Source organism: Python bivittatus, unplaced genomic scaffold (assembly GCF_059951505.1).
Source record: "Python bivittatus isolate LINGU-HERP-01145 unplaced genomic scaffold, Pbiv_v1 ctg000470_np1212, whole genome shotgun sequence".
Lineage (NCBI taxonomy): Eukaryota > Metazoa > Chordata > Lepidosauria > Squamata > Pythonidae > Python > Python bivittatus.
Genome location: NW_028277065.1, coordinates 2107904 through 2179737, shown reverse-complemented (window position 1 = coordinate 2179737; position 71834 = coordinate 2107904). Strand labels below are relative to the sequence as shown.

General features: G+C 37.1%; 9 protein-coding genes across 9 annotated transcripts in view; 8 read left to right on the top strand and 1 right to left on the bottom strand.

Annotated features, from left to right (window-relative positions):
- Positions 1 to 672, top strand: part of LOC103065938 (olfactory receptor 5BS1-like) — a 939-nt gene extending 267 nt beyond the window's left edge. The window contains exon 1 of the mRNA XM_007443496.2: positions 1 to 672. This exon is cut by the window's left edge and continues 267 nt beyond it. Coding sequence (XP_007443558.1) covers positions 1 to 672 — 672 coding nt within the window.
- A 3411-nt stretch (positions 673 to 4083) lies between these two features.
- LOC103065691 (olfactory receptor 6F1-like) lies at positions 4084 to 5067 on the bottom strand. The gene has a single exon (XM_007443495.1). The coding sequence runs from the start codon at positions 5065 to 5067 to the stop codon at positions 4084 to 4086; it is 984 nt and encodes a 327-aa protein (XP_007443557.1).
- Positions 5068 to 13998: 8931 nt separating this feature from the next.
- LOC103065448 (olfactory receptor 8H3-like) lies at positions 13999 to 14919 on the top strand. The gene has a single exon (XM_007443494.2). The coding sequence runs from the start codon at positions 13999 to 14001 to the stop codon at positions 14917 to 14919; it is 921 nt and encodes a 306-aa protein (XP_007443556.2).
- A 6774-nt stretch (positions 14920 to 21693) lies between these two features.
- On the top strand, positions 21694 to 22626 carry LOC148215584 (olfactory receptor 5V1-like). Its single transcript, XM_088142997.1, has one exon. It carries the CDS (start codon positions 21694 to 21696, stop codon positions 22624 to 22626), a length of 933 nt encoding a protein of 310 aa, XP_087999123.1.
- Positions 22627 to 27309: 4683 nt separating this feature from the next.
- On the top strand, positions 27310 to 28230 carry LOC112543313 (olfactory receptor 5BS1-like). Its single transcript, XM_025177558.2, has one exon. The coding sequence runs from the start codon at positions 27310 to 27312 to the stop codon at positions 28228 to 28230; it is 921 nt and encodes a 306-aa protein (XP_025033326.2).
- Positions 28231 to 37919: 9689 nt separating this feature from the next.
- LOC148215583 (olfactory receptor 5BS1-like) lies at positions 37920 to 38840 on the top strand. Its single transcript, XM_088142996.1, has one exon. It carries the CDS (start codon positions 37920 to 37922, stop codon positions 38838 to 38840), a length of 921 nt encoding a protein of 306 aa, XP_087999122.1.
- Positions 38841 to 48748: 9908 nt separating this feature from the next.
- Positions 48749 to 49681, top strand: LOC112543317 (olfactory receptor 5V1-like). Its single transcript, XM_088142995.1, has one exon. It carries the CDS (start codon positions 48749 to 48751, stop codon positions 49679 to 49681), a length of 933 nt encoding a protein of 310 aa, XP_087999121.1.
- Positions 49682 to 54733: 5052 nt separating this feature from the next.
- On the top strand, positions 54734 to 55654 carry LOC148215582 (olfactory receptor 5BS1-like). Its single transcript, XM_088142994.1, has one exon. It carries the CDS (start codon positions 54734 to 54736, stop codon positions 55652 to 55654), a length of 921 nt encoding a protein of 306 aa, XP_087999120.1.
- A 9315-nt stretch (positions 55655 to 64969) lies between these two features.
- LOC148215581 (olfactory receptor 5BS1-like) lies at positions 64970 to 66589 on the top strand. Its single transcript, XM_088142993.1, has 2 exons — positions 64970 to 65670; positions 66394 to 66589. Exons 1-2 carry the CDS (start codon positions 64970 to 64972, stop codon positions 66587 to 66589), a joined length of 897 nt encoding a protein of 298 aa, XP_087999119.1.
- Positions 66590 to 71834: the final 5245 nt, after the last annotated feature.

Sequence of the window (71834 nt, the reverse complement as noted above, 5' to 3'; positions counted from 1 at the left end):
GACCAGAGGACCATCTCTATCAGTGGATGCATTGCTCAGGTGTTCTTCATCATGATGTTTGCATGCACAGAAATCTTAATCTTATCCGCTATGGCCTACGACCGATATGCAGCTGTATGCCTCCCACTACGTTACCTAGAAATCATGAACAAACAAATGTGCAACCAGATGGTAGGGGGGGCCTGGGTGGTTGGCTTTTTCCATGCTCTAATTAATACTCTTCCCATATTAACTCTGCATTTCTGTGGGCCCAGAGTTGTGAAAAACTTCAGTTGTGAACTGCCTCCACTTTTGATTTTATCATGTTCTGATATCTTGGCAAACCAAGCTGTGCTGTTGGTTTCCCTGGTAATGTTTTTCATGAGCGCCTCAGTCCTCACCTTGGTGTCCTATGTTCAGATCATCTCTGCCATCCTCAAAATGCCATCCATGGAGGACAGAAGCAAAGCTTTCTCCACTTGCAGTTCACACCTTTTTGTTGTTGGCTTGTTTTATGTGTCAGGCTTTTTTAGGTACATGAAACCTACTTCAGGTTCATCATCAGAGTTGGATGTAGTTGTCTCCATCCAGTATAGCATTTTAACTCCTATGTTAAATCCCATCATTTACAGTTTGAAAAATAAGGACATGAAAATGGCCATGAGGAAAATAATGCAAAGGTTCAAAATCTGAGATTTCTTCAATCTCACATGAGAAAAATGACTGAATGATTTATGGGGTTTCTACTTGTTGATTGGGCTGAAAATCTCCAGTCAAGGGAGAAAAAAATAGCATTTATTTCCTCTTCATTTTGCAACTCCTGAAATTGTCAGCTTCCATGTGCTATGGGACATAAAGAAACAGCAGACAATGAGGATAATTGAGGCCTCCTTTTTTGTGCTTATCAGTTGTGTGATTGTGTTGTTCTCTTCAGCTGTTGTATGTATTTGTACTATATTCATTTCCACAATAGCATTAGAGAGTAAGAGCAAGAGCTGAACAACAAACACATACATACTTTGTGGGAGAATCACAAACATTTTTGTACAAGTTCTAAAACTGAGGATGGAAAACAGTGACATGAGTAAATAGTTACATTCTTCCACAATCCCTCCACTCCTTACCCTACCAGACAATGGTGTGATTGGAGCAACTGATGATATTTGGATTGCAAAAAATCACTCTGATTTGAAGGCAAATGTCTTAATCACAAATCCAACACTTCTATTTCTTCTCCTCCATTCTTCAAGGACTTTTAGAATCCTTGGTAACACCAAAGATTAGCATGAAAAATCATGAGGGACATTGCTTTCTTTCCTATAAAACATGAATTCAGAGGTAGAACACTGGAGCAGCAGGTAAGGCTACATTAGAAGTAAGCCTTTCATCTCAAGTAACTTGGGAGGAGGTGACCTGAATTCCTCTACTTCACTCTGGATTTGGGTTCAAACCAACACACAATCCTAGTATGTGTGTATGTACATATTTATGTGCATTCTTCATACTGTATTCTGTATATATTTATTTCATTACATGAAATAAAGCAACATACAGTATATGTAAATAAGTTAATTTCCAGTCTATTCTATTGAGGGAGCCAAACCAAAAAAGGTAGATTTAATGTAGGATCACATGTAGGATTCTCTTATCGGACTTGCCCAATCTTGATACCTCCAGATGGGATGAACTTTGACAGTTTAATCCAACACATTTGGAAATTTGTATGAAGCTATTAATGATATCATGAGCACCATCTAGGTACATTAATGCAGTAGTCACAAAAAGGCCAGCACAAGTGCTCTCTGCAAAAGAAGACATACATATTTTAGAGTACAGGTTCTATAGGGTATATATAGATAACAGTCTGTTAAATGCATATAAAAACATTTGTTTTTAATGGAAAAATGAGAATCTTGACAAAAAGAATAATTTTAATAATTCTCAGTTGGAAAAATATAGAAACAGAGTGACTCAAAATCTTTCTTCTCTCTGTGTGTAATATCTAAAACACAATGGAATACATCAAAGGTCCATGCTGTTTCAATCTAAATTTCAAATACATTAGTAGGAAGATTCATCAGTAAGAATATATGACAAGGTAATCTTCACAGCTTTTGGCTGCCATTCCATGTATACTGACTTGAAAGCAAGCTCCAGCAAATGAAGTGATATTACTTTTGAACAGAATTATATAGAATTGTATCATAGTCAGAGCATATCACAGTCATATCATAGTCAAACACTTGCCGTAAAGGAAGGGAAAAAAAATCATTCAGGTCCAGTATATGGATGTTAAATGAACTGAACTTTTACAAAATGTAAATAGTGTTTGGTTCAGGGGGCAACACCTAAATATATTTAAGTGCAGAAGAACATCAGAGGAGCTTCCATGGATAAAGAAATCCCTTCAACTGACAGGAAAGGCTTTCTTACATTTATGCAAACTGAACACATTCAGTAGAGAGATACATATGGTGGATAAATTAGGACAGCACCTTTTGTAGGATTTGCATTCCATCATGGAACTGTAGAGAGTTGGAATGAGATTCTGAATTTGAGTTAATATTCTGATCATGTTTACAAATATAGTACTGATATATCTTTATTTATGATCCTTGATGTCCTTCTCTGGACCTGTTATGTAATATCTTTAGGTTTGATATTTTTACTTCTGCTTTTGTTAGCAACAAATATATAGTAGAGTTCACACATTGAAGACTCAAGGATATATATCACTCTGGCTGGTTACCTCCTAAGTACAACCCTAATTCAAATATTGGTAGGACATACAAATCAGCAGGTCATTGCTGCAAGTGAAGAGCAGATTTATCTTTCCCCAGGGATGCTGCTGTGTGTGAAACTTACTTAATATCATATAATTTCACTTGATATAGTGTGGATGAATAAAAGACAAAAACAAATGTCCATTAAAATGTAAACCAACCCGAGATTTAAATTCATATAATATCACAATTATTCTGCACATAATATTCAAAGGAATATTACTATCTCCTTTCACTTCTCTCAGTGATGAGAGATAAATAAATTTTAATTGATTTGATTTGATTTGATAAATTCCATTTTATTAACTGGAGAAGTTTTCAAACTAAATAGAGGATTCAGAATCCTCTACTTAGGTCTAATTACTTTCAGTTTAAAAAGTACATAAGATACCATACCGATGAATAACAGAAAGTGGTTTCTGTGCAGATGCAGACATTTTGGAACATATCAATTATTTCCATTCTCTTCAGTCTAGGTCCATGTCTACTCTGAGGCCAGAATCAGCTATAGGCATCCTGAGAGATGAAGAACATGTGGCCCTGTTGATTCCATTGGATCTCTGAGTGGCTTTTGATAACTTTTCTCCAAAATGTCTTCTTGAACCAACTTTTTTGGAAGATATCCATGTCTCTTCATACCCAATAACAATATTTTAAAATTCCTACAGATTTGACCTCTCTTCCTTACAGAATGCTCACCAATATTTCCAAGATGAAAGAAAAACAGATAGCTCCATAGTAGAGTCTCTACTAACTCCATAGTAGAGTTACTGCTTTACCTGAAGAAAGTGTTCAGCTTAATTTTTGACAATTCCAGGTAGGGCTGGGAAAGTCTATATTCCCACTCACTGTAGAAAATACTGATCTAGGTAGATTAGAGATTGATTCCATCTAAAGTGGATTTTCAAGTTCATATAGAACACTTTTTCCTGATCAAATATATGAAGTAGTTAAATTTATGAATTATAATAACAAATCAAATAGCACAGATACACATTAGAAAACACACATTAACTTCTACAAGTAAACCCAAGCGTTTTTTTCTAGATCTTCACACTGATTTAACATATTGAATCGAGTAGTCTTTGTACAGTTCTACTATTTCATAAGAAAGCCTTTAAATAAGCTAAACTGTTTGTTTGTGTATTTATACCATCATTTAATATATATATATATATATATATATATATATATATATATATATATATATATATTATCACCCTAATTCAAGATATCCCAACCAGGCAACATCCAAATAGAGGTGGAATTTGCAGTTTTATAATTCAATGCAAGTGGACAGTATGTTTTTGGGAAGGCAGTGCTAATTTGTTCTTCTTCTTCTAATGTAGCTTGGTTTCTTAATGAGTCCATGTTTCTCACTGATAGCTCTCTTCAAGGCATCTTTGACTTCTTTGTTTCTCAGGCAGTAAATGACAGGGTTCAGCATGGGAGTGACCACTGTGTAAAACACAGACACTGTCTTGTTGAAGTTCACTGAACTGGTGGAAATTTGTGAGGTTGGACGGACATACATGAACATCAGTGTGCCATAGAAAATAGTTACTACAGCCAGATGGGAGCCACAAGTAGAAAAAGCTTTTTGCCGGCCTGTAGTTGAGGGGATTTTCAGAACAGTGACAATTATGAGGACGTAAGAGACCAGAATGAGGAAAAAGGAACTGACAATGACGCTAGTAGCCACAATGAAGTTGAACAATTCAGCTTCATGAGGATTTGCACAAGAGAGTTTCAGTAAAGGGGATGCATCACAGAAGAAATGGTTGATCTCATTTGGTCCACAAAATGGCAGCCTACAGACTGCCACCAGTGGAGGTATGTTAATTATGAAGGCACTGATCCATGAACATACAGCCAGTTGATGGCAAATTTTGTTATTCATCAGGTTTTGATACCGTAGGGGATTACATATGGCTAAACAGCGATCAAATGCCATGATTGCCAGAATAAAACATTCAGCTGTACCAAATGAAATTAAAAAGTAGAGTTGAGCAATGCAGCCAGTATATGTGATAGATTTGTTTTTTGTTAGGAAGACTTCTAGAATTTTGGGAATAATATTGGATGTGTACCAAATCTCTAAGAAGGAGAAGTTACTGAGGAAAAAGTACATGGGGGTATGGAGACATCGGTCAATGTGTACTATGCTGATAATGATGAGGTGTCCACTCAAAGTCAAGATATAAATGAGCAACCCTACAAAGAAGAGGAGCAGCTGAAGATTCTTCAGACTAGGGAAGCCCAAAATGAGGAAATGGGTTACTACAGTTTTATTGCCAGTGGTCATATTTGTTTGACCTATGGAAGGAAAAGAAGAAATTCAAAAGCATGTAAACAAGACAGAGCAATATAAATAAACAAATCAAATGGAACTATGCCAACATTTGTTTGCCACTAAACCATGGTCACTGTTTGAAGTGAAGCAAATGTACACTTTAAAGACAATTATTTACTTTTAAACAGTTTGCTAAGATGCTAGAGATGAGAGAAAATAAGTCACAAAAAGGGTCAGCAGCAGGAATAAGGGATAAAGTATATAACAACTTTCTTAGTGAAAGAAAATGTATAGATTATAATTATCATCATTGTAGTTTCTTTTGGTGAACAGCTGGCCACTTATGCAGGAGGACTTTGTACTACTCTTGTATTTCCTGGAGTCCCTCCAAATGAATTTGGATTTGAAGAGTCTTCTAACCTAGTAGAGCAAGTTTTTAAAGATGTTAACATGTTGCAAGATGGAGACAAGATTGTTTCCTAAATTGTATAAATGGAAAAATATCAGAAATTTGATCATTGGATTCTGCCATCTATTCTACTGTCGGTTTAACAAGTGATCAGGTAGACAATTCCACAACATATAAGAGGTATCTGTAGAATTCAGATGTGATTATGATGCTAGATGAAATTGCCTGGTTTCTTCTGGACCACTGATCCTGGGGAAGTCTTTGTTTTTCCAAGGAGCTCTGAGAAATGAAGCAGCTCAAGAGGTGCCTAAAAGAATGGCGGGGGGGGGGGGGGGAGAAAGAAAAAAGAATGAGTGTGACTGTTTTGTACTTATGTTTGAATGTATTGTGTGATGCCTGGGTCCCTGCTGTAAAGTCTAGACATTAAAATAATTAATAAATTAAAATTAAAATTTAATTTTTTCATGCATTATATAATTTACAGATGTATAAAATGCCATTTGCCATGAAGCAGACATTTGTCTCTAATGGACACCCCTTACCCCATTAGACTGTTAAACTGAGGATTTATCAATTAGAATATCACACTATCAGAAGCTTTGCCATCCTATATATCCAGCCTGACCAGGTCCACACTAGTGAGAAGAATGAGGTATCATCTCTGGGCCAGGACAGAAAATTCTAATTGAAGCAGATGCTGTAATTGAAGGAGATACTCCAGCTTGGAAAAGACTATAAAGATTTAAACTAACGGATAAAAATCTAGATGATCTTTGAGGAACACTTTCAGTAAAAAGGGAAATAAACAAGTGGTGTGGGGGACCTACCAGGGTTAGGATTCTTCACAAATTTAATAGCTTTAATTGTTGCTAGAAAAGGAAGTAAAGAAATAGCTATGGTGTTCTCATATTCTGTAGGATGTGTTGTTGAGAGATTGGAACTATATAATGAGAGAGGGAGAGGGAGAGGGAGAGGGAAAGGGAGAGGGAGAGGGAGAGGGAAAGGGAGAGAGAGAGAGAGAGAGAGAGAGAGAGAGAAAGTTGATTAATTAACTAGTATATGTATATATTTTCTCATTTGTATATCAAAAAGAATATTCAGTAGTATATGCTTAATTGAAGCCTAAAAACTTTACTTTAAACTTTAGATTCCAGGGGATGAGTTATCTGGAAATAATCTAATTTAAATTCTAAATTAAAACCTCCTCCTCCTCCTCCTCCTCCTCCTCCTCCTCCTCCTCCTCCTCCTCCTCCTCCTCCTCCTCCTCCTCCTCCTCCTCTTCTTCTTCTTCTTCTTCTTCTTCTTCTTCTTCTTCTTCTTCTTCTTCTTCTTCTTCTTCTTCTTCTTCTTCTTCTTCTTCTTCTTCTTCTTCTTCTTCTTCTTCTTCTGGAAATATGTTTTTGTTTGGAAGGGCTTTTACCTGTTAGGTAAATATGTGCTATATAAAAATTCTCTGTGTGTGTCAGTATGTGTGTGTGTGTATTCAATCTAATAGTATAATTATGAGGAGAATGCTGCCATTTAAGCAAGAATGAGGATTTTGATTCAGTTCCTCTCCAACAATTATATATCATGATTCTTTAAATCCAATAATTTATTATACAACTGCTAACCTTGGAGGTATAAAAATGCCCTCACTTCTAATGTCTAACTGCAAAATAACAACAACAACAACAACAACAACAACAACAACAACAATAATAATAATAATAATAATAATAATAATAATAAATGTTAGCCTTTATTCAGCTTTCTTCAGCCCATGATGCTTCCAAGACTCAGTATGGAGATGTCCTATTTTATGTTGGGAGATTTGACCTGATTATAGAAGATGCATGAAGCTAGATGACCAAAAATTGCAAAAGCACCCACTGAATTCAAGATTTTAGTGGGCATTTTCTTTTCTTATTGTAACAGTCAATGTGTTATGGTATTGTATGCTGTTCATTTGTTTCATTAGCTACAGTTGTTCTGTGAATTGTTTTCTAAGCAACTAGAGATGGCTTCACAGAAGGTGTTAAGGAATGACAGTATATGTAATTCTTGCTTGTACCCCACAGTTTTGTTCTTAACAATAGCACAATGTTCAGATCCACTATGATGCTATGATCAGTTTAAAAATTTCACTCTAAAGTTGCAAAACCAAAACCAAAAGAAACAAAAAATAGAAAAGGGAAGGGGAAGGGGAAGGGAAGGGGAAGGGGAAGGGAAGGGAAGGGGAAGGGGAAGGGGAAGGAGAAGGAGAAGGAGAAGGGGAAAGGAAAGGAAAGGAAAGGAAAGGAAAGGAAAGGAAAGGAAAGGAAAGGAAAGGAAAGGAAAGGAAAGGAAAGGAAAGGAAAGGAAAGGAAAGGAAAGGAATCTTCAATGGATAGGGTCCAAATAGCCTTGATTGAGTGACTGATCCATAGGATTAAACAAGTTGGCATTCATTTCCCCCCATCATTTTCAATCATATAATTTATTAAAGGTTAAGTGTGGCCTTGTAACTCCATTGACAAGTCCATGCAATTTTCATGGCAGCATTTTCAGAAGTGGTTTGACATTTCCTTCTTCCTAGGGCTGAGGGAGAGTGATTGGCCCAAAGTCATCCAGCTGGCTTTGTGCCTAAGGCATGCCTAGAACTCACATCTCCTGGTTTCTGTCCCAGTGCCTTTAATCATTACACCAAACTGGATTTCAAGCATAATTCACTGTAAATCAAAAACTGTTCATCCTGTATACTACTGTATTCTATTTCCACCTTGATAGAAAGACTACTTTAATATAAGACTTACCTGTCTTGAATTCTAAAAGGCCTGAAATTCCACTTGAATATTTACTTTATTTCCAAATTATTTGTACAAAAAAAATTGTTAGAGAAGTAAAATCATACTGAATATTGATGGAAGGCACCTGGAGGACTCAAATTACGAAGACCTCTTCAATAAATGTTCTTTCTTCATAAATAGTGATAATTTAATGTGATGCTCCAGAGAACAACATGTAGAACTAATGGAACTCATGTTGATTTCATTAAAATGAAGCAGTGTATATATATATAACATGTTCCACTTCAATCTCTTTGGGAGTTTGAGTGTCTATCAAGATTTTCTATAGCCCTAGAGAACTAATTTATGAAACCAGAGGAGTTTTAGAAGGAAAAAAAAATTGACTAACTTTAATACCAATTGGAAGTTCATTTTAGACTTTTTGCAGGAGGGGGGAAAAAAGAAAAGAAAAGAAAAGCAAAGCAAAGCAAAGCAAAGCAAAGCAAAGCAAAGCAAAGCAAAGCAAAGCAAAGCAAAGCAAAGCAAAGCAAAGCAAAGAAAAGAAAAGAAAAGAAAAAAGAAAAGAAAAATTATGATTTATGGATTTGATGATTAATTAAAATAATAGGTTATACAAAATATGTATGTTAAGATGTAGTTTTAGAGTAAGGAGTTACTATATGATTTATCTATATCTGCTGTATAAGAAGCCAGAAGTCATTCTTTTGGTAATTTTTCCTTTCTTCCTCTTTCTTCACTTTCCATCACTTTTGTATTCTTTCTTTATTTCTAACTCTGTTGTTGTCTAATTCTCTCTTTGATTATTAGTTCTTGTTTTTTTTATCTTTATTTTTTATCTTTATGCTTTTTATAACTTAATAAAGTTCTTATTAAAAACAAGAGAGGGGTTTAGATTACAATTAGGAAATTATTTGTCCCTTTACCCTTTAATATATTAAATGCAGCAATTAAGCAAACAAGAACAAGAACCCCATGGAAATGGGATTTTTATTTCAATTGAGGAAGTGCATTGGATGGACACACACACACACACACACACACACACGCAAATACTGTACATGCATTGTTCAATTTTTCTGAAATGAAGTCTCCCAGATATCTTGAATTTTGAAAATCCTATTTGTCAAAAATTGAGCAGGATAAAAGCTCTCTTTACCACCCTAATTTATACAAGTGTTTATGTGAATATCTTGAGTTTTGCCTGTAAGTTCTTAAATCATATGTTATGAATCAGGTACAGCAATATTGTGGTTCATATATTGATAACATTAGTTGAAAGCTACGTTATTACAAGTGAAATTATTGGTGCTGCTAATTTAATATAATCTGCATAATGTACTGACATCAGCTACCCAGAATTGCTGTTGGAGGCATTTCTCATCATTAGCTAATGATCACTAGCTACTGTAGATGACATTATAGCTCGGCATGATAGGAACCGAACATAAAATTTTAGCATTAAAACTCTCTTGTTTATGGATAATGACTTTTTTCAGTCATTCCAAGTGGGATGCAGCAGCTTTCAGATAGCGAGCAAAATAGTTAACCATCAAGGGGATTACTAATAAGAAACTGATTATTATTACTATCCTCAAGATAAACTCAAAGGAAAACAGGACAACCTCCACCTGTGGTTTCCATCTTTTTAGTTTGGTTTTATAGTGGAACACTGCCTCCGTTACATGTCTGAGGCCCAGCTCAGCTTTTTAGTCACTGTAGGTGAATGTTCTCCATCCCATATAGCATTTGAAACTCTATGTTGAATCCCCTGATATAAATCTGAAGAAGCAGGGGAATTGAATACAGCTACCAACAAACCGATAGGGTACAAAATTTTGATTTCTCATGTATATTAAACAATTAAATGAAAAAGAAATGTTTTCAGAATACAATATTATTCATAGTCTTACTCCTTGTGTAGTGATGATGATGGTGATGATGATGATGATGATGATGATGATGATGATGATGATTTTAGTGGGTTTTATGGTTTAAAAGCAAAACTTATAAACTAAAAGAAGTGGACAAATTACCAGCAATAAAATGAGATATAAAATAGACTTAGTGATAAGTAAAATAGACCTTAAATGCAATTCGGACAGAGGGAAAACAAATTATATGGACTGTTAGACAATTAAACATCTATACTCTAAGAGAACGTAAATCATCTTTCCCAATCTTGCATGATTTTGAGATAGGAAAAGTGTTAGGTTTTCTCTAATGGACATGTTTTTGCACTGAAATCTTTTTTCCAACAAAGAAAATGCAAGACATTATCTTGGCTGAAGGTACAAGTTCTCTGGGCTGGGCAAAAGATCCTTGCTAAAAATTTAGCATTAGAGAATGGTCTCCCTTACAGGAGCATTGTATATGCAAAAGGTGTTTCGGTTAAATTCTGCTGAAATCTCTATGCTGAGCCTCTTGTTTAAATTTCTACCTGACTTTTTCCAAGCTGGAAGAGATCAAATTTTGAGCTGACAGCACATAATAGTTTAAGTCTGGTGCAATACATGTTTTCCATGTTGGCATGACATTGTTCTGCAAAATATGGGAGACCAGGGTACTACCAAAGAAGTGTTTTAGTATTAATCTAGTTAATCTAGTATTTTAACTGAAAGTATAACAGATGGATCTCCAAACAAATTCGTCTGCATTCAAATCTTAATGTGGAATTAGATACATAACCAAGTACTCAGAACAAAACCATCATAAATGTGGTTAGTACTGCTTTGATAGAGCCTGGGTGATGACAGTTACATATCTTTGCACCATATATAACAGGAATAATTTTCTCTCAATCCATTCATTAAGCTGTTGATAAAGAAAGGAGAAACCCAAAACTGATATGCTTCAAATTCTCAGAGAAATGTGATAAATAAATAAGAAACAAGAAATCGACAAGGCCAAGCTTTACAGTGGACTCTAGCCAAGTAAAAACACCATCATTGCCTCAACAATGCAAATGCTCTCACTTTTCATAGGGTAATTAAGAAACTAAGGAGAGCAATTAGGAATTTCTCAGTTTTAAAACTCTACACCTTGTACATCAGGAAACAGAACAAGTGAAGGAGATATAATTCAAATGTGAGTCCTGCACATGGATGATCTCTGTCTCCTGAGATGTGTATGATTAGATTTAATGTCATATATCCCAAAGGAAGCAATGAGATAACTTACTGTAGATACCAAACATATATCAATATATAAATTGAGGATCTATAGGATCTTAGCAACTAAGGATATTTATAACAATTTAAAGCTAAAATATATAGAGAAAATCAGTTAGAATTCATTCTACATTGTTTTCTGTAAAATTAGAAGCAAGGGATTAATGGGTAAGTTTCTAAAGAAAATTAACCAGATTTGTTTTCCCTCTCTCTCCTCCTTAGGAAAAAAAAAGTTCCTTCAATTTTGTTTCTAGTTAACACTAGAGTGAGGTATTCTAAACAAAATGTGTAAAATTGTGCTGGAAAAATTGATTTCCCATCTTTGAAATCTACTGAAATTTAAACTGCATTAACTGGTTTAATGTTTCTTGTTTTTAATTTAAGGACAGAGTTTTGCTATCTCTTCAAGCAGAAGTTAAAACCTATGAGGTATGGGTCTCTCTTCCTTGGACAGAACAATGAATAAAATGATCAAGGTGACACACACACATGCACACATACAGTGTGTGTGTGTGTGTGTGTGTGTGGTTTTTACATATATAAAAGATAAACATGAACAAATATAAACAAAACTTAGAAAAAAGAAGGAAGATAAAAGAAAAGTGCAAAAAGCAATGCAGATAGAAAAAGAAAAAAGAAAGAAAAATATATTTAAAGAAGGGACTTCCATTTTTCTTTGCAGCAGCAAGCATATTATCCCTCTTCCCCCTTTAAGATTACATTACAAAGATCCCTTCTGTCCCATATTCAACTCTTTTATCAATCAGAAACCCAGAAATCACCATTGCACTTTTTTTCCATTTTCAGCAAAAAAATCCATAAAAAGATTTCCAGTCTTTTATAAAAGTACTTATTGTTTTATCCCTTAGCAGACAGGTCATTTTTGTCTTTTTTTTTTTTTTTTTTGCTAATTCTGCCATCTGGGTGCAGCATTATTTGTAGGAACACCTTCTTCTAGGATCTTTAAAAGCTGCTGGGACTAAATTTGCTTTAACTCAAGCTTTCCTTTTCGGGCTGAGACAGACAGAGGAAAAGAGAAACCTTCAGCAAACCTGCCATACAGGTAAGTCCTTCACTTCTTTCACAAAATATCAAAATATTTTTGCCTTGGAATGAATTTCATTTTATAAAGAACTGATGGAGTATGATCACTAACCTCCTTCTTTAACCTGCTTCTTGTACTCCCCCCCCCATTTTGCCCCTACCCTATCGATCTTTTGCAAATTGCTGAAAATCTGGTTGTTCTTCCAGGCCTTGGGGTAGGATAGCTGCTTGAACCCCTTTTGTTTTTTTGATTTAGGCTCCCCCCCCCCTTTTATGAATTGGTCTTCTGGTCAGCCATTTCTTCTTCTTCTCCCTCTTTTTTTTTTTTTTAATATATATTATTTAAAGAAAAATACTGCATTATAAGCCATCCAAAATCACCATGGAATCAGGAGGCCTCAAAATTGGAAAATTAAATTAAATTAAATTAAATTAAATTATTAATAATAATTAATTTCCGCTGCCAATAAATTATTAAAGTTAAAATGTAAAAACATTAAAAGTATTTAATGTTCTTTACTGTTCATGAATATTCCTATAATGTTTGGAAAAAGACGTATTTTAATGTACTTACCTTCAAATCAGAAACTTACAGTTTCAGTTCCTGCTACTTTTAGTGATTTTTTTCCCCCCAATATCCAAGGATAGGAAATTGCCAAAGGCTTCATAGAGTTGCTCCCATGAATTGTAGACTAGTTTCTTGCAATCTAATGCCTCTGATTATGTTATATTATGTTGTTATGTTATGTTATGTTATGTTATGTTATGTTATGTTATGTTATGTTATGTTATGTTATGTTGTTATGTTATGTTATGTTATGTTATGTTATGTTATGTTATGTTATATGCAACTTTTTTCATTTTTAGTCAACACATTAGTCGGAAATGGTGGGAACTGTTTCTAGAGGACATTGGTTGGGGAAATTAATACATGTATATTGTGATAGATATACCAAATCTCTGACATAGTATTGACTATCTAGTACAGTTTAGTCTCCACATTCATTTTTAAACATTTAAGACTCCCCCCCCTCCCCCTTATTTTCTCTTTCTTCTTTCTACAATTGTATAATCATTAGGTGGACTTAGTTTTGGTAAATGATTTTCCTATGATAGATCTCCTAAGAATGAAAAAAAAAAAAAGGATCAATAGCAGATTTAATTTTCATCTTTACATATGACATGTACTTGCCCTTGATAATTTAAAGCAAAGTTGCCCACCTAAATGCTGGTGAGAATCTTTCAAATTTGCTAGAATTATTTTAAAATTATTTTTCCATTTTTGTTTTTTTTTAATATTAAATTCTTTTTCCTAAAAAAAAGTCATCAGCAAAATCTTGTATCATTCAAAATCATGTGTGTGTCTGTGTGTGTGCATGCATGTGTGTGTGCCTTTGAAAACAAAGAATAGAGTACTTCTCATAAACTATTATGAGATAAACTTTTTAGCCTCAGACATTTCATCCCTGGTAATAAATTTTTTTCTCATAAATCATATCAATGAATATTTATTCTCTCTCTCTCTCTCTCTCTCAAGTTCATACACAGTCTGAAAATGGAAATGGACAATCAGACCACCACAGTGACTTCCTTTGTCCTTTTGGGATTTTCCTGCAACCTGTCAGTCAACATTGTCCTCTTCTTGGTATTTCTCCTTATATATGCCATAACTTTGATGGGAAATTTGATGATTATGGTGATCACGAGTCATCTTCCAAGTCCCATGTATTTTTTCCTAGCTCATCTGGCTTTCCTTGACTTTTGTTTTTCTTCTGTTACTGTTCCAGAGTTGTTAGTGATTTTCTCTGCGAGCCAGACTATTTCATACTCTGCTTGCTTTAGCCAAATGTTCTTCGTCTTTCTAATGGGGACCACTGAAGGTTACCTCCTTGCAGCAATGGCTTATGACCGATATGCTGCCATTTGCAGGCCCCTCAATTATGTGCAAATTATGAACAAAGCATGTTGTAGGAGGCTGGTGGGTGGTGCATGGGCACTTGGCTTCTTATGTTCCATAATCAACGTATTACCTGTTTTGAGGCTAAGTTTCTGTGGATCAGATATTATCAGGCATTTCAGTTGCGAGTTTCCAACTCTTCTTGCACTTTCCTGCTCAGAAACTTTCCTCAATAAACTGGCATTCTACATGATAGGAAGTGCCTTTGTAGGTAGTTCATTAATTGTTATTCTATTTTCCTACATCCACATCATCTCAACTATCCTGAAGTTGAACTCCACAGAAGCAAAGAGAAAAACTTTCTCTACCTGTAGTGCTCACCTTATTGTTGTGGTTTTGTATTATGGTACTGGATGTTTTAGGTATATGAGGCCCAGTTCAGCCTCCTCAATTATTGTGGATGAACTCTTCTCCGTTCAGTATAGCATTTCAACACCCATGCTGAACCCCCTTATTTACAGCCTGAAAAACAGGGAAGTGAAGGAAGCCATCAAAAAGCTAATAGGTTACAAATCCTAGATAGCTAAAATCTAAACTGTTTTGTTGTTAAACACATGGACCAGTCTGTTGTTATTGAGCTGAAAAATAAATGGAGCAAACTTCAAAAATCCTAAAGAAAAGTTTATATTAGCAGCCTTAACAGGGTAAATTTCAACAAGACCTACAGGATGAGGCTTTTTCACAAAGTGGGGATCCATGGGGGGTGAGGGATGACTATACCCTCCCAAAGGTTTTACATTTCATCTGTGTGGTACACCAAGCATTCTGGACTGGGTTAACTATACATGATAGGTCAGTACCTGGAGGAGGTAATGCTAGTGATGAACCTTTTGCTTATGAAAAGCTTATATTAAGGGATGAGTTACTTCCAGCTAAAAAGAGGTGATAAATCATCCCTTGGATAAAGTGGGCCTCTTGTAATATTACTTTGAGACTGTTTAGCTCTCGAGTTTTTTTAAAACAACCTTTTGCAGAATTTTATTATTTTGATCTACCTTTGAGTGTTTCTTAGAATTTCACTCAATTCAACCATTTATTATTTGGTCCAGATGTTATTACCACTTTTAAATACCATAAAGTGGAATAAACAGATTTTGGTGGAATAAAGGGAGACTTCTAAGTCAGTAAACTATCTATATCTATATTGGGGTGCATAACCTACAGTATGACACCATGGCCATATGATTCCTGCAAAAGATTCCGTATAGACCTAATGATCAAAGATAAATTCATTAACAAATGTATCAGCTAACTGAAGGATCTTTTAGGATTTTACGTTTTAGGATTTTCAAATGAATTATGCCTAATCTTAAATATGTAAAGAGGGTAAGCTATAACAAGGATCTAAAAAGAGACAGGTACCATTCAGATCTCATCTGGCTGATATCAATGAAATGTTGAATTATTTCAAATCCTTGTCATATTATTGGATCAATTAAGAGGTTCTAGAAATGATTCTGAATTGCTATTTTAAAAATTTAAATCAGAAAGTTGATTCACTTAAGAAATGTAACCAGCTTATACGTCAACTGAATCTTCATATGCCCCTAGTAAAAATCCTTTCTCAACTCCATCCTTCTAAGTGCACAACCTCCCTCTTCCCAGCCCTCCATACACACATGGCAAAATATTTTAACCACAGTGATTTTAGTGATGTGATTGTGTCATCAGATAGATTCCTGGGCTGCTCAAAAAGTTGTGAAGTAGATTGCAGCTTCCACCCCATCAGGAGTTCCTACATATTTCTTGTAGCTGTAAAGATCAACAGGAACAACAGGAACATTTCTGCATCTATTTTGTGGTTGGAGTTTGAATTGAAATACAACTAAATTATTCTTTCCCTTTTACTGGAAAGATATATTACAGTATCTCAATTCCCCCCCCCCCCCATTCTGGAGCAGGCAGAACTATATTGATTGACTGTATGGTTGAACTAATTTTCAGAAATGCCATATTCAACTGACATATCCACATCTGAAGAAAAATGTAAACTTAGGGATATTTTTGTTGTTTTGTCTGCTCTGCTAATGCATGACTGTTGCACTGTTGCTTGTTCATTTGAATACACACCATTCTTTTTCAGGTGTTTGAATCACTGCAAAAACTAATCACATTGATTCAGAGGCACCAGATTTGAGTCAAGAGTCTGAATTGATTCTTTTCTAATTCAGAAAGCCAGTTTGCTTAGATTCAATCAACATTGTTTATATTGAATATTCATATAACCCAAGTAACAATCCTTTCTCAGCTTCTTTCAGTCTAATTGGTTTCTTTGGATAAACAGACATTTTGTAAAATTATATTAGGTGAGTAGGAGTTCAGTAGTTAAGGTCCTAGATTCGAACAATTATCTTAAAATATTTATTTATTTAATATTTATTTATGATCAATAATCAGCACAGTAGCTACAAGAATAAAACAACATGTAAAAGCAGGCTGAAATACAATTTAACCTGCCAGTTACAATTTACACATATAAGACATAAGCAAAAAAGAGAAAACAAAGCAAAACAAAATAGATAAAATAAAAATATGATTAAGATAACATAATAAAACGACCCTAAACCTAACCCTTTTGTCATCATTCCAAGATTAGGGCACCTTTTTTCAACAATAGCTGTCGATAAGAACTTGGCAACTCTGTTCAAAATAACAGGGTCTGAGAGTAGGAAATAAACCACTTTTCCCTCATTGGACCTAAACAATGGAAATTAAAGTCTACACCCAACAGAACCTCTTAATTGATCCAATTATATGACAAAGGAGCTGATTAAGATAATAATTTCTTCTTAATCCATTTCTAGAGTGCCTGATAAAATGAAAGGATGAAATGATAAATGATGAAATGATAAAATGAGCCTTGTGCTTCCAAGAAAACCAACATAGAAAAGGCTATAAATCTATATATCACTAAAATTCTTATTGTATTTATGTTTATCTGTTTGTACCCTCAAGTTAGCCCAAACAGTGATTATACCAAAACAATTTTTGAATCAAGGTACCTAAAATCTGCTAACTTAAAGAATGTATAAAAAATCCATGACCCATTACTTCTGTGGAATTGAAATTTCCATGATGTTCAGAGCATTTTTATTTGCAAAGTTGTGGCCATCACAGCATCCTGCGGTCATATGACCATGATTTTCAACACTTCCCCACAAGCAAAGTCAATGGGGAAGCTGGCAGGAAGTCAGAAGTCATTCCCGCTCCCACTGCTTTTTTGCCTACCCATGGTCATTCTGTTTATCTGTTCAGGTAAGTAAATATTGACTTATTATTAAAATTCATTTGCCACTACAGTTATTTTTCTATTTATAATATATACTCTTAGATGATCATGGGACCATCCAGCATTGGGGTAAAAAAAAAAAACTCTCAGCCTAAAATTTAACATTCATTCTGGTCACATCAGACTGTACTACCTTTCTCTCAGAAGATGACCCCATGAGTCATAGGTTTGTCTTGTAAATAATAAAATAAAGAAGGGATTGGCAAGACCAGGCCTGCTGATGGTGCTAACCAGATCATCACCTCAACAATGTAGCTATTCTCATTTTCCACAGGGAAGTCAAGAAGCTCAGAAGAACTATTAGCAAATTCTCAGCTTGCATACTCTCCATCCTATATATTTGGAAGCATAATAAAAGGAAATAAAATAAATAAAATAAAATAAAATTCAAACGTGATTCTTAAAATACAATCTGTATTTCCTAAAAATATATTTGTTTGATTAGGTTTGACATCATTTGCCCCAAAGGAAGCAATTAGATATCACAGATACCAAACATACAGCACACCAGTGTATAAAATAAGCCTCTCCAGGTTCTTGGGAACTAAAATTAGGTACAGCAGTTTAAAGATTTAGAATCTATACTGAACTGTAATTAGACTTCAGTCTAGATTTTCTATAAATTTGTAGAAGCAAGAGATTAAGGGGTAAGTTAATGAAGAAAAGAAGCCACATTATTTTCATTCATTTCTCTCCCCCCCCCCCCGCCCCAGACAAAACTAGAAATGTCAACATTATTCTTAGTTAATACAGGAGTGAAATACTCTAATCAAATCTTGTATGCTTGGGTGGCTCAAGACACATGTTTGGAAAATTGATTTTCCATCTTTGATGTTTGGTGATTCTTTTTTTTTTACACTGTATTAAAAGACATATTTTGTTTTGGGGTGTGACAGCTGAAATAAAAAGCAAGAGGAAAAGAAAACCCTCAGCAAATCTTTCATTCAGGTAAGTGCAGTTTCTGTTTCCCAGCATCTTCAGCAGTGTTGAAATGGATTGAAGATTCTGTACAACTTCTTTGAAAGTTAAATATTCCTGTGACATTGGGGGGGGGGATAGTTTACATAATATATGTTGAAATCAGAAACTTGCTGGTTCAATCTCTTCCATCTTTAGTTAAACTTTCAAATATTAGAGCATAAGAAAGCAGAGGATAGGAATTCTACAGAGATGCTACCAATAATTTTAGTCCTATTTTCCTCAATCTAATGTTCTAATTTAATGTTCAGTTATCAACTGCCCAGAGTCTGGTTTAAGATGGGCAGTCATATAAATGTTTTAAATAAATAACTACATATTTTATCAATGGCAGATTATTTTTTTTTTAAACTTCTCATATGATTTGCATTTGGCAGTAGTACTGAGACACTAGGATGCAGAGATAAAGGTTTGGCTAGAAAATCCTTCCTAAAAATGTTGGAAACTTCTTTTTTTAATTATATATATTTGTTGATGCATAATAATCAGAAGATATAAGGTACAATCAAAAATAAAATAGTACTAATAAAATCAGAAAAATAATAGAATAAGGAAAAAAAAAAGAGTGACATTTGCAGAAACTAAAACTATATCCATAAAATGTTAATGTAGGGTTAAAAAGTATATTTTTTAAATGTGTTTTTGTGTGTGTGTGTGTTTGTGTGTGTGTACACACACACAAACACACACACACACACACACACACATATATATATATATATATATATATATATATATATCCATAAAATAAAGATTGGCAAGACCAGGCCTACTGATGGTGCTAACCAGATCATCACCTCAACAATGTAGTTATTCTCATTTTCCACAGGGAAGTCAAGAAGCTCAGAAGAACTATTAGCAAATTCTCAGCTTGCATACTCTCCATCCTATATATTTGGAAGCATAAGAATAAAAGGAAATAAAATAAATAAAATAAAATAAAATTCTAAATAAAATTCTAAATATCCATAAAATAAAATAAAATGTTAATGTAGGGTTAAAAACTTTTTAACATTCTATTTACATTATACACACACACACACACACACACACACACATTTCTGTTTATTTATTAAGATAACAGAAAAAAATCAAAGAATGAAATCTGACAAGCATTCAGCAACTTTCCCTTTCCCATTTCAATGGCTTATGGAAATCTGATTTAGATTTCTCCCTAGATGCTGTTGATTATTGTTTGTTTGGATGAAGTTCCAGTAACGTATTCCACTGTAAATGCTGCAATTTACAAAGCAGAATTGCTGGTTCCCCTTTTTCTTTTCTCTGTTTTCATTAAACTGCTTAATACGTTATACTGAAAATAAAATTTGACACCATTTTTACTGAAGACATCAAACTCAGATAGATAAACTGTATGAGAAAAGAAAAGGATGGCACTTAGGATGCTGTTTATATTATGGTATTACTTGGCCACCATTCTCTACTCTGAGTTGCATCAACCCTTTCAAATATAGGAAGGAAGGAAGGAAGGAAGGAAGGAAGGAAGGAAGGAAGGAAGGAAGGAAGGAAGGAAGGAAGGAAGGAAGGAAGGAAGGAAGGAAGGAAGGTTGAGTTGTCTTGTTTCTGACAATTCATGAACTAAAGGTGGACCATCAAGATCCCCTGACCATATGTGGGCTCCAAATCCTCCAGTGTGCAGTCCCCAGAATCTTCCCAGAAATTTACCACAGCAATTTGGCAAAATTATTGAATTACTACAGTGTGTTGTTTTCACTGATTTTCAGTATGGAATGAAAATAATATGTATGTATATTATGTATATGTATATTATGCCTCCGCCAGGCTTAAGGTATCTATTAATGCCAGAAGTAAACTAATTACCTGGCCACACAAACATTCCAACCTGCCCCATTTTTCGTTGATATTATCATACAACAACCTTTGGCTGCAGAAATAAATAATAAAAAAAGCAGCCTCTGTAAGGAAGAAAAAAAAGTTGCCCATGTATTTGGAATTTGGAAGTGGTGATTTTATTTTATTTTTTAATGGTAAAAAGAAGCTGTACCAACCACTGACGTTGATTCTCTAGTAGGGAGTGAACAAACTGCTGTCCGTCTGATTTGAATCCTCAGTTCAGTGGGTATCATCAAGTCAATTTCAATTCAGGGCAAATTTAATTCAGAAAATCCAGCTGTCTTTTGTTTTCAGCCATTAAAAACCCAAGTGGAAGCCTTGGAAGAGGGCCAGATCTGTGCAGTGGGTGCACAAAGGGCCCTGAGGTCTTTTGCAAATGCTGGAATTGGCCGCTGAGTGCAAGCAGAGGCAATGGAGGAGGTGAAAATAGCAGAGGAGAGCAAATCAAGGCAAAGCAATGCAGTTGCTACACTTTGCTTTCAGATGCAAGGAGATCACATTGCATTACCAAGCCTCTTAAGAAGAATGCTTTCCTCTAACTTCGGTCAAATATATATATATATATATATTAATGTGTGCAAAATCCTACAGTTTACTCATTTTCCCCTGGATTTCTTTACACATAAAAATTTCTTCTCCTTATTTTCAGTATTTCAGTAATATGCATATCTGTGTGCAGATGGCTTGCTAAAAAGCAGCAGGGGTGGGTCAGATTCAAGTGGGAAAAAAGTGCCACTCTTTGCAATCCTATAAAGAACCTTGAAAGTTACTTTACAATTATGGAAAAAAAAGCAAAGCTGGATTAAAGACTTAAAATAAGGTACACAGCGCCACTGCACACTGCTTCAAAATACATTTTGTGATCATCTCTAAAGCCCTGGAGAGCTTTATCTGCACATTTTTAAAGGTTCTAGAAATTCCACAAAAAGGCACATTTCAAAAGATAATAAATTGTTTGTGTATTGGATTGAAAATGAAGAATATATCTATTTTGATATAAATTATCTACTAGAGAACTTTCTTCATTCCTGGTTGACTTCCTTTGCCATTTCATTCGCACCTCTAGCTGTATAAGGAATTCTATCCTAAACCATGTCGGTGAATGTTGATGTTCTCTTCTTTTCTTGAAGTTTTTACATCGCCTGAAAATAGAAATGGAAAATCAGAACACCACAGTGACATCTTTTGCCCTTCTGGGATTTTCATACAGCTTGACAGTCAATATTTTCCTCTTCTTGCTATTTTTCCTTATGTATGCTCTAACCTTATTGGGAAATATGATGATTCTGGTAGTCACAAGTCATCTCCTCAGCCCCATGTACTTTTTTCTAATGCATCTGGCTTTTATTGATATCTGTTTTTCTTCCATCACTGTGCCAAAACTGCTGGTGATTTTCTGGGCAAGACAGAGTATTTCATACCTTGGCTGCTTAACTCAGATATTCTTTGTCTTTCTTACAGGAGGCACTGAAGGTTACCTCCTTGCAGCAATGGCTTATGACCGATATGCTGCCATTTGCAAGCCCCTCCATTATGTTCAAATTATGAACAAAGCATTTTGTAGGTGGCTGGTGGGTGGTGCATGGACGGTTAATTTCGTATGTGCCATGACAAATATATTACCTGCTTTGAAGCTAGATTTCTGTGGGCCAAATTTTATCAAGGATTTCAGCTGTGAATTTCCATCTCTACTTGCACTATCTTGCACAGAAACATCCCCCAATTGGATGGCCTTCCTGATATCTGGTAGTGCTGTTTCTGGTTGTTCATTGATTATCATCCTAGTGTCCTACATCCACATCATCTCAACTATCCTGAAGCTGAACTCAGCAGAAGCAAAAAGGAAAACTTTCTCTACCTGCAGTTCTCATCTTATCGTTGTGGTTTTGTATTACGGCACTGCCTGCTTTAGGAATATGAGGCCCAGCTCAGCCTCATCAATTATTGTGGATGAACTCTTCTCTATTCAATACAAGATTTCAACCCCTATGCTGAACCCCCTTATCTACAGTCTGAAAAACAGGGAAGTGAAGGAAGCCATCAAAAAACTAATGGGCTACAAAGCCTTGATTTCCTGTACTATGTAAAATGCATGCACACACATGTACATGTGTGTATGTACAGTATGCGCACATATATGTGCTTATATTTCTTTCTGTGTGTGTGCTTGTGTGTATCTGTCTCTCTCCCCCCATCAAACTGATCAGTGATCAATGCATTGTTTTGGAAAGGTATTCGGATGCTGTGCAAACTTGTGTGACTCCCTCCCATACGAATCATGATATTGATGATGATGGCGATTATGATATTCACATTAATAACTGCCAGTAGAATTAAATTAAGGTCCACCTACCCACCCACCGACCCACCCATGTGGGCTTTTTGCATTGAGGAATGTGATTTTAACAATGGGACTTTTTAGTCTAGCTGCTGTAATTTGTCACAATCTGCTGTATTCTAGAAGCTCAAGACATCAACTCTCATTGACCAATTAACAGGCTGGATGTGATGGAATCTGTACTCCACTCTGCATAGGAAAGCAAGCATTTAGCTGTGAAGTTGCTGCTGAAGCCTCATCTTGGGTAGGCCTACCAGCCGTTAGTAGCACAGCACCTGCAAGGCTGCCTTGAAGAAGTTGTGTGATTAATCTGACCATGTTGTACTAAGCTCAGATACCTCCAAGGAACAGTCAGGCATGTATCAAAGGTTTCCACCCTCCTGTATGGGTCTGGAAGTTATCTACTCTCCCCTAGTTGACAGTACATCACCAGCAGTGGCTGGCAAAGCAATTGAATGAGTGCACCATTTTTACCAGCGGCTATCTAATGTGGTGAGTTGGGCCAGGGCATTTTCGTCTCCCCCATTGAGATGTTTGTGACATTTACTGCCTTTCCCATGAGGTGGACCTTTGTAGATGCTGAGCTTCCTATGTTCCTAAATTTCAACTTTTCTGGCCATCAAGAAATTGGCCATGCCACCTTAAATCTGTTTATCTCCTCTTGGTAGGTCATAATCCACAGTTTGAGAATCCTTGACAGAAAAGAAATATGCAAAATTATACATGGAGGCTCATTATACTTTCCTTTAAAATTGTTGTGGTTGTTTAACGATATTAAAGATTGCATTTAAATCTGTCCATCATCTCATGTCTTCATGAATTCTGAGTTTCATGAAAAATGTAGAGGCCCTTTGTAGGAGGGTTGCTCTGTTTGTCTGATGTTTTCCCAGAGAAATTCCTTTGATGCCTACATTAGGGTCTTTTTAATGCTGGGTAAAAATCCTTTCATTTCCATTTGCAGAACCGTTTTCATATTTTAGAATTTGTGTGATTTGTTGCTATTTTATTTTATTTTATTTTATTTTATTTTATTTTATTTTATTTTATTTTATTTTATTTTATTTTATTTTATATCATTATGCCAAATTTACTACCTCATTACTGTTCCTCTTGGTTTTATTATTTTTTTTCCTGGTTTCTAATGCTTTTTATGTCTGATATTCATTTATTTATTTGTTAGATTTATAGACTTTTACAGTGATTTGTTTTTTAAAATTCCTTATCTTCCTTTCCAAATGCATTTTTCCAAACAATTAACTTTTGTTTATATTTCTTTATACTACCTTCCAAATACATTAAAAATGTTTAACTTCTTGCATTGGATGGTGCAAAAGCACAGTCAATCAATCAATCAATCAATATTTTAACAATGAAAGACCCAGTTAAGGGATTGTGGCTTAGGTTAGACTTCAGTAGATGACCTCCCATTTCCATATTGCATTAAGGGAAGATACAATCGGCTATCTTTGCTTGGTGTTGTGAATGTAGCTTGCAAGCCACAATGCAGAATAGGACTCACCACTTACATCCTGATGAATGCGACAAGGTATCCCAAATCTGTTCTACTAAATCTTCTTCAAATTGGCTGGCATAACTCTCTGTCACTTCCAATCATTCCCTTGAAATGGTAGATAAATTAGGGTCATTTTTGTTTCCTCTTTGGCAAATAGGATTTACACTTATGCTGCCTTGGTCCATTGATGGTTACTGTGGCTCAGTGAACTTTGGGGACACTATGAGATATACACACTATTCAGTAGTGGATGGAAACTGGAACCATCCTCTATGAAATCCATTTATGACATGGGTGCAAGAGAATTCTTATTGAAGTATTTACTGGGACGTTTCTCAATAAAGACTCAACCTGGTTTATTTGGACTTCATTTTGGGACAGACTTTCTTGAGACATCCTGCAGATTCACATTTGAAACATTTGGAGGCTGATTGGTCATAAATGTAAGTAGTGCTTGACAAGGTCCAGGTAACTTTAACCATTGAGAGGTTCAGCATTAATGTTCCTTGACCTCTCTAAAACTTGCCTATTTAGAATAATGAAGTTTACATTCTCCTCCTCCTCCTCAGCTCAACCGCGGAACTGCCTACCACTTTACTGGGGGGAGGTGGAAAAAAATGAGCTTCAGATCATGAGGAAAACATTACCCGTGCTCCCCATTCAGGTGTGTCCCCAAGGGCCCCTCCCTTGAGGGAGGAAGAGGGATCATCCATTGATCACTACATCCTCCAGCCAGCCCTACCTCACCAGCAGGGATCCAAGTCACTTCCTCATCCTTCCTTCAACACCCACAGCCATTAAGAGATTTAAAATTTCTCCCTTGTTTCCAAAGCAGCCAATTGCCACTCACCCGCTGGGCCTTACCACCAGCCAATTGAGCACAGGGGACAGAGGGAGGTAGGAAAGAGGTTGGAGATATGCACATGATGATCACATGACCTGGGTTGATTATGATGCTGCAGCAACACAGTAGTGCTGAGGCTGCCAGAAATTCCCCAAATTTCAATCCCATGAGAGAAATGGGTCCCCTATGACACACCATTTTGCCCAATTGAAGATTACAAAATGAGTTTTAGTAGTATATAGATATATGTGAAATAAACTTTGTATTTATATATTTTTCTTTTGAAGGTGAGACAGTTTAAAAGATGAAGCGGGGGGGGGGGGGGAAGCCTCTGCAAATCTTCCATAAAGGAAAATCCAGCAGCCTTCCCTTAAATCTTAAACACTGAAATGTATCTAATTTTCTATATTACTCTCATGAAATATAAATATTTCTATAACATTTGGGAAATCTGATATTTTTCCTACAATACTTAGAATACACGGGCGAAAGTTCCATGTCTCTCCTCTGACATGTTTAGCGAAAACAGAGCTGATATAAATTCTGTTATCTGTTATAAATTCTTCAGGATAATAATACTGTTTATCTGCTATAATTTCTGATTTTCATCCTAAGCCAGTTCAATGGTAGAATTTCTATTCATCTTTGTGTATGACATGTATTTTGTATTATCACTGGGAAGTGAATATAAGTGGTTACATAGGTAAATTCTGGCTAGAAAATCCTCCCCAAAAGAAGGAAATTATAATTATAATATCATAATCTAGAAATATTAATATTATATGTAAAATACACTTTGTACTTAGGTATTTTTCTTTTTCAGCGTTACTATTGTTTTCTAGTTGTTGGTTTAAAGGAGGACAACAGAAAAAACATATAAAAATATCGGCAAATCATTCACACCTTTCTTTTTCCCAAGTGTGGATGAGTGAACTCACCACCTGGAGTGAGCAAGTCTTTTTTTCCCTCCTGGGATCCAGACTTTTGGTGATACCTGGGAAAGGGGGTTAAAACAGCCCCACCCTCTCCTTAATTGGAGAGTTTGTGTTATAAAAAGGGAATTGAAAACAAGCATGTGTGTGAGTGTCTCAAGGAAAAGAGCAGAACCTGAAGGGAAAGAGAAACTCCAACCCAAAGGCAAGAACCTCGCAGTGGTCTTCAGACAGCAAGAGAAAAAATCAGTTCTGGGAGCTTCAAGACCATTGAGATGTAGAGGTGAGAGGCGAGGCAGGAAAAAAACTAGAGTCTTGTAGAGTCTGAAAACCCAGGCAAGCCTGCTGTATGCAACACGCCAAGTGCAGAGCTCTACAAACCAACTCCATGAACAGAGGACTGTGAGTGCTGGGCTGGACCTGAGGAGAGAGAGAAGCCCATTTGCAAGTCTATAAAGGAGTTAAAAGGATTTTCACATGCAAATGGACTGAGATCAGCTACAAAAGCTGAAGACCTGGGGGAAAAGGAAAGGTTTAAAGGAGAAATAGTTAAAATAAGAAAAAACAAAGTGTTAACATAAGAATAGGAATAGAGAAATAGGACAAAGAGTAGGAAATGTATAGATAAAATAAGAATAGAAGCACAATAGTAGTAAACTTATATAGAAATAAGAAGATAGTAGAATAAGATAGGAGTTTAGTTTTGTAAAATAAAACAGTTTTGTGTGGGGAAAAACAAAATCAGTCTTTGTGTCTGGGTCCTGTACCACATTAAGAAAATTCCTAACATCAAGTCAGTGGCATATGTAAATCATCCAATTATATTTCCTCTAGATGTTGTTGTTGTTCCCTTGTTTGCCTGTTTGGAAGAATTAGCATCAATGTTCTACCCAAATTCCACTTTGTGATTTACAGCCAAATATTACAGTTAGACTGGTTTGTTTTGTTTTTCAGTACAAATTAGAATTTTTTCCTGGCATTTGACCTACAGCACAACTGTGGGAATCACAATTTTTACTATTTCAAATTTTTCCTCTGCTCCTTCATCCCCACCCCTAGGTGTCCAATGTATTCTTCCTTCTAAATCATGCCAATGACAGCTCATTTTCTCTCCTTTTCTTGAATTATCTAGATCACCTGAGGATGGAAACAGAAAATCGAAGTACCACAGTCACTTCCTTTGTCCTTTGGGGATTTTCGTATAACTTGCCGGTGAATATCTTCCTCTTCTTTGTATTCCTCTTTATTTATGTCCTAACTTTACTGGGAAATGTAGTCATTCTGGTTGTTACAAGTCATCTCTGCAGCCCCATGTACTTTTTTCTGGCTCATCTGGCTTTTCTTGATATCTGTTTTTCCTCTGTCACTGTGCCTAAGCTCTTAGGGATTTTTACTCAAAGGCAGGCTATTTCGTATTCTGGCTGCTTTGCCCAAATGTTCTTTATTCTGCTAACGGGAAGCAATGAAGCTTGCATTCTTGCAGCAATGGCCTATGACCGATATGCTGCCATTTGCAAACCCCTCCATTATGTACAAATTATGAACAAAGCATGTTGTAGATGGCTGGTGGGTGGTGCATGGGCAACAGCTTTTTCACATGCTTTAATAAACACCTTTCCTGCTTTGAACCTGGATTTCTGTGGACCAAATTTCATCAGGGATTTCAGCTGTGAAATTCCATCTGTACTTGCCTTATCTTGCACAGACACACTCTCCAATTGGATAGTATTCCTCATAAGTGGTAGTACCGTTGCCATATCTTCACTAAGTCTGATTCTATTTTCCTACATCCACATCATCTCAACTATCCTGAAGCTGAACTCCACAGAAGCAAAGAGAAAAACTTTCTCTACCTGTAGTGCTCACCTTACTGTTGTGGTTTTGTATTATGGTACTGGATGTTTTAGGTATATGAGGCCCAGTTCAGCCTCCTCAATTTTTGTGGATGAACTCTTCTCCGTTCAGTATAGCATTTCAACACCCATGCTGAACCCCCTTATTTACAGCCTGAAAAACAGGAAAGTAAAGGAAGCCATCAAAAAGTTAATGGGCTACAAACCCTGAATTTCTTGTGTTGGGTATAATGGCTTGATATAAAGCAAATTGAATACTGTGCAGACAGTGACCTGAGAATTAAGTGTCTTCTTTTAGAAAAGTATTCCAAAGCTTGTTGGTTCATATAGATAAACAGATATGGTCAAATCAAAATAAGTCTATTTCATTTGTATAGTTATAATTTAGTAGGCTTCCTTTTATGAACAATCATCATTCAGATAATCTTTTGAAGTCAGATATTTTTAGAACTATTGTCCATGTATCTTCTACTGATGAGTCTCGTTGAGATGGATGCATAATCTAGCAAAGATTCTCAAAGTTTGTGCTTGTATGACATCCTAAAGTAATAAGTGAATTTGTTTGACCATCCCCAAGAATCATGATATTGATGGTGATGGTGATGATGACAATGATGTGAACTGCTGCTGGAATAAAACTTTCTCCATTGTGTAGCGCTATTTGCATGAAGAATTCTGTATGTCACTTGATAAAAAGTGAATATTTATTTTGATGAGACAAATATTTATTAATCTGAACACACACTTTGTTCATTTTATATCATGGAGTCAATCAATCTCACATTAAAGTAATGTAGTTTAGTTTTCCCTCTAAAGAAAGGGGTCTTAATCTTTTTTTTTTTTTTTTTTAATACTGTGAGCTCCTCTGAGGGTCTAGTGATATCTAAGGACCCCAATTATGCTCAACTAAAGTCATCAAAATATTTTTTAAAAAATAACAAAAGTGTAACTGTGAAAGTAAAGTTCTTCTTTTTTTCTCATCCAAGTTCATAGACCCTTTAAAATAAATTCACAGACCGGCACGAGGTTCATTGAGCCTAGGTTAAGGACCCCTGGTCTAAAGACCGTTTGTCCCACTCTATTACACTCCAGAAGCCCAACCCATGATATTGTGTCCCAGTTATATGAGAATGATGGGATCTGAACTTGGAGAAGTTGGAGAAAAGCTGCTTCTGAGGAGTTATTATGATTTTGGTAACTGGCAAGCTTTACTTGCCTGTATCCTGCTGAGCTGAAATTCTTCCAAGGAGATGGAAGATAGAAGGTTGGGCCTTCGAACCTTTAGGCTGGCTCTGAGGGCATGGCCCTACTTGGGTAGGTCCTGTACTTTTCTTCCTTGTCAGCCATAGGTCACATAAAGTGTCAAAAGTACAAAAGTAAAAAAGTGTTTTCTTCCCACTTGTCTTCCCCAGCAGTCAGAAGTGTGCTGTAATGGTACGTGGGAAAGTCCTTGGTAGAATGGGCCAAGAGATGCTGCCTAGGAAATGGTCAAATAAGAGATAGCATAGCCCACATCTGGACAGTGAGCAGGGCAAGAGGCTGAGAAGAGGCCCTCCCTAATTGTAAAAGTGGAACTCCCTCCCAGCCTGGCTGCCTGCCTTTCATCCCTTGTCACAATTCAGAGGCTGAGGTGCCAATTTTACACCTATTTGCACGACATACGAACATCTCATTCAAATTATTTTTTTACTTAGCATGTCATATGATCATGAATGCCACTTAATGTCCTCCTTAATAATAATGATTTTATGCAATGTACACTTTTAAGTGCAGTACAGTCAAAGACATAAAATCAGAAACCAGTATCAAGAAACTAAGGATACAACATAAGACAATGATCCATTTAAATCAATTATCTGATCCAAGCACTGCCAAAGTTTAAATCAATATGGAATATTGCCATTCAAAAGAAAGGTTATTCCAACTTTAATGGTTTTTATTGGGGGGGGGGGTTAGTTTTATCTCAGCTATTCGGATTCTAAATGGAGGAAAGTCAATTCCAAGGAGCAGGAGCTGAATGAGAAAAACCTGGGCAGTTTGTGAGAAAGAAGAAATAGAGGAGAATTGGAAGACGTCAAGGACTTTGCTGTTCTGGATGTGAACTGGAAGGGAAACAGCAGTGTCAGAAACACCACCTTATAAACTGCTACAACAATTCAGATGAGACTGCACCAAGCATGAACTAACTGGTCAGCTATCTTAATAGCTGAAAAGGACGCAGAATAAGAAGATGGAAATTAGTCATTTTTGTGGCCTTATCACTGTAATTATTATGCATAAGAGCTCCCAAATCTCACACTCCTAGAAACATCAGCAGCTGACAATCCTAAAAATGATTTTAAAAAATTTTAAAAGCTAGAATAGGAGACAAGGAAGGGGCAATGGGATGAAAGAGAATAAATAAATGTATGTTTGATTTAAAAATAGTAGGCCCAGACAAGCATTTAAAGCTCATCAACTGTTGTCAAAATTTTAGTCATGTTGGGGTGCTTTGGGTGGGATCTTATGGAAGAGAATTGTAGAAAATTCCTTCCAAAGGCCTCTGGCTCACACCCATAACTCACTCCTTCCAAAACACTTAGAAATATATCACACAGTTTTGTCTGCAGTCCTTTTGGTCACCAGATGGATTCCTGGGCCACTCCACAAAGTTGGGGGCTGAGTTAAAAACACAACCCATCAGAAGTATTTTAAAAACATTGCTTAAAATAACAGAGATCAAGAGGTGCTACAGGAGCATTTTTGCTGCCCTGTTCTGGTTGCAGTTTATTTTGAAAAGAATCTAATTTATTCTTCCATTTCTGTGGGAACAAAATGAATTGCTTTATCTCCATATCCTTTCTGGAACACACAGTGGAAACCCATTCATTGATAGCATCCTTAAACGTATTCTCATAAAGTCCATATTCCACTGACTTGTATATATTAGTTGTTGTTTAGTTGTTAAGTCGTGTCCGACTCTTCGTGACCCCATGAACCATATTGCACCAGGCCTTCCTGTCCTTCACTGCCTCCCTGAGTTTGCTCAGTTTCATGCTCATTGCTTCAGTGATGCTATCTCATCCTCTTCCACCCTCTTCTCCTTTTGCCTTCAATCTTTCCCAGCATCAGGGTCTTCTCCAAAGAGATCTCTCTTCGCATTAGGTGACCAAAGTATCTGAGCTTGAGCTTCATTATCGATCCTTCCAATGAGCAATCAGGGTTGATTTCCTTTAAGATTGACTGGTTTGACCTCCTAGCAGTCCAGGGGATTCTCAAGAGTCTTCTCCAGCACCACAGTTCAAAGGCATCAATTCTTCGGCGCTCGGCCTTTTTTATGGTCCAGCTCTCACAGCCATACATTACTACTGGAAAAACCATAGCTTTGACTATGCAGATCTTTGTCGGCAAGGTGACGTCTCTGCTTTTTAATATGCTATCTAGGCTTGCCATAGCTTTCCTCCCAAGGAGCAAGAGTCTTTTAATTTCATGGCTGCAGTCTCCGTCTGCGGTGATCTTGGAGCCCAAATAAATGAAGTCTGTTACTGCTTCCATTTCTACCCCTTCTATTTGCCAGGAATTGATGGGTCCAGATGCCATGATCTTAGTTTTTTTAATGTTGAGTTTCAAGCCAGCTTTTGCACTCTCCTCTTTCACCCTCATCAAGAGGCTCTTTAGTTCTTCTTCACTTTCTGCCATTAGGGTGGTATCGTCCGCATATCTGAGGTTGTTGATGATTCTCCCTGCAATCTTAATTCTGGCTTGTGATTCTTCCAGCCTGGCATTTCTCATGATGTACTCTGCATATAGGTTAAATAAGCAGGGTGACAGTATACAGCCTTGTCGTACACCTTTCCCTATTTTGAACCAATCGGTTGTTCCATGACCGGTTCTATTTGTTGCTTCTTGACCCCCATACAGATTTCTCAGGAGACAGGTAAGGTGGTCTGGTACTCCCATCTCTTTAAGAATTTGCCACAGTTTGTTGTGATCCACACAATCAAAGGCTTTTGCATAGTCAATGAAGCAGAAGTAGATATTTTTCTGGAACTCTCGTGCTTTCTCCATGATCCAGCGAATGTTGGCGATTTGATCTCTACTTCCTCTGCCTCTTCGAAACCCAGCTTGTACATCTGGTAGTTCTCGGTTCATGTATTGCTGAAGCCTAGCTTGTAGGATTTTGAGCATAACCTTGCTAGCATGTGAAATGAGTGCAATTGTGCGATAGTTTGAGCATTCTTTGGCGTTGCCCTTCTTTGGAATTGGAACATAAACTGACCTTTTCCAATCCCATGGCCACTGTTGCGTTTTCCAAACTTGCTGGCATATTGAGTGCAGCACTTTAACAGCATCATCTTTTAGTATTTTAAATAACTCAGCTGGAATACTGTCATCTCCACTAGCTTTGTTGTTAGCAATGCTTCCTAAGGCCCATTTGACTTCAGTCTCTAGGATGTCTGGCTCAAGGTCAGTGATCACACCAGCGTGGACATCAGGGACATTAAGATCTTTCTTGTATAGTTATTTTGTGTATTCTTGCCACCTCTTCTTAATCTCTTCTGTTTCTGTTAGGCCCCTGCCTTTTTTGTCCTTTATCATGCCCATCTTTGCACTAAACGTTCCTTTCATATCTCCAATTTTCTTTTAGAGATCTCTAGTCTTCCCCATTCTATTGTTTTCCTCGATTTCTTTGCATTGTTCATTTAAGAAGGCCTTCTTATCTCTCCTTGCTATTCTCTGGAAATCTGCATTCAGTTGCTTATATCTTTCCCTTTCACCCTTGCTTTTCGCATTCCTTCTTTCCACAGCTATTTGTAAAGCCTCATCAGACAGCCATTTGCTTTCTTGCATTTCTTTTTCTTTGGGATGGTTTTAGTTGCTGCCTCCTGTACGATGTTACGGACCTCCGTCCATAGTTCTTCAGGCACTCTGTCTACCAAATCTAATCCTCTAAATCTATTCATCACCTTCACTGTGTACTCACAAGCAATATGATCTAAGTCATACCTGAGTGGTCTAGTGGTTTTCCCTACATTCTTCAATTTAAGCCTAAATTTTGCAGTAAGAAGCTCATGATCTGAGCCACAGTCAGCTCCTGGTCTTGTTTTTGCTGTCTGTATAGAGCTTCTCCATCTTTGGCTGCAAAGTATGTAATCAATCTGGTTTCGGTATTGACCATCTGGTGATGTCCATGTGTAGAGTCGTCTCTTGTGTTGTTGGAAAAGAGTGTTTGCCATGACTAGCTTGTTCTCTTGACAGAACTCTATTAGCCTTTGCCCTGCTTCATTTTGTGCTCCAAGGCCAAACTTGCCTCTTATTCCGATTACTCCTTGACTTCCTACTTTAGCATTCCAATCCCCTATGATGAAAAGGACATCTTTTTTGTGCTAGTTCTAGAAGGTGTTGTAGGTCTTCATAGAAGCGGTCAACTTCAGCTTCTTCAGCATCAGTGGTTGGGGCATAGACTTGGATGACTGTGATATTGAATGGTTTGCCTTGGATACGCACTGAGATCATTCTGTCGTTTTTGAGGTTGTACCCCATTACTGCCTTTCCCACTCTCTTATTGACTATGAGTGCAACTCCATTTCTTCTAAGGGTTTCTTGCCCACAGTAGTAGATATAATGGTCACCCGAATTAAATTCACCCATTCCCGTCCATTTCAGTTCGCTGATTCCCAAGATGTCGATGTTCAATCTTGTCATCTCATGTTTGACCACATCCAGCTTGCCTTGGTTCATAGATCTTACATTCCAGGTACCTATACAATATTGTTCTTTACAGCATCGGACCTTCTTTTCGCTTCCAGATACATCCACAGCTGAACGTCCTTTCGGCTTTGGCCCAGCCGCTTCACTCTTTCTGGAGCTACTTGGAATTGCCCTCCGCTCTTCCCCAGTAGCATATTGGACACCTTCCGACCTGAGGGGCTCATCTTCCGGCGTCATATCTTTTAGCCTTTTAACATTGTCCATGGGGTTTTCTTGGCAAGGATACTGGAGTGGGTTGTCATTTCCTTCTCCAGTGGACCACATTTTGTCAGAACTCTCTGTCATGACCTGTCCGTCTTGGGTGGCCCTGCACGGTATAGCTCATGGCTTCACTGAGTTACGCAAGCCCCTTCGCCACGACAAGGCAGTGATCCATGAAGGGGGACTTGTATATACCTGAGGAGTTTTTCTCAATCAATTCATGCGGTTGCTGATAAAAGGATGGGGGATTAACCCTGTCCACATTTCCTTGAGCTCTCAGAGAAAAGCCAAAATAGGAAATGTTTTAAAGAAATAAAAACAAGAGGTGGCAAGGCCAGGCTTTCCAGGGATACCCAAAAAGTAAAGGTGTTGTCACCTCAATAAGTAATGGGAAAGTCAAAGGCTTTGGAGAGCTGTTAGGAAAGTATCAGCATGCATGCTCAACACCGGATAGAATTGGAAACATAACAAGGAAAGGAAATAAAACTCAACTGTTATTCCTGTACATACACCAACCCCATGATGTGTATGACATCATTTCTCCCAAAGGAAACTGCTGGTATTACAGACACCAAACACATATCTGCATATTAAATGAACATCAACAGGACCTTAGCAGCCAAGAAGTGATACAGCCCTTTAAAACTACAGAACCTGCACAGAATATCAGTTTGGCCTCAGTGCAGATTGCTTCCAGGGAGCTTCTAGAAGAAAGGGATGAATACGTAAGTTTTTCTGAGAAAAGGAAGCATGCTTCTTTCTTTAAAAAACAGACAAAAACCCAACACAGTATTGTGTTAAAATAAAGTTGATTCCTATTTCTCTTCTCTCCTCTCCTCTCCTCTCCTCTCTTCCCCCTCTGACATTTCTCAAGCAGGATCCCACCTAGTTCATTCTTTGTACTCTTCAGTGAATTGTTCAGATAACAAAGGATAAGACATTGCTAAATACTCCACAGAACTGCTGCCAATAATTGTAGACCAGTTTTTTCACAATCTCTTAATTCTTTATCATATTGTGGGAACTTTTCTGAAAGACACTTGTTGGGGATATGGTATAGGGAATACTGAAACTGAACTATCTTTTTTTTTTTTTTTTTACTTTGTAGCATGCTTCTTTTGTAGTTCATTTTGCTACTCATTGAAATTTCAATGCAGTAGCAATTGAATATTGTATTTTTCCTCTAAGAAAGTACAAACATTACCTGAATATATTTTTGCTAATGTATATCGTGTCATAAATTCCTTGGGAATGAAATATAGAATTTCATGGCAAACAGGATCAAAGGTAATATGTATTTTCATCCATACCTATGACTTGTATTTTGCATTAGCACTGTGGAGCAAAGATGCACAAATACATTCTGGTTGAAGGTATAAGCCTATAAAAATCACTGATGTATTTCAGTCCTCTCTCTCTCTCCTTCCCTTTCTCTCTCTCCTCCCCCCCCCCCATCTCACATTGGTACATTAAGCTTCTATTACGTTTAATATGCATATTATGATCACAAGGAACAATTTCCTGACCATACATGGAAGAAATGACCAACAATCTTAATACCTTTTACCCTTCAGTAAAGATGTCAGAGAAAAAAAAATCCATGTTTCTCCTCTGACATCTCTACTGAAAACATAGCTGATGCCAGCAATTTTCCAGCAATTTTTTAAATATTTCAATTCTCAGACAATATGTTAACTGAAAATGGCAGGAAGTATACTCTGAGAACATTGGTTGAAGAAAATGATGTAGGAAATGGGAAGCATGAGAAAACAGTATTCTGACTTTGTAGAGGACTTCTTCTGAAGTTTAAAGTACCACTCCTTGGAACTTCAATCCACTGTACATTGAAGATTTACCCACCCTCCCTCAGGAAAGTACAAATAGGGATACCATTTAACTGTTATAAATTCTTCAGGATAATGGGAGCTTATCTACCATGATTTCTGATTTTCATCCAAAACTAGTTCAGTGGTAGAGTTTGGTTTTGGATACTTTTTATCTGCCATAAATTCTGCAGGGATAAAATGCTGATTTTCATCCCAAGCCAGTTCAATGGTACAATTACAACTCATCCTTCTGCATGACATATATTTCATATTATCATTGGGAAGCAAGGATACGTAGGTAAATTCTGCCTACAAAATCCTTCCCAAAAGAAGGAAATTGTAATAATATCATATAATAATATATAAATATAAATATAATACATATGTAAAATATGTACAAATACTTTGTATTTATGTTTTTCTTTAAAAAATCACCACTAGTATTTTGTAGTTGTTGGTTTAAAGGAGGACAATAGAAAAATGACATAAAACTATCTGCAAATCATTCAAACCTTTCTTCTTCCCAAGTCAGTGGCACATGTAAATCTTCCCATTATATTTCCAATAGATGTTGCTATTGTTCCCTTGTTTGCCTATAGGGAAGAATTAGCATTAATGTTCTACCCAAATTCCACTTTGTGATTTACAGCCAAATATTACAGTTAGGCTGGTTTGTTTTGTTTTTCAATATGAATTAGAATTTTCTCCTGGCATTTGACATACTGCACGACTGGACACAGTAGCATAAAGTGGATTGATTGTGAAATGAAAGGGAAAGAATAGCACTTAGGATGCTGCCAATCAGGTGTTAGGGTTTCCTACTTTATGTTGCAAAAAATCTTCCAAACCTCAAGGAGAAGGAAATGTTTGAACTGCTCACTTATTAAGGTTCTTAGACTTAGAGACGGGCAATCAAGAGGCCACGATGTGTCCCCCAAATCCTTCTGTTTGCAACCTCAAGGATCTTCTCAAAACTGTATGGCTCAATTTGGCAAATATAATGAAATAACAGGGTTATTTCTTCATTTCCCCACTGATTTTCAGTGGGAAATGAAATATATCTTCCCTCTGAACAACTGTCACAAGTAACTTATATCCACTATGGAGCACGGAGAAAATGGCCCCAAATTCCATCCCACTTCTCCAATTCTATTATCATGGGACAACTATTTCCTAGGGGCTATTGGCTGACAAAAATAAGTAACAAAAAGTGCATTCAGTTTATGAAATAATAAAAATAATTGCTCATCTCTACTGCAAATTGAGATGGTGATTTCTTTCTTTTCATTTTTTAAAAAAATTGTTGTACTAAAAAGTTGCTATGCCACCACTTTATGCTGTCTCTCTGCTAAGGTTGTAAAGAACAGTTCCAGCCTGATCAGAACCATCAATTCTAATTTGGTTCATCAAGACAACTTCAGGTAAACTTTGATTCAGAAATTCTGACTGTCAACTTAATTGAAGTAGCTGAGTGGAAGTCTTAGAAGAGGATTTTGTGAGGTGCAGTATATGATAGAAGCTTACAATACTAGGGAAAATGTTACTTGCAAAGGAAAAGCTTATTTTTTCTTTATTTTCAGAATTATGTTGTTATCTGAATCTTTCGGCAGACTTTTCTTAATATGTACAAGGAGTTAGATAAGGGCTTCAGATTCTAGTCCAAAAGGTAATTTAGAACATACTGAGATAGCTCCTGCCTGGTAGCTTTTCAAAAGCTGTGTGTTTCCTGGGATAGCACAATTGTTTTTGGATTTTATTCATTTTTTATTGAATGCTTACAGCTGAAGGACCAGGTTGGAGAGAGATCATCATGGGGAAAACCTATCTATGTGGTTGCTAAGAGTCAACATGACATGACTTTTTGAAAGCAGTGCCAAAGTCAGGAAAATAAAATAAAAGAAAAATTGAAGGAGAAATCCCCCCCCCCCCACCATGTATTCATTTGAAAGCATGGAAGAGTTTGTTGCCATTTAAGTTGCAATCACTATTTTCCTTATTCCGATTTTTTTCCCCTCTGCTCTTCCATCCCCACCCCTAGGTGTGCAATGTATTCTACCTCTTAAATCATGCCAAAAACAGTTCATTTTCTCTCCTTTTCTTGAAGTATCTACATCATATGAAGATGGAAACAGAAAATCAAAGTACCACAATCCCTTCCTTTGTCCTTTGGGGATTTTCATATAACTTGCCAATGAATATCTTCCTCTTCTTTGTATTCCTCTTTATTTATGTCCTAACGTTACTGGGAAATGTAGTCATTATGGTTGTTACAAGTCATCTCCCCAGCCCCATGTACTTTTTTCTGGCTCATCTGGCTTTTCTTGATATCTGTTTTTCCTCAGTCACCGTGCCTAAACTCTTAGGGATTTTTACCAAAAGGCAGGGTATTTCATATTCTGGCTGCTTTGCCCAAATGTTCTTTATTCTGGTAATGGGAAGCAATGAAGCTTGCCTTCTTGCAGCAATGGCCTATGACCGATATGCTGCCATTTGCAAGCCCCTCCAGTATGTTCAAATTATGAACAAAGCATGTTGTAGATGGCTGGTGGGTGGTGCATGGGCAACGGCTTTCTCATATGCCTTAATAAACACCTTTCCTGCTTTAAAGCTGGATTTCTGTGGACCAAATTTTATCAGGGATTTCAGCTGTGAATTTCCATCTGTACTTGCCTTATCTTGCACAGACACACTTTCTAACCAGATATTGTTACTCATCACTAGTAGTAGCATTGCCATATCTTCATTGTGTCTGATTCTGTTTTCCTACATCCACATCATCTCAACTATCCTGAAGCTGAATTCTGCAGAAGCAAAAAGAAAAACATTCTCTACTTGTAGCACTCACCTTATTGTTGTGGTTTTGTATTATAGTACTGGATGTTTTAGGCACATGAGGCCCAGCTCAGCCTCCTCAGTTATTGTGGATGAGCTCTTCTCCATTCAGTATAGCATTTCAACGCCCATGCTGAACCCCCTTATCTACAGCCTGAAAAACAGGGAAGTGAAGGAAGCCATCAAAAAGCTAATGAGCTACAAAGACTGAATTTCTTGTACTGTGTAAAATAGGTTGATATAAAGCAAATTGAATACTGTGCAGACAGTGACCTGAGAATTAAGTGTCTTGTTTTGGAAAAGTATTCCAAAGTGCATTGGTTCATATAGATTAACAGAAAAATCAGAATTTAATTTGTATAGTCATAGTTTAGTAGGCTTCTTTTTATGAATACTCATCATTCAGATAATATCTTTTGAAGACAGATATTTTTAGAACTATTGACCAGATATCTTCAACTAATGAGTCTCGTTCAGGTGGTTGTTTAATGTGGCAGGGATTCTCAAAGTTTTCCCTTGTGTGACATCCTAAAGTAATAAGTGAATTTGTGTGACCATCCCCAAGAATCATGATATTGATTGTGATGATGTTGATGACAGTGATGTGAACTGCTGCAGGAATAAAACTTTCTCCATTGTTTATCACTATTTGCATGAAGAATTCTGTATGTCACTTGATAAAAAGTGAATATTGATTTTGATGAGACAAATATTTATTAATCTGAAGACACTTTATTTCTTCATTTTATATCATGGAGTCAATCAATGTCTCCCATACCCACATCATCTCAGCTATCCTGAAGTTAAACTCAACAGAAGCAAAAAAGAAAACTTTCTCTACCTGCAGTTCTCATCTTATTCTTGTGGTTTTGTATTATGGCACTTCATGCTTTGGGAATACTGGGCCCAGTTCAGCCTCTTCAATTATTGTGGATGAACTCTTCTCTGTTCAATACAAGATTTCAACCCCTATGCTGAATCCACTTATCTATAGTCTGAAAAGCAGGGAGGTGAAAAAAACCCATTAAAGAACTGATGGGCTACAATCCCTTGACTTCTCATAGAATGTAAAATGGTTTAAAATTAACCAGATTGGTCAGTGAATTAGTACTTAGTGGACAAACAAATGCATAGTTTTGGAAATGTTTTCTAGATCTTTTTCTTATGGAAAGACGAATAGATTGAAGTAATTCTTACTGAGTAAGGTTTTTTGGGGAGGAGGGAATGAATCTTCATGCAGTTAATATCCATTGAAAGGTGGACATGTCTGAAAATGAATGTGTCAATACCTTCTATTCAAAAGTCCTGCTGCACAGGTTTTCATCTACAGTAAGGCTTCTCAGAAAGAGTGGTATTGCAGTATTTTGACCCTCAAAATTGTAAATAATCCCGCATGAAATAATGATACTGATGAGTAAAAAGAGGAGGGGTAGTACAGTAGAAGGGATAATTGCTACTAACTGTTGAACAATTAATCCTTCTATGGATGCTTGAAGAATTCTGTATACACATCCCATATATTGTAAGGAATGATTTTATTAGACTTACCTATTGTTCTCTCAACTCATCTCACTGAGTGTATCAATTCCAAACTGAGGGGTAAAAAAGTGACTTCTGATTTGTTTAATGCTCATCCTACTCTGCTGTATGGGACACCAATTCCTTTCACCCAGTTAGCTAGCTGGAGACGATGGACCTGAATTTTTTTTCTGCACACCAGAGCAAGAATTTGTGGAAAAGCTGTGGTTGAAGCCTTGCTCCTGGGAAGGCCAACCAACTTCCAGTGACACTGTTGCTGGTGACTCTGCCTTTGAGAAGTAGCATGGTTCACCTACCAATATTCTTTTGGGGTCAGAATGCTTTCAAAGTACATCCAGGTGTTCTGTCATTCTTTCCATCTTCCTGCAAGGGTCTGGGAAGTGTCTCCTTTTCCCTGACTAATAGTGCTTGTTCAGTATGTTCCACAGCCATGAAATCAACAAAGTTAGTGTGCCATTTTTACCATTACCTCCCTAATGCACTGAGCTTGTCCAGGGCCTAAATCTCTCCACTCATTCAGCTGCATGTCACATGCAGACAAACTCCTTCCCTCATGCTTTAACCAAGTGTTAGATCTATCCATGTGGTCGATGCCATCCCTGCCCATCTTTCAGTGCTTGTGACTGCTCAGAAAATTTCTATCCTCCCTAAAATCTGTTTGCTGCCTCTTCAGAACCCCTGTCATAAATGGATTACAAGAAATATGCAAAGAGTTTTAAACTGTCAGTATGCTAAAAAGAATCCATAGTGTGTGTGTTCATTGTTTGTACTTTATTTGAATAAAGATTATATTTTAAATGTGCACATTATTTCACATTTCCATAAATACTGATTTTTATGTAAAATGAAGAGGGCTTGATGAAGTTCTGCCTATGTAAGTTTTTCCAAAGATCGGTACACTCCTTCTATCTAGAATGGTTGTCCTCTTCCACCGAGTGCGCAGCTTCAGGAGGGACACACATGGAGTGGGGAGGGAGGGAGGGGACACCTGCCTAGCCAGCCAGATCAGCCAAATCAACCCTGGCGATTAATGGGGTGGCAGATGTCACAGCCAGATAGCCCTCATATCCAATTCTCTCTTATACGAGAGTGGGTTTGCAAAGATACTTGGACGCATTTTATAACTATTGCCAATGCAACTTACTATCAACTATTCTAAATCAAAGGTTATAACATTTGCCAAAAGATAGTGCTTACATACAGTAGATGGTTCATGGGTGACATAGAAATTGAACAAGTTAAAAGTTTCAAATCTCTTGGCATTACATTTAGTTATAATCTTTCTTGGGTCACCCATCATAATAAGACAATCCCTTTGGCTAATTGTTCGGCTGCTCAGAGTAAACAATTTTACTTTACAAGAGGAAACCAAGATGTACCTGGAATGATTAGAATATTCAATGCTAAACCTCTTTCTCAAATTTTATACGGTATGCCCATTTGGTTCGGAGCTCTTAACCGTAAATTCAAGCAACCGTTTCAAGGCAGCTTTTGGGGACTTCCAGTTGTGTCTCCTATCCTACAATTTGGTTAGAAACTGGTCAATATCTGATAGAAACCAAAGCCTGGTTAATAACAATTATACATTGGCTCAGGATTTTATTTAGAGCTGGTCCTCATAGCCTGTTATCACACCTTAATATGGATAAATACATTTTGCACTGGTGTCTAAACATAAGCACATTGGAATAGTGATTGATGATTTATATCTATCGGATGAAACTTCTATATTTAGAATTATTAAACAGAGATTTCTAGATTTAGAATATCACAAACGTAGACCTGCTCAAACCCGTGTTTGTTCGCCTTCCATGTTAGGTATAGAAACTCACTTGGGTAAGATGGCGCATTACTTATATGACCTTGAGTTTCCATCTCAGCGTAGAGCCTTTTTTTTAGCCAAAGTAAATTCTTTTCCTTCCAAGGTACTTCTCAGAATGTACAAATGCATCCCCAACCATGAGAGGCTTTGTTCATGTGGCACCCCTGATACAATTCACCACATAATTTTTGATTGTCACTTAGTTGAGACTCTCCATTATGAACTGCTTTTAAAACCCCTACAGGGCAAATATCCACCAAATACTGTATCAGCTTGCCAATATCTACTGAGAAATGCCGTGCCTGAAATTACCAGAATCGTGGCTAAATTCTTGGTTGAAGCACTCAAAAGCAAATATAAACAAATCTCTCAATGAGTACAGCTTTCTCTTTGATTAATCTTACAATATCTCAGTGAGTGTTTTTGTATTTCTCTTTGCTCTTTTAATGCCAATAAGGGTTTGGATGGTTTAGATGTAAGTTCTTCCCCAGAGAGAATCCCTTGATTAGGATCTTTTCAATGCAATGTGAAGATCCTTTAATTTTCCTGGACACTTGCACAAATATTTTCATATTTTAGAATGTGTGTGATTTGTTCCTATTTTATTTTATTTTATTTATTTTTATGCAAAGATCAGTACCATAATTATTGTATTTTTGTTTTGTTTTGTTTTTTCTTTGTCATATTCTTCATGAAGGTATTTACTAATTTTAAGAAGTATACAGCTCCTTTCATACTCTTTCACACTAGTTTTATATTTTCTGTATATTGCATTCCAAATACATCCATCCATCTCTCTCTCTCTCTCTCTCTCTCTGTGTGGGGGGGTGGTAAATACATATGCACTCATATGTACACATAGATACTGCTATACATTGATACAAAAAGCAATGATGAAATACTTGAACAATTGCAGACAGAGTCAAGCACATTGTGATATATCTAAAAGTGATCAACTGATTCCTGAACTAATTTTCACATTGCAGTAATATATGATTTACTCAACTTTGGTTTGTTTGATAAACTACAATCAACTGTCTTTGTACACTGTTCTGAATGTAGCCTGCAAGCCAGACTGCAGTGTCAGATTCACACCAAATCTCCCAAATGTATTATACTAAATCTTCTCCAAATAGACTGGCATAAGGAGAATCCTCCATGACTGCAAACTGCTATTCTCTTTTTTACAAATTTTCCACTGAAATAGAAAACATTTTGTAGGCCTTGATGACAGGGAACCAAATAAACCTGATATCAATACAGAATATATTGATCTTCTTCCAGCTTTTAACCATGGCCATTTTTTCCAGAGTTCTCCAGACGTTGGTCAGGATCTGCATCTTCCATGTATTCTGGAAACCTGTTCTTTTCTATAAAAGTTGCTCTAGGCATTGGATTTACAGGGATAGGACACCCTCTGTTCTTCAAACTGTAACTGATAATTTCTCCTCCATTCTTTCCACCTCCATTCTATCTAACTGGAAAAGGGTTCCAAATTCTTCAACTCAAAGGGATAATTTGATAATCACATTGGCTGACCTAGAATATGGTTTGAGAGCCTTTCAAAGCTAACATGTTCTCTCCAAGAACCTGTGGGTTTTCATAACCTGACCGTGCTTCCTTGCTTTAGGGAGCAGCCTGGTATTACCGCTGTCACTATTTATCTTCCATGGAGCACCTCATCCAATATCCATTCCTTAAACCCAGTGGGACAGAATGAATGGTCTTTGACAATTGTTCCCAGTGATTTAAATGTCAAAATGCAAATAATAATAACAACTTTCAATAGCAACATTTCCTGATTGTAGAATAGAGCCATGTGGCTAGAAAATTCAGTCCTTATTTTCCTACAAGGGGGAAAGCAAAAACAAAACAATTTCACAGGAGATAAGCAATATCAAATTTTATTAGAAGAAAAAAAGATAAATTATAAAAATCACTCTGTGATATTAAAGCCGAATTATGAAGGTCATTGTAAATATTTGAATTATACTTACAAACCTGATGAATCTTGTAATAACAGAGATTCTACCATTAAATGTGGGTCAGTCAGATACAAACTTCCTATTTGTATGTCTGTCTCTATGTGTCTGTCCATCTGTCTGTCTGTCTGTCTGTCTGTCTGTCTGTCTATCTATCTATCTATCTATCTATCTATCTATCTATCTATCTATCTATCTATCTATCGTTTTAAAAAGAAAAAAATACAAATTAAAATAAACGAAGATGGAACAAACGAAAAGGAAGAAGTCAGAGAGAAAGCTAAAGTGAAGAAAAGAAAAGAAAAAAGGGGAAAAAAGGTAGAAAAAGAAAGAAAGAAAAAAAGATATAAGGAAGTGGCTTCCAATCTTCTTTACAACATTTGTTAGTACAATTGTACATTTACCTCATTTTCTAAAGTTACATTGTGACTCTCTTCTTTCTACAATCTATCCTATCTAATCATCAAAACCATAGATCTTAAGTTCAGGGTCCCCCCCCCCCCATTAGTCCATAATGGGTTTCCATAAACATAGATACTGGCTTTTCTATAATCAACAGTTCCATTTGGCCATCGATTCTAATTTCCTCTGATGAACCTGAATCTGTAACCCTGTATCTGGAAAAGAAAGACTGTACTTAATGGTGCAATAGACCCATGGAATATTTTGGACCACAGATCAACATTTGACACCCTTATTCATGAGAAGCTTTCATGATAAATGCTGTGGTTTTACAGATGTTCTGTGTGAGGTAAGTGATTGTATTGCTAACCAGGAATGAAATATGCTCTCATGTGTTTCTTGGTGCTCTCAGTCTATGATTCAATATTAGAGACCTCTAGATAATGGATCATTTATCTGAATTATCTTTTAGGATTTTCAGAATTGTTCAGAATCCATTCTCAGCTGCTTTCAATGTAACCACCTTCCTTTATTAAAGAGGCTTATCACTGAATTGTTTTAGGCACAAAGTAGTCCAGTGATGCTAGACTTGAATAGGAGAGACTGAGATTCAGGTCTACAAACAACAAGAAAGCAGGTAAGTTGATTTTAGGTCAATAATTTTCACTCCATCCATTCACAGGGAAGAGAGGAATTCTAGCAAGTTTGTCTTGAGCTCCCCTCCACCTCCACCCCCCAAAAAAAAGCCAAAAGAGGAAATGCAATAAATAAAAAAATAAATAAACAAAACATTGGTAAGGTCAGACCTTCCGATTGTGTCTGGGCCAATAAAGCAGTAACCAATAAATGCTCACCTCTTGTGGTAAATTGAAAAGTCTCAGAAAATTATTAGGAAATTCAATTTGCAAACGTTACACCCAATAAATGTGGAATCATAGCATGGGAAGGAAATAACTCAAAAATAAAAAAAAGTAAAAATCCGATTCCTGCCCAGATTAATTCTACCTCCTAAGAAGATGTTTATCTCAAAGGAAACAATTAGGCATCTCAGATACTCAACAGATGTCAGTGCATGAAATGAAAATCTATAAGTTCTTAGCAGACAAGAAGAGATGCAACATTTTAAAGCTAAAAAAAAAAAATATTTACAGACTTTAGGCAAACCTCGCTTTAGACTGTTTCTTTGTGAGTTTGTAGAAACAACAAAGGCATAGGTAAGTTTCTTAAGAAAAGAAGGATTTTTTTTCTTCTTCATTCCACTTCCCAATACTTCAGAATTAATCCTAGTAAAACATTGTTAGTTAAGGATGGACATTTTGGCAAAAATCTGATCTAAATAAATTAAATTAATTCTAACCAGATTTTATCTTGAAGAGTGGAACTGAAACATCCTTGGAAATTGATGTTTCCATCTTTAGCATTTGGTGATACCTTAAATTAAGTTAAAATCTTCCCTTCCTTCCTTCCTTCCTTGGACATCATGTTTCTGGAACATAGGGATCTTTTGAACCCAAATGTCTTATAACTTAGAAACATGTTAAGCTTTCCTTTTAAAGGTGAGACAACTGAAATTAAGAGAGAAAGAAATAACTGTCAGCAAATCTTCCATACTGGTAAGTCCAATGCTCTTCCCCCTTACATCTTGAAATGCATTGCATTTTCTCTACTACTTTCTTGAAATATAAATACCCCCATGACATAAAGGACAGGAGATATTTTCCCTACAATACTTCAAATATAGAAACTTCAATGTTCTTCCTCTGCAATCTTTAGTGAAAGCAGAGGATAGGAAATTGCCAGACTCCACAAAGCTGCTTTCAGTAATTGTCAGTCAGGTTTTCATATTTGAAGGCCCTCTATATAAATTGGAATGCAACATCTGTCGCTCTTAAATACCATTCTATCTGAAAATGGTGAAGTGCACATTGAGGACAATAATTACTAAAAAAAAAAAAAAAATGTTCTGAGAATTACTGACTTTGATGTAGCAGTTCTCTGACTTAGTAGAAGACATTTTCCCAAACTTCATCTGCCACTCACAGAACTACAGACTGCTACATATTGCAGAATTCCCCCCACCCACACACACGGAAAATAAAAACCTCTGTCAAAATTGCTTTTGGATAATTTTTATTTCCATAACTCCTGCAGTTTTTTTTTTTAAATCAATGTGATCCCAAAGCAGTTCAATGGCAAAATTTCTTTTCTTCTACGTATTTTGCATTTGCAGTTGGAACCAAGGATCCACAGGTAAGTTCAGGCTAGGAAATTGTTAACTATTTTCTTTTTAATTCTTATTTATTATTAAATTTGTATGCCGCCCATCTCCCCCCAAAGGGTGAGTCTGGTAACTATATACTTACTCTCTCTGTATATACTATGTACTTAGTATAGCTTACTATTTTTTTTTCTTCATTATGCATTACTACTATTTTGATAAACAGCATCTGAAAATCATTAAGACTTTCCTCCTCCCAGGTCAGGGACATATATAAATCTTGCGACTGTATTTCTCCCAAGATGTTGTTTCCTTGCTTGCTGATATGTTTGCTTCTTTGCCAGAATTACCATTAAAGGTTTTTTTCCCCCAAATTCCATGTTGTAATTTATGGCCAACTTTTATTATTTTACTTGTTTGTTTTATTTTTCAATATCAGTTGCAATTTTCTCCTGAAATTTGACATACTGTTCCACTATATTCTGCAGGCTAAGATGGATGAATTGTGATATGGATTGGAAAGGACGGTACATAAGATGCTGCCACTATGGTGGTCTCCCTTAGTCACTATTTCTTACTTCATGTTACAACAACTCTTGTAAATCAAAGTAGAAAGAAAGGTTTGAGCTACTCACTCATTAAGGTTCTTGGATTTAGAACTGGGCAATCCGGAACCCACTGTCTATATGTGTTAAAATCCCTTTTTTGCAGCCCTGAGCATCTTCCCAAAACAGTAAGTCTCAATTTGGCAAAAATATTGGAGTACTGTGTTATTTTTCTTTCACTGATTTCCAATAGGAAATGTAAAGTCTCTGTCAGGTCCGTGTAACCTACAATCCTCTATTCCCAACAAAATGGAGAAAAAATAAATGTCCTAAAATTGTGCCCCCTTCTCCATTACATTATTGCATAATGGCTACTTCCCTGGAGCTGTTGCCTGCCTGAAATAAATGATAAAAAGGACATTCCAGGCATCTTAATACACACACACACACATGCGTGTTTTATCAGTAAGTTATGTAAACTCTCTATTTCGGATGCACAAATCAGCTTCAGTCTGATTTGAATCATCAACCCCATTTGGATCATGTAGACAATTTCAGTTCAGAGCACCTGATTAACTTTGATTCAGAAAAAAAAAACATTTTGTCAGATTAATACAGATATTGAATGGAAGCCTTGTAAAAGGATTTTCTATGCAATAGCTGCACAAAAAACTCCTCCTTTTAGTGTAAAGGTGCTAGAAGCAGCAGAGACCCAGAGAAAGTTGTATAGTAAGTATATCGGCAAGAGAGTTGTTCTTTTCTTTATTTGCAGTATTTCACAAATCTGCCTGGCTTTTCACACATTTTTTCCCCATATACACAGAGGGTTGGGAGAAGTCTTTCAGAATTGATCAGGAAAAAACGTGCTTCAGAGCACGTGGGGGTGATCACATAGCCTCTTAAAAGCTGTGTGTTTCCTGGAATTATACAGCTGCTTTCTGCATCTTTACTGTATGCTTATTCTGAAGGCCAGCATTACCTCAGCTGTAAATTTTATGAATTTGTTATCACAGCTTTTGAAACGTTTTTATATTTTGTTTTACAGGTTTTGAAACTATTGTTTTGTTCAGATGCTTCATATGGTTTTTAGTGTTCGTAAGGTGCCCAGAGTCATATATATGAGATGGGCAGCTATATAAATTGGAATGATTTTAACAAATTTACATAAATAAAACAATACAAAATACAGGGCAGATGTTGGAACTTTAGGAAGTATAATCATTAAAAACTTATAGTCAGGGCTAACTGAGTAGCTGTCAGGATCTACGCAAACGGATTGAGTGTGCAGACTCTGACAGTAGCTTTGCATCATGCTGAAAAACACTTTTTTTTTCACCTCTCAAATCCCAACTAATGCACATTTTGAAAGTAGTACAAAATTCAGAAGAAGAAACATTCCAAAGGATCAATGGGGTTTTTCCCCCTTTTGTGTGGGTTTGAAAATCGAGAATGTGTTGGTCCTCATATAAGTGTTAAGTTTTCTCTATTCCTTTTTCCCTTTGATATTCTGACACACCCCCCCCCCACCTCACTGTATGTTGCATTCTGGTATGTAAATGAAAGATGATTTTCTCTCCTTTTTTGAAGTTTTTATGTCACCTGAAAATACAAATGGAAAATCAGAACACAACAGTGACTTCTTTTGGCCTTCTGGGATTTTCACACAGCCTCACAGTCAATATATTCCTCTTCTTGCTATTTTTCCTGATGTATGCCCTAACCTTACTGGGAAATACTGTGATTCTGGTAGTCACAAGTCATCTCCCCAGCCCCATGTACTTTTTTCTAACACATCTGGCTTTTCTTGATATCTGTTTCTCTTCCGTCACTGTGCCAAAGCTGCTGGTCATTTTCTGGGCAAGACAGAGTATTTCATACCTTGGCTGCTTTACTCAGATGTTCTTTGTCTTTCTCACAGGAAGCACTGAAGATTACATTCTTGCAGCAATGGCTTATGACCGATATGCTGCCATTTGCAAGCCCCTCCATTATGTACGCATTATGAACAAAGCATTTTGTAGGTGGCTGGTGGGCAGTGCATGGGCAGTTGGTTTGTTATGTGCCATGACAAATATATTACCTGCTTTGAAGCTAGACTTCTGTGGACCAAATTTTATCAGGGATTTCAGCTGTGAATTTCCATCTCTACTTGCACTATCCTGCACAGAAACATCCCCCAATTGGATGGCCTTCCTGATATCTGGTAGTGCTGTTTCTGGTTGTTCATTGATTATCATCCTAGTGTCCTACATCCACATCATCTCAACTATCCTGAAGCTGAACTCAGCAGAAGCAAAAAGGAAAACTTTCTCTACCTGCAGTTCTCATCTTATTGTTGTGGTTTTGTATTATGGCACTGCCTGCTTTAGGAATATGAGGCCCAGCTCAGCCTCTTCAATTATTGTCGATGAACTCTTCTCTATTCAATATACGATTTCAACCCCTATGCTGAACCCCCTTATCTACAGCCTGAAAAACAGGGAAGTGAAGGAAGCCATCAAAAAACTAATGGGCTACAAAGACTTGATTTCCTGTACTATGTAAAATGCATGCACACACATGTACATGCGTGTATGTATAGTATGTGCACATATATGTGTTTATATTTCTCTGTGTGTTTGTGTTTGTGTGTATCTCTCTCTCTCCCCCCTCCCCAAACTGATCAGTGATCAATGCATTGTTTTGGAAAGGTATTTGGATGCTGTGCAAATTTGTGTGACTCCCTCCCATATGAATCATGATATTGATGATGATGGCGATTATGATATTCACAATAATAACTGCCAGTAGAATTAAATTAAAGTCTACCCACCGACCCACCCATGTGGGCTTTTTGCATTGAGGAATGTGATTTTAACAATGGGACTTTTTAGTCTAGCTGCTGTAATTTGTCACAATCTGCTGTATTCTAGAAGCTCAAGACATCAACTCTCATTGACCAATTAACAGGCTGGATGTGATGGAATCTGTACTCCACTCTGCATAAGAAAGCAAGCATTTAGCTGTAAAGTTGCTGCTGAAGCCTCATCTTGGGTAGGCCTACCAGCTGTTAGTAGCACAGCACCTGCAAGGCTGCCTTGAAGAAGTTGTGTGATTAATCTGACCATATTCTACTGAGCTCAGATACCTCCAAAGAACAGTCAGGCATGTATCAAAGGTTTCCACCCTCCTGTATGGGTCTGGAAGTTATCTACTCTGCCCTAGTTGACAATACATCACCAGCAGTGGCTGTCGAAACAATTGAATGAGTGCACCATTTTTACCAGCAGCTATCTAATGTGGTGAGTTGGGCCAGGGCATTTTCCTCTTCCCCATTGAGATGTTTGTGACATTTAGTGCCTTTCCCCTGAGGTGGACCTCTGTGGATGCTGAGCTTCCTATGTTCCTAAATTTCAACCTTTCTGGCCTTCAAAAAATTGGCCATGCCACCTTAAATCTGTTTGCCTTTTCTTGGTAGGACATAATGCACAGTTTGAGAACTCCTGACAGACAAAAAAATATGCAAAATTATACATGGAGGCTCATTATACTTTCCTTTAAAATTGTTGTGGTTGTTTAACGATATTAAAGATTGCATTTAAATCTGTCCATCATCTCATGTCTTCATGAATTCTGAGTTTCATGAAAAATGTAGAGGCCCTTTGTAGGAGGGTTGCTCTGTCTGTCTGATGTTTTCCCAGAGAAATTCCTTTGATGCCTACATTAGGGTCTTTTTAATGCTGGGTAAAAATCCTTTCATTTCCATTTGCAGAACCGTTTTCATATTTTAGAATTTGTGTGATTTGTTGCTGTTTATTTTATTTTATTTTATATCATTAAGCCAAATTTACTACCTCATTACTGTTCCTCTTGGTTTTATTTTTTTCCCCCCTGATTTCTGATGCTTTTTATGTTTGATATTCATTTATTTATTTGTTAGATTTATAGACTTTCAGAGTGATTTTTTAAAAATTCCTTATGTTGCTTTCCAAATGCATTTTTCCAAACAATTAACTTTTGTTTATATTTCTTTATACTGCCTTCCAAATACATTAAAAATGTTTAACTTCTTGCATTGGATGGTGCAAAAGCGGAGTAAATCAATCAATCAATCAATCAATCAATCAATCTTTTAACAATGAAAGACCCAGTTAAGGCATTGTGGCTTAGGTTGAACTTCAGTAGATGACCTCCCATTTCCATATTGCGTTAAGGGAAGATACAATCGGCTATCTTTGCTTGGTGTTGTAAATGTAGCTTGCAAGCCACAATGCAGAATAGGACTCACCACTTACATCCTGATGAATGAGACAAGGTATCCCAAATCTGTTCTACTAAATCTTCTTCAAATTGGCTGGCATAGAGACAACTCTCTGTCACTTTAACATCCTAGTCTCTTTTCCAGTCATTCCACTGAAATGGTAGATGAATTAGGGTCATTTTTGTTTCCTATCTGGCAAATGGGATTTATACTTACGGTGCCTTGGTCCATTGATGGATACTGTGGCTCAGTGAACTTTGGGGACACTATGAGATATACACACTATTCAGTAGTGGATGGAAACTGGAACCATCCTCTATGACATCCATTTAAGTCATGGGTGCAAGAGAATTCTTATTGAAATATTTACTGGGACATTTCTCAATAAAGACTCAACCTGGTCTATTTGGACTTCATTTTGGGACAGACTTTCTTGAGATGTCCTGCAGATTCACATTTGAAACATTTGGAGGCTGATTGGTCATAAATCTAAGTAGTGCTTGACAAGGTTCAGTTAACTTTAACCATGGAGAGGTTCAACATTAATGTTCCTTGACCTCTCTAAAGCTTGCCTATCTAGAAGAATGAAGTTTACATTCTCCTCCTCCTCGGTTCACCTGCGGAACTGCCTGCCACTTTACTGAGGGGAGATGGAACAAAAGGAGACGCAGATCATGAGGAAAACATTACCCGTGCTCCCCATTCTGGTGTGTCCCCAAGGGCCCCTCCCTTGAGGGAGGAAGTGGGATCATCCATTGATCACCACACCTTCCAGCCAGCCCTACGTCACCAGCAGGGATTCAAGTCACTCCCTCACTCTTCCTTCAACACCCACAGCCATTAAGAGATTTAAAATTTCTCCCTTGTTTCCAAAGCAGCCAATTGCCACTCACCCGCTGGGCCTTGCCACCAGCTGATTGGGCACAGGGGACAGAGGGAGGTGGGAAAGAGGTTGGAGATATGCACATGATGATCACATGACCTGGGCTAATCACAGTGGTGCAGCAACACAGTAGTGCTGAGGCTGCCACAAATTTCCCAAATTTCAATCCCATGGGAATAATGGCTCCTGGATTTTGGACACATTCTGTAAGTTTGCCCATTTGAGGTACCTTGGTTCAAAAATTGTTGCCCTATGACACACCATTTTGCCCAGTTGAAGATTACAGAAATGAGAGTTTTAGTACTATATAGATATATGGAAAATAAACTGTGTATTTACATATCTTTCTTTTTAAAAAATCAGCATTACTATTGTTTTCTAGTTGTTGTAAAGGACGACAACAGAAAAATCATATAAAAATATCAGCAAATCATTCAAACCTTTCTTTTTCTCAAGTGTGGAAGAGTGAACTCACCATCTGGAGTGAGCAAGTATTTTTGACCTGGGCTGATTATGATGCTGCAGCAACACAGTAATGCTGAGGCTGCCACAAATTCCCCAAATTTCAATCCCATGGGAGAAATGGGTCCCCTATGACACACCATTTTGCCTAATTGAAGATTACAAAATGAGTTTTAGTAGTATATAGATATATGTGAAATAAACTTTGTATTTATATATTTTTCTTTTGAAGGTGAGACAGTTTAAAAGATGAAGGGGAGGGGGGGAAGCTTCTGCAAATCTTCCATAAAGGAAAATCCAGCAGCCTTCCTTTAATCTTAAACACTGAAATGTATCTAATTTTCTATATTACTCTCATGAAATATAAATATTTCTATAACATTTGGGAAATCTGATATTTTTCCTACAATACTTAGAATACACGGGCAAAAGTTCCATGTCTCTCCTCTGACATGTTTAGCGAAAACAGAGCTGATATAAATTCTGTTATCTGTTATAAATTCTTCATGATAATAATACTGTTTATCTGCTATAATTTCTGATTTTCATCCCAAGCCAGTTCAATGGTAGAATTTCTATTCATCTTTGTGTATGACATGTATTTTGTATTATCACTGGGAAGTGATTATAAGTAATTACATAGGTAAATTCTGGCTAGAAAATCTTCCCCAAAAGAAGGAAATTATAATTATATCATAATCTAGAAATATTAATATTATATGTAAAATACACTTTGTACTTAGGTATTTTTCTTCTTCAGCGTTACTATAGTTTTCTAGTTGTTGGTTTAAAGGAGGACAGGAGAAAAAACATATAAAAATATCAGCAAATAATTCACACCTTTCTTTTTCCCAAGTGTGGATGAGTGAACTCACCACCTGGAGTGAGCAAGTCTTTTTTTCCCTCCTGGGATCCAGACTTTTGGTGATACCTGGGAAAGGGGGTTAAAACAGCCCCACCCTCTCCTTAATTGGAGAGTTTGTGTTATAGAAAGGGAATTGAAAACAAGCATGTGTGTGAGTGTGTCAAGGAAAAGAGCAGAACCCAAAGGGAAAGAGAAACTCCAACCCAAAGGCAAGAACCTCACAATAGTCTTCAGACAGCAAGAGAAAACATCAGTTCTGGGAGTTGCAAGACCATTGAGATGCAGAGGTGAGAGACGAGGCAGGAAAAAAACTAGAGTCTTGTAGAGTCTGAAAACCCAGGCAAGCCTGCTGTATGCAACAGTCCAAGTGCAGAGCTCTAGGAACCAACTCCAGGAACAGAGGACTGTGAGTGCTGGGGTGGCCCTGGGGAGAGAGAGAAGCCCATTTGCAAGTCTATAAAGGAGTTAAAAGGATTTTCACATGCAAATGGACTGAGATCAGCTACAACAGCTGAAGACCAAGGAGAAAAGGAAAGGTTTAAAGGAGAAATAGTTAAAATAAGAAAAAACAAAGTGTTAACATAAGAATAGGAAAAGAGAAATAGGACAAAAAGCAGGAAATGTATAGATAAAATAAGAATAGAAGCACAATAGTAGTAAACTTATAGAAATAAGAAGATAGTAGAATAAGATAGGAGTTTAGTTTTGTAAAATAAAACAGTTTTGTGTGGGGAAAAACAAATTCAGTCTTTGTGTCTGGGTCCTGTACCATATTAAGAAAAATCCTAACACCAAGTCAGTGGCATATGTAAATCATCCAATTATATTTCCCCTAGATGTTGTTGTTGTTCCCTTGTTTGCCTGTTTGGAAGAATTAGCATCAATGTTCTACCCAAATTCCACTTTGTGATTTACAGCCAAATATTACAGTTAGACTGCTTTGTTTTGTTTTTCAGTACAAATTAGAATTTTTTTCCTGGCATTTGACCTACAGCACAACTGTGGGAATCACAATTTTTACTATTCCAAATTTTTCCTCTGCTCTTCCATCCCCACCCCTAGGTGTCCAATGTATTCTTCCTTCTAAATCATGCCAATGACAGCTCATTTTCTCTCCTTTTCTTGAAGTATCTAGATCACCTGAGGATGGAAACAGAAAATCGAAGTACCACAGTCATTTCCTTTGTCCTTTGTGGATTTTCGTATAACTTGCCGGTGAATATCTTCTTCTTCTTTGTATTCCTCTTTATTTATGTCATAACGTTACTGGGAAATGTAGTCATTATGGTTGTTACAAGTCATCTCTGCAGCCCCATGTACTTTTTTCTGGCTCATCTGGCTTTTCTTGATATCTGTTTTTCCTCTGTCACTGTGCCTAAGCTCTTAGGGATTTTTACTCAAAGGCAGGCTATTTCGTATTCTGGCTGTTTTGCCCAAATGTTCTTTATTATGCTAACGGGAAGCAATGAAGCTTGCATTCTTGCAGCAATGGCCTATGACCGATATGCTGCCATTTGCAAACCCCTCCATTATGTACAAATTATGAACAAAGCATGTTGTAGATGGCTGGTGGCTGGTGCATGGACAACAGGTTTCTCATATGCCTTGATAAACACCTTTCCTGCTTTGAAGCTGGATTTCTGTGGACCAGATTTTATCAGGGATTTCAGCTGTGAAATTCCATCTGTACTTGCCTTATCTTGCACAGACACACTCTCCAATTGGATAGTATTCCTCATAACTGGTAGTACCGTTGCCATATCTTCACTAAGTCTGATTCTATTTTCCTACATCCACATCATCTCAACTATCCTGAAGCTTAACTCCACAGAAGCAAAGAGAAAAACTTTCTCTACCTGTAGTGCTCACCTTACTGTTGTGGTTTTGTATTATAGTTTTGGATGTTTTAGGAATATGAGGCCCAGCTCAGCCTCCTCAATTATTGTGGATGAACTCTTCTCTGTTCAGTATAGCATTTCAACACCCATGCTGAACCCCCTTATCTACAGCCTGAAAAACAGGGAAGTAAAGGAAACCATCAAAAAGTTAATGGGCTACAAACCCTGAATTTCTTGTATTGTGTAAAATGGCTTGATATAAAGCAAATTGAATACTGTGCAGACAGTGACCTGAGAATTAAGTGTCTTCTTTTAGAAAAGTATTCCAAAGCTTGTTGGTTCATATAGATAAACAGATATGGTCAAATCAAAATAAGTCTATTTCATTTGTATAGTTATAATTTAGTAGGCTTCCTTTTATGAACAATCATCATTCTGATAATCTTTTGAAGTCATATTTTTAGAACTATTGTCCATGTATCTTCTACTGATGAGACTCGTTGAGATGGGTGCATAATGTAGCAAAGATTCACAAAGTTTGTGCTTGTATGACATCCTAAAGTAATAAGTGAATTTGTGTGACCATCCCCAAGAATCATGGTATTGATGGTGATGGTGATGGTGATGATGTCAATGATGTGAACTGCTGCTGGAATAAAACTTGCTCCATTGTTTATCACTATTTGCATCAAGAATTCTGCATGTCACTTGATAAAAAGTGAATATTTATTTTGATGAGACAAATATTTATTAATCTGAACACACACTTTGTTTCTTCATTTTATATCATGGAGTCAATCAATCTCACATTAAAGTAATGTAGTTTAGTTTTCCCTCTAAAGAAAGGGGTCTTAATCTTTTTTTTTTTTTTTTTTTAATACTGTGAGCTCCTCTGAGGGTCTAGTGATATCTAAGGACCCCAATTATGCTCAACTAAAGTCATCAAAATATTTTTTAAAAAATAACAAAAGTGTAACTGTGAAAGTAAAGTTCTTGTTCTTTTTTTCTCATCCAAGTTCATAGACCCTCTAAAATATATTCACAGACCAGCACGAGGTTCATTGAACCCAGGTTAAGGACCCCTGGTCTAAAGACCGTTTGTCCCACTCTATTACACTCCAGAAGCTCAACCCATGATATTGTGTCCCAGTTATATGAGAATGATGGGATCTGAACTTGGAGAAGTTGGAGAAAAGCTGCTTCTGAGGAGTTATTATGATTTTGGTAACTGGCAAGCTTTACTTGCCCATATCCTGCTGAGCTGAAATTCTTCCAAGGGGATGGAAGATAGAAGGTTGGGCCTTCAAACCTTTAGGCTGGCTCTGAGGGCATGGCCCTACTTGGGTAGGTCCTGTGCTTTTCTTCCTTGTCAGCCATAGGTCACATAAAGTGTCAAAAGTAGAAAAGTAAAAAAGTGTTTTCTTCCCACTTGTCTTCCCCAGCAGTCAGAAGTGTGCTGGAATGGTACGTGGGAAAGTCCTTGGTAGAATGGGCCAAGAGATGCTGCCTAGGAAATGGTCAAATAAGAGATAGCATAGCCCACATCTGGACAGTGAGCAGGGCAAGAGGCTGAGAAGAGGCCCTCCCTAATTGTAAAAGTGGAACTCCCTCCCAGCCTGGCTGCCTGCCTTTCATCCCTTGTCACAATTCAGAGGCTGAGGTGCCAATTTTACACCTATTTGCACGACATACGAACATCTCATTCAAATTATTTTTTTACTTAGCATGTCATATGATCATGAATGCCACTTAATGTCCTCCTTAATAATAATGATTTTATGCAATGTACACTTTTAAGTGCAGTACAGTCAAAGACATAAAATCAGAAACCACTATCAAGAAACTAAGGATACAACATAAGACAATGATCCATTTAAATAAATTATCTAATCCAAGCAGTACCAAAATTTAAACTAGTATGGAATGTTGCTATTCAAAAGAAAGTTCTTCCAACTTATTTAATGCTCTTAGTGTGTGTGTGGGAGTGGGGGGGGGGAGTGGCCTTTTCAAATCTCAGCTATTCAGATTCGAAATGGAGGAGAGTCAATTCCAAAGAGCAGAAGCTGGATGAGAAAAACCTGGGCAGGTTGTGAGAAAGAAGAAATAGGGGAGAATTGGAAGAGGTCAAGGACTGTGCTATTCTGGGTGTGAACTGGAGGGCAAACAGCAGTGTCAGAAACACCACCTAATAAACTGCTACAACAATTCAGATGAGACTGCACCAAGTATGAACTAACTGCTTTGCTATCTTAATAGTTAGAAAAGGACGCATAATCAGAAGATGGAAATTAGTAGTTTTTGTGGCCTTATCACTGCAATCATCGTGCATAAGAGCTCCCATATCTCACACTCCTAGAAACATCAGCAGATGACAGTCCTAAAAAATGATAATAAATAAATAAATAAATAAATAAATAAATAAATAGCTAGAATAAGAGACAAGGAAGGGGCAATGGGATGAAAGAGAATAAATAAACCTATGTTTGATTTAAAAACAGTAGACACAGCCAAGCATTTAAAGCTCATCAAATGTTGAGGTCAACATTTTAGTCATGTTGGGGTGCTTTGGGTGGGATCTTATGGAAGAGAATTGGAGAGAATTCCTTCCAAAGGCCTCTGGCTCACACCCATAACTCACTCCTTCCAAAACACTTAGAAATATATCACACAGTTTTGTCTGCAGTCCTTTTGGTCAGCAGATGGATTCCTGGGCCACTCCACAAGGTTGGGGGCTGAGTTGCAAAACATAACCCATCAGAAGTATTTTAAAAACATTGCTTAAAATAACAGAGATCAAGAGGTGCTACAAGAGCATTTTTGCTGCCCTGTTCTGGTTGCAGTTTATTTTGAAAAGGATCTAATTTATTCTTCCATTTCTGTGGGAACAAAATGTATTGCTATATCTCCATATCCTTTCTGGAACACACAGTGGAAACCCATTCATTGATAGCATCCTTAAACGTATTCTCATAAAGTCCATATTCCACTGACTTGTATATATTAGTTGTTGTTTAGTCGTTAGGTCGTGTCCGACTCTTCCTGACCCCATGAACCATATTGCGCCAGGCCTTCCTGTCCTTCACTGCCTCCCTCAGTTTGCTCAGTTTCATGCTCATTGCTTCAGTGATGCTATCTAACCATCTCATCCTCTGCCATCCTCTTCTCCTTTTGCCTTCAATCTTTCCCAGCATCAGGGTCTTCTCCAAAGAGATCTCTCTTCGCATTAGGTGACCAAAGTATCTGAGCTTGAGCTTCATTATCGATCCTCCCAATGAGCAATCAGGGTTGATTTCCTTTAAGATTTACTGGTTTGACCTCCTAGCAGTCCAGGAGACTCTCAAGAGTCTTCTCCAGCACCACAGTTCAAAGGCATCAGTTCTTCGGCGCTCGGCCTTTTTTATGGTCCAGCTCTCACAGCCATACATTACTACTGGAAAAACCATAGTTTTGACTATGCGGATCTTTGTCAGCAAGGTGACGTCTCTGCTTTTTAATATGCTATCTAGGCTTGCCATAGCTTTCCTCCCAAGGAGCAAGCGTCTTTTAATTTCATGGCTGCAGTCTCCGTCTGCGGTGATCTTGGAGCCCAAATAAATGAAGTCTGTTACTGCTTCCATTTCTACCCCTTCTATTTGCCAGGAATTGATGGGTCCAGATGCCATGATCTTAGTTTTTTTAATGTTGAGTTTCAAGCCAGCTTTTGCACTCTCCTCTTTCACCCTCATCAAGAGGCTCTTTAGTTCTTCTTCACTTTCTGCCATTAGGGTGGTATCGTCCGCATATCTGAGGTTGTTGATGATTCTCCCTGCAATCTTAATTCTGGCTTGTGATTCTTCCAGCCTGGCATTTCTCATCATGTACTCTGCATATAGGTTAAATAAGCAGGGTGACAGTATACAGCCTTGTCGTACACCTTTCCCTATTTTGAACCAATCGGTTGTTCCATGACCGGTTCTAACTGTTGCTTCTTGGCCCGCATACAGATTTCTCAGGAGACAGGTAAGGTGGTCTGGTACTCCCATCTCTTTAAGAATTTGCCACAGTTTGTTGTGATCGACACAATCAAAGGCTTTTGCATAGTCAATGAAGCAGAAGTAGATATTTTTCTGGAACTCTCGTGCTTTCTCCATGATCCAGCGAATGTTGGCGATTTGATCTCTAGTTCCTCTGCCTCTTCGAAACCCAGCTTGTACATCCGGTAGTTCTCGGTTCATGTATTGCTGAAGCCTAGCTTGTAGGATTTTGAGCATAACCTTGCTAGCATGTGAAATGAGTGCAATTGTGCGATAGTTTGAGCATTCTTTGGCGTTGCCCTTCTTTGGAATTGGAACATAAACTGACCTTTTCCAATCCCATGGCTGCTGTTGCGTTTTCCAAACTTGCTGGCATATTGAGTGCAGCACTTTAACACCATCATCTTTTAGTATTTTAAATAACTCAGCTGGAATACTGTCATCTCCACTAGCTTTGTTGTTAGCAATGCTTCCTAAGGCCCATTTGACTTCAGTCTCTAGGATGTCTGGCTCAAGGTCAGTGATCACACCAGCGTGGACATCAGGAACATTAAGATCTTTCTTGTATAGTTCTTTTGTGTATTCTTGCCACCTCTTCTTAATCTCTTCTGCTTCTGTTAGGTCCCTGCCTTTTTTGTCCTTTATCATGCCCATCTTTGCACTAAACGTTCCTTTCATATCTCCAATTTTCTTGTAGAGATCTTTAGTCTTCCCCATTCTATTGTTTTCCTCGATTTCTTTGCATTGTTCATTTAAGAAGGCCTTCTTATCTCTCCTTGCTATTCTCTGGAAATCTGCATTCAGTTGCTTATATCTTTCCCTTTCACCCTTGCTTTTCGCATTCCTTCTTTCCACAGCTATTTGTAAAGCCTCATCAGACAGCCATTTGCTTTCTTGTATTTCTTTTTCTTTGGGATGGTTTTAGTTGCTGCCTCCTGTACGATGTTACGGACCTCCGTCCATAGTTCTTCAGGCACTCTGTCTACCAAATCTAATCCTCTAAATCTATTCATCATCTTCACTGTGTACTCACAAGGAATATGATCTAAGTCATACCTGAGTGGTCTAGTGGTTTTCCCTACATTCTTCAATTTAAGCCTAAATTTTGCAGTAAGAAGCTCATGATCTGAGCCACAGTCAGCTCCTGGTCTTGTTTTTGCTGTCTGTATAGAGCTTCTCCATCTTTGGCTGCAAAGTATGTAATCAATCTGGTTTTGGTATTGACCATCTGGTGATGTCCATGTGTAGAGTCGTCTCTTGTGTTCTTGGAAAAGAGTGTTTGCTATGACTAGCTTGTTCTCTTGACAGAACTCTATTAGCCTTTACCCTGCTTCATTTTGTACTCCAAGGCCAAACTTGCCTGTTATTCCGATTACTCCTTGACTTCCTACTTTAGCATTCCAATCCCCTATGATGAAAAGGACATCTTTTTTGGTGCTAGTTCTAGAAGGTGTTGTAGGTCTTCATAGAAGCGGTCAACTTCAGCTTCTTCAGCATCAGTGGTTGGGGCATAGACTTGGATGACTGTGATATTGAATGGTTTGCCTTGGATACGCACTGAGATCATTCTGTCGTTTTTGAGGTTGTACCCCATTACTGCCTTTCCCACTCTCTTATTGACTATGAGTGCAACTCCATTTCTTCTAAGGGTTTCTTGCCCACAGTAGTAGATATAATGGTCACCCGAATTAAATTCACCCATTCCCGTCCATTTCAGTTCGCTGATTCCCAAGATGTCGATGTTCAATCTTGTCATCTCATGTTTGACCACATCCAGCTTGCCTTGGTTCATAGATCTTACATTCCAGGTACCTATACAATATTGTTCTTTACAGCATCGGACCTTCTTTTCGCTTCTAGATACATCCACAGCTGAACGTCCTTTCGGCTTTGGCCCAGCCGCTTCACTCTTTCTGGAGCTACTTGGAATTGCCCTCCGCTCTTCCCCAGTAGCATACTGGACACCTTCCGACCTGAGGGGCTCATCTTCTGGCGTCATATCTTTTAGCCTTTTGACATTGTCCATGGGGTTTTCTTGGCAAGGATACTGGAGTGGGTTGCCATTTCCTTCTCCAGTGGACCACATTTTGTCAGAACTCTCTGTCATGACCTGTCCGTCTTGGGTGGCCCTGCACGGTATAGCTCATGGCTTCACTGAGTTACGCAAGCCCCTTCGCCACGACAAGGCAGTGATCCATGAAGGGGGACTTGTATATACCTGAGGAGTTTTTCTCAATCAATTCATGCGGTTGCTGATAAAAGGATGGGGGATTAACCCTGTCCACATTTCCTTGAGCTCTCAGAGAAAAGCCAAAATAGGAAATGTTTTAAAGAAATAAAAACAAGAGGTGGCAAGGCCAGGCTTTCCAGGGATACCCAAAAAGGTAAAGGTGTTGTCACCTCAATAAGTAATGGGAAAGTCAAAGGCTTTGGAGAGCTGTTAGGAAATTATCAGCATGCATGCTCAACACCGGATAGAATTGGAAACATAACAAGGAAAGGAAATAAAACTCAACTGTTATTCCTGTACATACACCACCCCATGATGTGTATGACATCATTTCTCCCAAAGGAAACTGCTGGTATTGCAGACACCAAACACATATCTGCATATTAAATGAACATCAACAGGTCCTTAGCAGCCAAGAAGTGATACAGCCCTTTAAAACTACTCAACCTGCACAGAATATCAGTTTGGCCTCAGTGCAGATTGCTTCCAGGGAGCTTCTAGAAGAAAGGGATGAATACGTAAGTTTTTCTGAGAAAAGGAAGCATGCTTCTTTCTTTAAAAAACAGACAAAAACCCAACACAGTATTGTGTTAAAATAAAGTTGATTTTCTCTCCTCTCCTCTCCTCTCTTCCCCCTCTGACATTTCTCAAGCAGGATCCCACCTAGTTCATTCTTTGTACTCTTCAGTGAATTGTTCAGATAACAAAGGATAAGACATTGCTAAATACTCCACAGAACTGCTGCCAATAATTGTAGACCAGTTTTTTCACAATCTCTTAATTCTTTATCATATTGTGGGAACTTTTCTGAAAGACACTTGTTGGGGATATGGTATAGGGAATACTGAAACTGAACTATCTTTTTTTTTTTTTTTTTTTTACTTTGTAGCATGCTTCTTTTGTAGTTCATTTTGCTACTCATTGAAATTTCAATGCAGCAGCAATTGAATATTGTATTTTTCCTCTAAGAAAGTACAAACATTACCTGAATATATTTTTGCTAATGTATATCGTGTCATAAATTCCTTGGGAATGAAATATAGAATTTCATGGCAAACAGGATCAAAGGTAATATGTATTTTCATCCATACCTATGACTTGTATTTTGCATTAGCACTGTGGAGCAAAGATGCACAAATACATTCTGGTTGAAGGAATAAACCTATTAAAATCACTGATGTATTTCAGCCCTCTCTCTCTCTCTCCTTCCCTTTCTCTCTCCTCCCCCCCCATCTCACATTGGTACATTAAGCTTCTATTACGTTTAATATGCATATTATGATCACAAGGAACAATTTCCTGACCATACATGGAAGAAATGACCAACAATCTTAATACCTTTTACCCTTCAGTAAAGATGTCAGAGAAAAAAAATTCCATGTTTCTCCTCTGACATCTCTACTGAAAACAGAGCTGATGCCAGCAATTTTCCACCATTTTTTTAAATATTTAAATTCTCAGACAATATGTTAACTGAAAATGGCAGGAAGTATACTCTGAGAACATTGGTTGAAGAAAATGATATAGGAAATGGGAAGCATGAGAAAACAGTATTCTGACTTAGTAGAGGACTTCTCCTGAAGTTTAAAGTACCATTCCTTGGAACTTCAATCCACTGTACATTGAAGATTTACCCTCCCTCCCTCAGGAAAGTACAAATAGGGATACCATTTAACTGTTAAATCATTCAAACCTTTCTTCTTCCCAAGTCAGTGGCATATGTAAATCTTCCCATTATATTTCCAGTAGATGTTGCTATTGTTTCCTTGTTTGCCTATAGGGAAGAATTAGCATTAATGTTCTACCCAAATTCCACTTTGTGATTTACAGCCACATATTACAGTTAGGCTGGTTTGTTTTGTTTTTCAATATGAATTAGAATTTTCTCCTGGCATTTGACATACTGCACGACTGGACACAGTAGCATAAAGTGGATTGATTGTGAAATGAAAGGGAAAGAATAGCACTTAGGATGCTGCCAATCAGGTGTTAGGGTTTCCTACTTTATGTTGCAAAAAATCTTCCAAACCTCAAGGAGAAGGAAATGTTTGAACTGCTCACTTATTAAGGTTCTTAGACTTAGAGACGGGCAATCAAGAGACCATGATGTGACCCCCAAATCCTTCTGTTTGCAACCTCAAGGATCTTCTCAAAACTGTATGGCTCAATTTGGCAAATATAATGAAATAACAGGGTTATTTGTTCATTTCCCCACTGATTTTCAGTGGGAAATGAAATATATCTTCCCTCTGAACAACTGTCACAAGTAACTTATATCCACTATGGAGCATGGAGAAAATGGCCCCAAATTCCATCCCACTTCTCCAATTCTATTATCATGGGACAACTATTTCCTAGGGGCTGTTGGCTGACAAAAATAAGTAACAAAAAGTGCATTCAGTTTATGAAATAATAAAAATAATTGCTCATCTCTACTGCAAATTGAGATGGTGATTTCTTTCTTTTCATTTTTTAAAAAAATTGTTGTACTAAAAAGTTGCTATGCCACCACTTTATGCTGTCTCTCTGCTAAGGTTGTAAAGAACAGTTCCAGCCTGATCAGAACCATCAATTCTAATTTGGTTCATCAAGACAACTTCAGGTAAACTTTGATTCAGAAATTCTGACTGTCAACTTAACTGAAGTAGCTGAGTGGAAGTCTTAGAAGAGGATTTTGTGAGGTGCAGTATATGATAGAAGCTTACAATGCTAGGGAAAATGTTACTTGCAAAGGAAAAGCTTATTTTTTCTTTATTTTCAGAATTATGTTGTTATCTGAATCTTTCGGCAGACTTTTCTTAATATGTACAGGGAGTTAGATAAGGGCTTCAGATTCTAGTCCAAAAGGTAATTCAGAACATACTGAGATAGCTCCTGCCTGGTAGCTTTTAAAAAGCTGTGTGTTTCCTGGGATAGCGCAATTGTTTTTGGATTTTATTCATTTTTTATTGAATGCTTACAGCTGAAGGACCAGGTTGGAGAGAGATCATCATGGGGAAAACCTATCTATGTGGTTGCTAAGAGTCAACATGACAGGACTTTTTGAAAGCAGTGCCAAAGTCAGGAAAATAAAATAAAAAAAAAATTGAAGGAGAAACACCCCCCCACACCATGTATTCATTTGAAAGCATGGAAGAGTTTGCTGCCATTTAAGTTGCAATCACTATTTTCCTTATTCCGATTTTTTCCCCCTCTGCTCTTCCATCCCCACCCCTAGGTGTGCAATGTATTCTATCTCCTAAATCGTGCCAAAAACAGTTCATTTTCTCTCCTTTTCTTGAAGTATCTACATCATATGAAGATGGAAACAGAAAATCAAAGTACCACAATCCCTTCCTTTGTCCTTTGGGGATTTTTGTATAACTTGCCAATGAATATCTTCCTCTTCTTTGTATTCCTCTTTATTTATGTCCTAACGTTACTGGGAAATGTAGTCATTATGGTTGTTACAAGTCATCTCCCCAGCCCCATGTACTTTTTTCTGGCTCATCAGGCTTTTCTTGATATCTGTTTTTCCTCAGTCACCGTGCCTAAGCTCTTAGGGATTTTTACTGAAAGGCGGGCTATTTCGTATTCTGGCTGCTTTGCCCAAATGTTCTTTATTCTGCTAACGGGAAGCAATGAAGCTTGCCTTCTTGCAGCAATGGCCTATGACCGATATGCTGCCATTTGCAAGCCCCTCCAGGATGTTCAAATTCTGAACAAAGCATGTTGTAGATGGCTGGTGGGTGGTGCATGGGCAACGGCTTTCTCATATGCCTTAATAAACACCTTTCCTGCTTTAAAGCTGGATTTCTGCGGACCAAATTTTATCAGGGATTTCAGTTGTGAATTTCCATCTGTACTTGCCTTATCTTGCACAGACCCACTTTCTAACCAGATATTGTTACTCATCACTAGTATTAGCATTGCCATATCTTCATTGTGTCTGATTCTGTTTTCCTACATCCACATCATCTCAACTATCCTGAAGCTGAACTCTGCAGAAGCAAAAAGAAAAACATTCTCTACTTGTAGCACTTACCTTATTGTTGTGGTTTTGTATTATTTGTATTTTGTATTTGATGAAGGAAGCCATCAAAGAGCTAATGAGCTACAAAGACTGAATTTCTTGTACTGTGTAAAATAGGTTGATATAAAGCAAATTGAATACTGTCCAGACAGTGACCTGAGAATTAAGTGTCTTGTTTTGGAAAAGTATTCCAAAGTGCATTGGTTCATATAGATTAACAGAAAAATCAGAATTTAATTTGTATAGTCATAGTTTAGTAGGCTTCTTTTTATGAATACTCATCATTCAGATAATATCTTTTGAAGGCAGATATTTTTAGAACTATTGACCAGATATCCAACTAATGAGTCTCGTTCAGGTGGTTGTTTAATGTGGCAGGGATTCTCAAAGTTTTCCCTTGTGTGACATCCTAAAGTAATAAGTGAATTTGTGTGACCATCCCCAAGAATCATGATATTGATTGTGATGATGTTGATGACAGTGATGTGAACTGCTGCAGGAATAAAACTTTCTCCATTGTTTATCACTATTTGCATGAAGAATTCTGTATGTCACTTGATAAAAAGTGAATATTGATTTTGATGAGACAAATATTTATTAATCTGAAGACACTTTATTTCTTCATTTTATATCATGGAGTCAATCAGTGTCTCCCATACCCACATCATCTCAGCTATCCTGAAGTTAAACTCAACAGAAGCAAAAAAGAAAACTTTCTCTACCTGCAGTTCTCATCTTATTCTTGTGGTTTTGTATTATGGCACTTCATGCTTTCGGAATACTGGGCCCAGTTCAGCCTCTTCAATTATTGTGGATGAACTCTTCTCTGTTCAATACAAGATTTCAACCCTTATGCTGAATCCACTTATCTATAGTCTGAAAAGCAGGGAAGTGAAAAAACCCCATTAAAGAACTGATGGGCTACAATCCCTTGATTTCTCGTAGAATGTAAAATGGTTTAAAATTAACCAGATTGGTCAGTGAATTAGTACTTAGTGGACAACCAAATGCATAGTTTTGGAAATGTTTTCTAGATCTTTTTCTTATGGAAAGACGAATAGATTGAAGTAATTCTTACTGAGTAAGGTTTTTTTGGGAGGAGGGAATGAATCTTCATGCAGTTAATATCCATTGAAAGGTGGACATGTCTGAAAATGAATGTGTCAATACCTTCTATTCAAAAATCCTGCTGCACAGGTTTTCATCTACAGTAAGGCTTCTCAGAAAGAGTGGTATTGCAGTATTTTGACCCTCAAAATTGTAAATAATCCCGCATGAAAGAATGATACTGATGAGTAAAAAGAGGAGGGGTAGTACAGTAGAAGGGATAATTGCTACTAACTGTTGAACAATTAATCCTTCTATGGATGCTTGAAGAATTCTGTATACACATCCCATATATTGTGATGAATGATTTTATTAGACTTACCTATTGTTCTCTCAACTCATCTCACTGACTGTATCAATTCCAAACTGAGGGGGAAAAAAGTGACTTCTGATTTGTTTAATGCTCATCCTACTCTGCTGTATGGGACACCAATTCCTTTCACCCAGTTAGCTAGCTGGAGACGATGGACCTGAATTTTTTTTCTGCACACCAGAGCAAGAATTTGTGGAAAAGCTGTGGTTGAAGCCTTGCTCCTGGGAAGGCCAACCAACTTCCAGTGACACTGTTGCTGGTGACTCTGCCTTTGAGAAGTAGCATGGTTCACCTACCAATATTCTTTTGGGGTCAGAATGCTTTCAAAGTACATCCAGGTGTTCTGTCATTCTTTCCATCTTCCTGCAAGGGTCTGGGAAGTGTCTCCTTTTCCCTGACTAACAGTGCTTGTTCAGAATGTTCCACAGCCATGAAAGCAACAAAGTTAGTGTGCCATTTTTACCATTACCTCCCTAATGCACTGAGCTTGTCCAGGGCCTAAATCTCTCCACTCATTCAGCTGCATGTCACATGCAGACAAACTCCTTCCCTCATGCTTTAACCAAGTGTTAGATCTATCCAAGTGGTCAATGCCATCCCTGCCCATCTTTCAGTGCTTGTGACTGCTCAGAAAATTTCTATCCTCCCTAAAATCTGTTTGCTGCCTCTTCAGAACCCCTGTCATAAATGGATTACAAGAAATATGCAAAGAGTTTTAAACTGTCAGAATGCTTAAAAGAATCCATAGTGTGTGTGTTCATTGTTTGTACTTTATTTGAATAAAGATTATATTTTAAATGTGCACATTATTTCACATTTCCATAAATACTGATTTTTATGTAAAATGAAGAGGGCTTGATGAAGTTCTGCCTATGTAAGTTTTTCCAAAGATCGGTACACTCCTTCTATCTAGAATGGTTGTCCTCTTCCACTGAGTGCGCAGCTTCAGGAGGGACACACATGGAGTGGGGAGGGAGGGAGGGAAACCTGCCTAGCCAGCCAGATCAGCCAAATCAACCCTGGCGATTAATGGGGTGGCAGATGTCACAGCCAGATAGCCCTCATATCCAATTCTCTCTTATACGAGAGTGGGTTTGCAAAGATACTTGGACGCATTTTATAACTATTGCCAATGCAACTCACTATCAACTATTCTAAATCAAAGGTTATAACATTTGCCAAAAGATAGTGCTTACATACAGTAGATGGTTCATGGGTGACATAGAAATTGAACAAGTTAAAAGTTTCAAATCTCTTGGCATTACATTTAGTTATAATCTTTCTTGGGTCACCCATCATAATAAGACAATCCCTTTGGCTAATTGTTCGGCTGCTCAGAGTAAACAATTTTACTTTACAAGAGGAAACCAAGATGTACCTGGAATGATTAGAATATTCAATGCTAAACCTCTTTCTCAAATTTTATACGGTATGCCCATTTGGTTCGGAGCTCTTAACCGTAAATTCAAGCAACCGTTTCAAGGCAGCTTTTGGGGACTTCCAGTTGTGTCTCCTATCCTACAATTTGGTTAGAAACTGGTCAATATCTGATAGAAACCAAAGCCTGGTTAATAACAATTATACATTGGCTCAGGATTTTATTTAGAGCTGGTCCTCATAGCCTGTTATCACACCTTAATATGGATAAATACATTTTGCACTGGTGTCTAAACATAAGCACATTGGAATAGTGATTGATGATTTATATCTATCGGATGAAACTTCTATATTTAGAATTATTAAACAGAGATTTCTAGATTTAGAATATCACAAACGTAGACCTGCTCAAACCCGTGTTTGTTCGCCTTCCATGTTAGGTATAGAAACTCACTTGGGTAAGATGGCGCATTACTTATATGACCTTGAGGTTCCATCTCAGCGTAGAGCCTTTTTTTTAGCCAAAGTAAATTCTTTTCCTTCCAAGGTACTTCTCAGAATGTACAAATGCATCCCCAACCATGAGAGGCTTTGTTCATGTGGCACCCCTGATACAATTCACCACATAATTTTTGATTGTCACTTAGTTGAGACTCTCCATTATGAACTGCTTTTAAAACCCCTACAGGGCAAATATCCACCAAATACTGTATCAGCTTGCCAATATCTACTGAGAAATGCCGTGCCTGAAATTACCAGAACCGTGGCTAAATTCTTGGTTGAAGCACTCAAAAGCAAATATAAACAAATCTCTCAATGAGTACGGCTTTCTCTTTGATTAATCTTACGATATCTCAGTGAGTGTTTTTGTATTTCTCTTTGCTCTTTTAATGCCAATAAGGGTTTGGATGGTTTAGATGTAAGTTCTTCCCCAGAGAGAATCCCTTGATTAGGATCTTTTCAATGCAATGTGAAGATCCTTTAATTTTCCTGGACACTTGCACAAATATTTTCATATTTTAGAATGTGTGTGATTTGTTCCTATTTTATTTAATTTTATTTATTTTTATGCAAAGATCAGTACCATAATTATTGTATTTTTGTTTTGTTTTGTTTTTTCTTTGTCATATTCTTCATGAAGGTATTTACTTCTTTGTAAGAAGTATACAGCTCCTTTCATACGCTTTCCACTAGTTTTATATTTTCTGTATATTGCTTTCCAAATACATCCGTCCATCCATCTCTGTGTGTGTGTGTGTGGGGGGGGGTAAATACATATGCACTCATATGTACACATAGATACTGCTATACATTGATACAAAAAGCAATGATGAAATACGTGAACAATTGCAGACAGTCAAGCACATTGTGATATATCTAAAAATGATCAACTGATTCCTGAACTAATTTTCACATTGCAGTAAGATATGATTTACTCAACTTTGGTTTGTTTGATAAACTACAATCAACTGTCTTTGTACACTGTTCTGAATGTAGCCTGCAAGCCAGACTGCAGTGTCAGATTCACACCAAATCTCCCAAATGTATTATACTAAATCTTCTCCAAATAGACTGGCATAAGGAGAATCCTCCATGACTGTAAACTGCTACTCTCTTTTTTACAAATTTTCCACTGAAATAGAAAATATTTTGTAGTCCTTGATGACAGGGAACCAAATAAACCTGATATCAATACAGAATATATTGATCTTCTTCCAGCTTTTAACCATGGCCATTTTTTCCAGAGTTCTCCAGACGTTGGTCAGGATCTGCATCTTCCATGTATTCTGGAAACCTGTTCTTTTCTATAAAAGTTGCTCTAGGCATTGGATTTACAGGGATAGGACACCCTCTGTTCTTCAAACTGTAACTGATAATTTCTCCTCCATTCTTTCCACCTCCATTCTATCTAACTGGAAAAGGGTTCCAAATTCTTCAACTCAAAGGGATAATTGGATAATCACATTGGCTGACCTAGAATATGGTTTGAGAGCCTTTCAAAGCTAACATGTTCTCTCCAAGAACCTGTGGGTTTTCATAACCTGACCATGCTTCCTTGCTTTCGGGAGCAGCCTGGTATTACCGCTGTCACTATTTATCTTCCATGGAGCACCTCATCTAATATCCATTCCTTAAACCCAGTGGGACAGAATGAATGGTCTTTGACAATTGTTCCTAGTGATTTAAATGTCAAAATGCAAATAATAATAACAACTTTCAATAGCAACATTTCCTGATTGTAGAATAGAGCCATGTGGCTAGAAAATTCAGTCCTTATTTTCCTGCAAGGGGGAAAGCAAAAACAAAAACAATTTCACAGGAGATAAGCAATATCAAATTTTATTAGAAGAAAAAAAGATAAATTATAAAAATCCCTCTGTGATATTAAAGCCGAATTATGAAGGTCATTGTAAATATTTGAATTATACTTACAAACCTGATGAATATTGTAATAACAGAGATTCTACCATTAAATGTGGGTCAGTCAGATACAAACTTCCTATTTGTATGTCTGTCTGTATGTGTCTGTCTGTCTGTCTGTCTGTCTGTCTGTCTGTCTGTCTGTCTGTCTATCTATCTATCTATCTATCTATCTATCTATCTATCTATCTATCGTTTTAAAAAGAAAAAAATACAAATTAAAATAAACGAAGATGGAACAAATGAAAAGGAAGAAGTCAGAGAGAAAGCTAAAGTGAAGAAAAGAAAAGAAAAAAGGGGAAAAAAGGTAGAAAAAGAAAGAAAGAAAAAAAGATATAAGTAAGTGGCTTCCAATCTTCTTTACAACATTTGTTAGTACAATTGTACATTTACTTCATTTTCTAAAGTTAAATTGTGACTCTCTTCTTTCTACAATCTATCCTATCTAATCATCAAAACCATAGATCTTAAGTTCAGGGTTCCCCCCCCCCCCCATTAGTCCATAATGGGTTTCCATAAACATAGATACTGGCTTTTCTATAATCAACAGTTCAATTTGGCCATAGATTCTAATTTCCTCTGATAAACCTGATTCTGTAACCCTGTATCTGGAAAAGAAAGACTGTACTTAATGGTGCAATAGACCCATGGAATATTTTGGACCACAGATCAACATTTGACACCTTTATTCATGAAAAGCTTTCATGATAAATGCTGTGGTTTTACAGATGTTCTGTGTGAGATAAGTGATTGTATTGCTAACCAGGAATGAAATATGCTCTCATGTGTTTCTTGGTGCTCTCAGTCTGTGATTCAATATTAGAGACCTCTAGATAATGGATCATTTATCTGAATTATCTTTTAGGATTTTCAGAATTGTTCAGAATCCATTCTCAGCTGCTTTCAATGTAACCACCTTCCTTTATTAAAGAGGCA

Excerpts from the sequence above, each read along its gene's own strand:
- LOC103065691 (XM_007443495.1), bottom strand. The coding sequence starts at position 5,067 with ATGACCACTGGCAATAAAACTGTAGTAACCCATTTCCTCATTTTGGGC.
- LOC103065448 (XM_007443494.2), top strand. The coding sequence starts at position 13,999 with ATGGAAATGGACAATCAGACCACCACAGTGACTTCCTTTGTCCTTTTG.
- LOC148215584 (XM_088142997.1), top strand. The coding sequence starts at position 21,694 with ATGGAAAATCAGAACACCACAGTGACATCTTTTGCCCTTCTGGGATTT.
- LOC112543313 (XM_025177558.2), top strand. The coding sequence starts at position 27,310 with ATGGAAACAGAAAATCGAAGTACCACAGTCACTTCCTTTGTCCTTTGG.
- LOC148215583 (XM_088142996.1), top strand. The coding sequence starts at position 37,920 with ATGGAAACAGAAAATCAAAGTACCACAATCCCTTCCTTTGTCCTTTGG.
- LOC112543317 (XM_088142995.1), top strand. The coding sequence starts at position 48,749 with ATGGAAAATCAGAACACAACAGTGACTTCTTTTGGCCTTCTGGGATTT.
- LOC148215582 (XM_088142994.1), top strand. The coding sequence starts at position 54,734 with ATGGAAACAGAAAATCGAAGTACCACAGTCATTTCCTTTGTCCTTTGT.
- LOC148215581 (XM_088142993.1), top strand. The coding sequence starts at position 64,970 with ATGGAAACAGAAAATCAAAGTACCACAATCCCTTCCTTTGTCCTTTGG. Across the intron at positions 65,671-66,393 it reads GCAGAAGCAAAAAGAAAAAC|TTTCTCTACCTGCAGTTCTC; the intron begins ATTCTCTACTTG and ends AAAAAAGAAAAC.